General features: G+C 46.8%; 3 protein-coding genes across 4 annotated transcripts in view; 1 reads left to right on the top strand and 2 right to left on the bottom strand.

Moving 5' to 3' along the window:
- gramd1a (GRAM domain containing 1A) overlaps positions 1–14784 on the bottom strand; it is a gene marked incomplete at its 5' end in the record, with an annotated part of 67121 nt that extends 52337 nt beyond the window's left edge. The window contains one exon of one of the 2 annotated variants that reach the window (XM_083643834.1): positions 14556–14784. In XM_083643834.1, coding sequence (XP_083499960.1) covers positions 14556–14671 — 116 coding nt within the window. Of the gene's footprint in view, positions 1–11970; positions 12444–14555 lie in introns of those variants that run through there. The other variant, XM_083643833.1, reaches the window with a different exon arrangement.
- A 5212-nt stretch (positions 14785–19996) lies between these two features.
- On the top strand, positions 19997–34005 carry LOC310775661 (sodium channel regulatory subunit beta-1). Its single transcript, XM_083635812.1, has 6 exons — positions 19997–20400; positions 24398–24564; positions 31430–31661; positions 32635–32794; positions 33358–33414; positions 33544–34005. The coding sequence occupies exons 1-5, from the start codon at positions 20358–20360 to the stop codon at positions 33401–33403; spliced, it is 648 nt and encodes a 215-aa protein (XP_083491938.1). The 5' UTR covers positions 19997–20357; the 3' UTR covers positions 33404–33414; positions 33544–34005.
- Positions 34006–40822: 6817 nt separating this feature from the next.
- dnajc28 (DnaJ (Hsp40) homolog, subfamily C, member 28) lies at positions 40823–55738 on the bottom strand (the record flags this gene model as incomplete). The annotated part of the gene is made up of 4 exons (XM_083636781.1): positions 55638–55738; positions 43686–43835; positions 42532–42627; positions 40823–42001 (listed from the first exon to the last, which is right to left on the bottom strand). The coding sequence occupies exon 4, from the start codon at positions 41972–41974 to the stop codon at positions 40823–40825; it is 1152 nt and encodes a 383-aa protein (XP_083492907.1). The 5' UTR covers positions 41975–42001; positions 42532–42627; positions 43686–43835; positions 55638–55738.
- Positions 55739–72089: the final 16351 nt, after the last annotated feature.

Here is a 72089-nt window from a genome sequence, read left to right as displayed (position 1 = left end):
TACTGCACATTGGTCCCATACAATAGAAAATACTACGCCTGTCCCACCCTATTCCCGGTGGGATATAACGCTAGCCTATGCAAGCTGCGACTCGTTCGGCCACACGCACTGCGCCCATGAACGAGGTATAAACAGTCAAAACAAAACAAAGACACAACGGATATAGCATCGCCTCAGAGATCACCATACAACCAGCAATACATAACAGTTACATATCACTTACTCGAACATGTCATGAGGTGTGGGAAAAAAGTGATGTCCACACACGTTTGGTTACTACTGTATCAATATGGCACCGGTCTGTATGTGCAGCAGCGAGAGCAGGGTAGTATGTCCGCTCTTCTGCCTCGTTTTCTCCGCTACCAACACGCACAGCTCCTTGGTGGAAATAATCCCATCCTCACGTTGTTTGTTTTTTTTTATTTCCCATCACAGCCGAAGCCCCGCCGCCTCGCAGCCAGGTACCCCGGACCGCTGCTCCTATTCCGTTTCCAGGACCCGGTAACGAGCTGCCGTCGCTGCGTCCATCGGTAATCCCAAGTGAACAGACTGACTGAGAGGAGGGAGGGGAGGAGGCGGCTCCGTGTGTGTGTGCGCGCGTGTGTGTGTGTGTGTGTGTGTGTGTGTGTGTGTGTGTGTGTGTGTGTGTGTGTGTGTGTGTGTGTGTGTGTGTGTGTGTGTGTGCGTGTGCGTGTGCGTGTGCGTGCGACGTGCATGTGCGTGAGAGAGAGTCCAGTGCTGAACCTTGGGAGTTGGGACATCGATAGGAGGATGATAAGAAAGAGCAGAGACAAACTATACGCTGGTAGGCTGAGGAGTTTGTATCAGTCCTGAAACTATACTTCTAATATACAAAGGTATTAGCTTGTTGGTCATCTTTTATCTTTATCTTCCTAACCGCAAACTAAAAGAGTTTTGGGGTTGTGGTGAGCAAAATAAAAAATTAAATTAAAGGGATAGTTTGGTTTGTTTGAAGTGGGGTCCTATCAGCTAGTTCGATACACTAACTGAAATAGGTACAGTGTTCTGGACGCTGAGCGCACCATCTATCGAGAGCCAGCACTCTGAAGCAGTGGTGTAGTCTACCTTTTTTCAGAGGGTATACTGACTCTGACTCTGGGCGTGGTTTCGGCCGGAAGTGGGCGGAGATTCGACCCATTTGTTGTTGTTGTTGTTCCTCCCCAAATTTACAGAATAGCTTCAGCTATCAGCTTCATCTTGCTTCTTCGGTAGCTATTTCTCTCTCTCCTGAAGATTTGTTTACAGACGGGGAGAAAGCCCCACGTGATAGCCACCCGTCAATCTCTCTCTCTCTCTCTCTGCTCAACGCTGTAACACCATTTTATTTTGAAATTCAGTTGACTTTGCCATTTCCCACGGATATTGTCGCGTTTTTCTTTCATGGCTTGACAGAAAAAGTGGAGGAATACGGTAGTTGTACGGTTGGGAGGAAATAGTGCCGAATGAGAGGGCTGTTTGACGGTAAAGTAAAGCGCTGAAAATGGTCAAAATAGAGCGTGTACACTGATATTGATTTGGTTTAGGTGGGCGTTGTTTTAGGTGGCTAAATTACGTTTTAGTTCTTGGCCCCCTGTACTAAAGAGACAGAGCTGTGGAGGCTGTTGCTTCAGAGTGCTGGGTCTCGATAGATGGTGCGCTCAGCGTCCAGAACACTGTACCTATTTCAGTTAGTGTATCGAACTAGCTGATAGGACCCCACTTCAAACAAACCGAACTATCCCTTTAAGAATAAGAACCACTGCATCAAAACTAAACAGGGGGTGGCTGGAGCTCAGGAGGTAGAGCAGGTCGTCCACTAATCGCTTTGGATAAAAGAGGTCGGTGGTTCAATTCCCGCCTCCTCCAGTCTGCATGTCGAAGCGTCCTTGGGCAAGATACTGAACCCCAAATTGCTCCTGATGGTGTGCCAGCACCCTGTTAATTGTATGTTTAATAAGGTACATGCTATTTGCACCTGCATGTCAAATACGTCGAATTTAAAATGTCTGAACACGTCTAACGTATGCACATGACATGTGCACCTATGTGCAATGAATAAGCCACTGACTTGTCTTATCGCTATTCTGCCTTATTGCCTATTGCTGCTTAGTATTGCTTATTGATGCCTATTTCTTATTGCCTATTGCTCATTGCTTGTTGCCTATTTGTACTATGTCGTAAACGGAGTCCACAGCACAAGAATTTCACACGTGATACTTGTACCATGGAGTGACAATAAAAATCTTGAATCTTGAATCTGTGTGGTTGTGGTAGCCTGCTGCCATCGGTGTATGAATGGGTGAATGTACCTACTGATTGTAAAGCGCTTTGGATAAAAGCGCTATATAAATGCAGGCCATTTACCATTTACAAACAGGGGAGTCTAACCCTATAGTTCAACCCATGTTCTAATATGAGGGATCAGCCGAGCAGCATTTTGGTAAACAAACCGCGTCACTGGGTGGCAATGGAACCCAACCCTATGGAGCCTAAAGCTGTGTTCACAGCAAGATATTTATTTTTCTCTCTGTCGCTCGATTCAACCCTTTGGAATCGCTCTGTCGCTGTGTTTAAATTGCTCGTCAACAGGCACAAGAATTGACGGACATCTGGGGGCTATAACGTTACGCAATGTCATGATGTTTGTCCACTACGAGCCACCGTAGTTGTTTACAAGCCAAGTCTATCAGCGACAGCGTGCGCCTAACGCGAGCTCTATACCGGTAGTACAGACTTCACTTCATGTCAGCTGTGAGCCTGTCAATCAGCTGTCAATGCGGTTTGTTGCCACACAATAAAGCAGCGGTTTGTTCCAAGCCAGTGTGATAATTGACTCACTCTCACACGGCAGCCAATCAGCGTTGAACAGCGAGCGACTGATGCCAGTGAAATTTCGCTCGAGTTGGGATATTTCATCTCGGGCGACGATTGAATTTTCGCCCTATCGCTCTGTCTCTGTCGCTCGGACGCCCAGCGATTTTTCTCCCAGGCGAACATATGCTCAATCACTCGTTTGCATTGACTTTGTATGTAAACTCGATGCCAGCGAAAAACTTTAATAGGTCGGTGTGAACGCACCTTAAGCGGCGCGAGGCTTGAGTGGCTGACTCTAGCCAGTTAACTCTGTTTACATTTTAAAAACTGCGACAGTTCACACAACTTTAACACGACATGCATATATTATACATCAAACTCTTGAGCTACTTCTGCTCTCACTCAGAATGTAAAAATAGAAGCGATGTGATGTATAGTTTTTGAGATATTAACGTTTGTTTGACACGCTGATCCCTCCTATACTGGGAAAAACAGGATGAATGCACAAAGTTGTTGGTTTGTTGTTATCTTTGTTGGGGATAAAGTCTTTATTGTGTGAAACAATGACAATTTAGGAGACTCTACTTCTAATAGTTGATAAAAAAAGGTTTTGGCTGTTAAACCTCACCATCCTGCAGGTTGTTGTTTCCAGTGAGAAGGCGTTGCTTCATTTGTAGGGGTTGTGAGCTAGAAAGGTTGTTAGACGTTAGGTCAAACATCTCACTGAGTTCTATATCCATATTGTATCATCTGCTACTGAAAAAAAGAGGATATATCATAGCTTTGATAGCATTGTAAAGAAGGAGGCCATGTCTGAAATGGATCTACCTGGCCAGGACCCAGAGCCCACCCAATCACTTAACCCTCAACCTCTCCGACCATCCCATCTGGATTAGAGACCACATGGTAATCCATGCTATGGGCTTGGCCAGGCCCACTTGTCCACCATGCTGTCCCTCCCTCTCTGTAATCTGCTTTTCTGAGGTTCACCAATGGCCCGTCAATCACACAGTGGGCATGAAGTGGGCACGCTGAAGAGAGCAAGGAAGAGAGCACAGGCTAAAGCAGTGATACCCAACCAAGGCTCTAGTCTAGCCACATGCGGCTCCTTTATGGGTAGTTGTGTCCCATTTAAGTCCTACTTAAAATAAGTAAGTAACTAACTAACTACCAAAAATAATAATAATAATAATTAAAAAAATAAAAATAAAGGGAGGAATTTAAGGGACTTTTTTTGGATTATGGCTCTAGCAAAGAAAATTGCTTGTCAATGTGGCTCCTGAGTAGGACAAGGTTGCGTACCACTGGGCTAAAGCATGAACAAAAATGATATTATTCACATGCTTCCGCTTGTGAAAATCACTTATTTCAGCAGAGAGTAAAGCAAAATAACAAGAGAGCAGCGAGGCAAGTCAAAGTCTGTGACAGCAAATCAATGCCTTTGGCCTAATTAAGGAAATGTTGCCTTAGGCATATAGTCAGCACATGTTCAGGAGTGCCCACAATCCAGTGTCTTGGATGCCAGCTTTCTGCTTGAGAGAACCGTGTTAAAATGTACAACGCCACTGTATATGAGCTGAGCTGTATAACTAGAATGACCGCACTACGGATATAGCCTCCGCCAACAGGTGAGCAGTCGACATCCATGTCTGTCCAGACTTGACGTTTGAGCCAAATGTGAAGAAATTCCGTCAAGGTTGTTACTGAGATATGGAGTTACCGAGCTTGAGAATGGCGTTCATGACATGAGGTCACAGTAACCTTGACCTTTGACCACCAAAATGTAATCAGTTCATCCTTGAGTCCAAGTCGACATTTGAGCCAAATTGCAAGACATTCTGTGAATGTGTTCCTGAGATATTGCATTAAAGAGCTTGGAAATGGGGTTTGTGGGGTCACATGAACCTTGAACTTTGACCACCAAAATGTAATCTGTTCATCCTTGCGTCCAAGTGGACGTTTGAGGCAATTTCGAAGAAATTCCATCAAGGCATTCCTGAGATATCACGTTAACAAGCTTGAAAATGGCGTTCGAGAGGTCACAGTGACCTTGACCTTTGATGACCAAAATCTAATCAGTTCATCCTTGCGTCCAAGTCGACGTTTGAGCCAAATTGGATGAAATTCCGTCAAGGCGTTCCTGAGATATCGCGTTAACAAACTTGGGAATGGCGTTCGTGAGGTCACAGTGACCTTGAACTTTGACCACCAAAATCTAATCTGTTCATCGTTGAGTCCAAGTCGACGTCTGAGGCAAATTTGATGAAATTCCATCAAGGCGACATTTTCAAAATTAGGCTTACTGACCTAAAGGGGGGGGCGGCAATACAATGTTTGCGGAATAGTCTGTACATCACACACACAATATCTCGCTACATTTTTGCCAAATTTGTTTACTTGTTAGTTGTTACTGATTGGCCCGCATCATTCATGTACGACATGTTTACTGCTCCCTTTTCTTAATATTGGCTAAAGGAGCTCTCTATCTGTGCTTTTCTGCTCACCTCAGATGCCTTTCAAAACAGCACAAAGTAAGGCTAATCCCCTTAAGAGAGCTTATCCTACTTATTTTGATGTAAACAGGTTGTCAAATATCTATCACATCACATCACGTTTGGTTTCACAATTGCTGTTAGATAGCAGAGCCCTAGCACACAGAGCATTTTTTTCTGTTTTGTTTTTCCAACAGATCGTTCAGGACTCAACGATCACATGGACGGTAGCCAGCTAGTTCTGTCCGTTTGATGTTGTTGATCGTTCGCACTGTAAACATGAAAGCCAGATTATTGGCAATTCTGGCAGCAGCGGAGGTTGAAGATCCCCCTGGTAGGAGAAGAGGTAGTAGTGGCATTGACGAGCAGCGCGCTTTTCCTCCAAATGTTGAACTTTTCTCAGCTTGAGACGCCCAGAGCGCTGCGCCAAAAAACACTAGCCACCAAGAGTGCTTAAACACCAGGAGCCGAGTGCACCAGCTGGGCGTAAAAAAGTAGGTCTTAACTGTTACCCCGGTCTTAGCTACGTCCGACTTTGTGATTTGAATTTACACCGAATGCACCAAGCCTGACTTACCATGGTCGTAGCTGCACCCGGTCTTTAGGCTGCGGACATGCGCGTCCACGTGAATACGTGCTTGTTGCCAAGCAACGCACCTCTCAGACGCGCTCGAGACAGCTGACAGACAGCTCCAACTCAGCTCAAACTTAGAGTTGTATTCAAAGCATAGAAACGTTCTCACAGCTCAACAGTGCCAACATAAACAAACGGAAACAAGAGGCATGGAATTTGATCACAAGTGAATCAATAATGAATGCGATGGCGGACTGCGAGCAGTTGACGAAGTCAGGAAGAAATGGAAAGATCTTCCGACGCATCAGCTTTTAAAAACCCGCAGACAGGCGGAGGTCCTATGCCCAAAACGTCCATTTACAGCACATATCGATCGATATTTTTGGAGAAGATTCCCCCGCATCACAGGACTGAACGGCATTGACAGCACAGAGCTGTCAGTCCCGACAGCGCAGATCAAGATGAGACAGTATGGGTACGACTTGGGTGTAACTTTTATGCCTGCTCCATACCAGACGTAAAATTTACACCCAGGCGCAACGCATACAGTGCTTAAGACTACATGGTGCACTAGTCATAAAATTAAGTTAGTCGTAACTTTGAGTTCTACGTCGGACCTAACGTTACACCTAGGCGTACGCTCAGCAGCTGGTGCACTCGGCTCCAGGTGCGGTCCTTAGGTGCGAAAAGAGGAGCGTGCTTAGCACGTCCTTACCATAGAATCAATTCCAGAAAGGCGCTGGCTTCTCAAATACACACGTCCTGTCTGCACGGCACCTAAATGAACCTCAGCGGAGATTTCCATGACTGCGATGGTTAACCTCTTTATGGTTAAATCCCCAAGTGGTCAATTATTCTCACGTCTTCTGTGGAACATTTGTTGCGTCATCTTGCATGCAGAAAACCATGGCAAATTTACCAAGATTTAGCTGCAGAAAACAGTCCTACAGCAACGGAAATTATCCATATTATTATTATTATTATAATCCAGTTGTGTCAGTTAAATTATAGGGTAGGTCTAGGAAACAGAAACAAGCTAGTTAATGAAGTCATCATGGTAATCTCAAAACAACTAAAAAACACTAGAAAATGTTAGCCCACTTGCAATCTTAACACATCACATTTGTTCAGAAGCTACAGCAACAACATGAGAACTAAATATTTCACTTTCACTCTGAATACCATCACTGGTATAGCTTCCCTGGTTTTGAGTCAGTTTCCAGACACACATACTCTGCCTGAAGGATCCCTCTGCAGGCATTCACATTGGGTCAGGCGATCAGACAATTGAACACAGGGTCGTACGTCGCTGTGGGAGTGTCACTACTTGGTCCGTTAGTGTGACGTCAATCATCTTGTGAACATGTTGAAACGACATTAACGTTACACTCTGTTGGGTTTTGGTCATTCATGCTGCTAGCATTTGATAGCCATGTTAATTGTAGCACAAGTAGAAATAATGTTAGCAAGCAAAATTCTGGGCCGATACTGATGTTTAAAATAACAATTTGGCTGACAGCCGATACCGATATTTTTTTATTAACCATTTTGTGACAGGGAAACAAAGAAATCTTCATTATAAAACAGATAAATGAACTGTTTTAAAGGCTTTTACCTACCTACTCAATGAGGATAATTTTTCAGTACTTCTATGTGTGCGAGTACGGTAGCCAGGCAGAAAGTATGTGACCCAACTGATTTTTGCCGATAGGCCGACTGCAGTCAACAAAGGCCAATATCGGCTGATACCGATATATACCAGTGCATCCCTACCAACCAGAAATCCCAATTTGAAGAGCGACAAGCGGCTGCACGGCGATTTCTGTACCATGTACTCTCTCAGGGCAGAGTTGTACATCTCTGGCCTGATCACCGGCTACGTGATTGGCCACCCGAGCGTGACGTCAGGTTCAGTTTCTCCAAGGGCTGAATACTTTTAACGTCTCCGGGGAAGGGCCGCTCCGTTTTTTGCCGACCCCCTTGTGTCGCCCTGCACAGCCGCACGTATTTATTTGAGCCGGTCCGGAATAACGTCATGGATTATGCTGCGTTCCTTTATCGCAAAATAACGGAGGTGGAGGCTAATGACGAGGCTATGACGTCACATCCGTTTTGTTAGCGTTCCATTTGCAGAAAAGTTGAGCTGGGAAGTTCACTGTTCACTGGTCAGATCCACTCGCTAGCCAGGCTAGCCATTGTTAGCAATAACAGTTGATAACAAGGCATTTCGTGGCATTTTGCGCATACAAACACTGCAGCCTCATGTCCACACAGATAGAAGTAGGCTGTGCTGTGTGTACAGCTGATTTAATGAGACACAAACAAGACAGAAGTGCTAAATAGTAGGGCTGTGGCGATTCACTTATCTCCCGATTCGATACTATCACGATACTTGGGTGCCGATTCGATATTTATTTATTTTATTTTATTTGTTTATTTGGACGGGACAGTGCAAAATTAATGAACACAGAAACCACAGAACAGATAGTAAAACCTGGAACATAGTAAAAGTGTAAAAATTGCCGGATTTAGCACGAGGCTAATTTCCATCCGTTGTCCCCATAAAACATAAAACACAAAAAACATAGAGCGTAAAATGTAGAACATAATAAAAACATACATAGAACATAGGTAGCAGCAGTACACTCTAAAACTACATAAAACATGAGTAGCAACAAAACACTCTAAAATACATGGCAGCAATTACACAAGTACATCTGCACGCTGAAGTCAGGGCATATGTCCGGCAGGTCATTGATGTACAGGGAAAATAATAATGGCCCAAGGATCGATCCTTGTGGCACACCAACTGGGTTATCAAGAAAAGGGGACTTGACACCATCAACCATAACACACTGTTTTCTGTTTGTTAAGTAGGACTTAAACCATTTAATAGTATCAGCAGAGAAATTGAAATGAGATAATTTACCCAGGAGTACTTGGTGGTTGACAGTGTCAAATGCCTTTCTAAGATCCAAGAACACAGCACCAACATATGTGTTTTTGTCGAGCATATGCTTAACCTTCTCAATGAAGAGACAGTTAGCTGACTCGGTAGAGTGATGAGCACGGAAGCCAAATTGTAGTGGGTGGAGTGGGGTGTGACCTTCGTCGAGATGTTTAATCATGAGTTTCGACACCCATATATATTGCGATTCTTAAGTATTGCGATTCTACGATTATTGCGATTCGATATTACGATTTATTGCGATTTTTGTTTCTTTTTTCAGTTTGTTTGCTTTTTACACTACGGTAGATTAGAACATGGGAAAAGTTGAATCATACACTAGAGACTGTATATTATATCATGAGTAGGGCTGGGCGATATAGTTAAAAACAGGGCCGGACTGGGATCATAATTCAGGCCGGGCATTAGATACCAAGCAGGCCAGGCCGATATGGGCCGACGCGCGTGAAATTTGTCCGTTTGAAGCCCAATTTGGGCCAAGTCCAATTTTACAATGAGATGCACCCACTTTAACCCTGAAGTGTAATTATTACTTCAGACTAACTAATAAAGTAATAAAACCACTAGTAAACCAGTAGGCGGCGCCTGGCCTGCTGTTCAGTGAGTGGCACCAAAAAAAAAAAAAAAAAAATTGCGATGATCGATTCTGGAATAAAAGACCGATTAAAAAAATTGTGACATTAAAAATCGTGATACTTAAGTGAATCGATTTTTTCCCCCACCCCTACTAAATAGCATTTATACGATTATAACTACTGTTGTTGCGCGGAGCAGCCATCTTGGATTTTTGAGGTCGGGGCTGCTGAGGTTCCTACGAGTTTGGAATGGGAAATACCAGCTCTAGTGACGTCACCATCCCAGCTCATGAACTTTGAACCATAAGATTACCAGTTCCCAGTTATAAAGGAATGCACCATTACACCTGAGCAGCGGTGGAATGGGAGCTTCTGTACCTCTACCAATGTGACAGACAGAAAACCACAGGCTACAGATGTAGCACCGAGGTAAATAGACGGTTATTTTTCTCATTGTCTGTCTGTATGATATAATAAGGATTTGAGCCGCTGAGTGTCGGAAAATAAACTATATACAGGACATAAATAGAAGCATTTCACACGCCCCGAATTCCATGTTTTCACCTCGCAGGTCAAAACAGATTAACATTTACACGCTCGTTTATCAAACCAAAGTTATCAGGGTGAAATAAATATCATATTTAAAGCTGGAAATAAGGTCCAGGTTGTAAAAAAAAAAAAAAATCCTTTAAGAGGAAGTGCAGCTTTCAGCCACTTCCTTATTGGCTTTAAAACTCACCCGTGGTTTTGGCCGCTTGGCCGTAACCCATTGATGCCTGGTCATGATTCAGGGTTAGTACACCTAGACATTATACCTAGACATGATTTGGTCTGAACATGGGCTGTTCCATTTAAACTGGGAAATGGGAATGTGACGGTTCAAAGGTCATGAGCTCCGACGGTGCCGTCACCTGTGCTCCGATTTCTCTGCCGAACTCGGAGGAGCCTCAGCAGCCCCGACCTCAAACACCCAAGATGGCTGCTCTGTGCATCAACAGTAGTTCAAGTCGTAGTAAGTACTGTTTATTAGCACTTCTGTCTTGTTTGTGTCTCATTAAATCAGCTGTACACACAGCACTGTCTAACGTATATCTGTGTGTGGGGACATGTTGCTGCAGTGTTTGTATGTATGCACAAAATACCGCCTGGCTCGAGTTAACCCTGGCTGATTTCCCGACTGTTTAAATGGAACGTCGACAACTCGGGTGTGACGTCATTCAACCATGAAATCCTTCACTCCCAGTTTAAAAGGAAGGCGGCACTAATAAATCTGAGATAAGGAGCATGTTGGTAAGGTTGAACTCAATTTACAACTACTTATTTCAAACCTAAATCTTTAACTGTCCCCTGCCCCCCCCCCCCCCCCCCCCAGCTCTCTAAACATTGATCCAGAATTTCATTATAAAACGACAAGGTCAAAGAACTATCATGGGGTAAACAATGAAACCCTAGCAAGGTCTATAAGTTTCATGAAGCAAAACAATATAAGTGGGTAAATAAACTGATGGGTAAATGAAGAGGACAAGGGCACAGCTGTTTGTATGGAGCAAAGGAGAGAAACACCCTCTGCTTGCCCTGGTAGCCCCACTGACAGGCCCACAGAATAACACTGCAACACCACCGGGGACCGCCTCTGATTGGACTCACATGACATCATCAGACAAAGAGCCTGCTCCCATTGGCTGAAGGTGATGTCACGCATCAGAAGGATGAGTGGCGCACAAATCCCACCTCTAGCTCCTTGTCACTGACCCAGCTCTGTTTCTCTCTCTGCTATAACAGCAGTCTCACTTTCTTTGTGTACAGTTTACATAACGGTGTTGTTTTGCATATTTAAACAGGTAATTTATTCTAAAAATGGATTCTTCTGATCTTTTAAAATATTCAGTAGCTGAGCATATTAAAATACGTCATAGCCTCATAGCTAAGTAGTAGTGTTACCTGTCCTAATAGATTAGCATAGCACTTGCTTGTTCTCTTAAATTCTGGCTTGCTTTTTGTCCGACATCATAGTGTAGCATTAATCAACTCGCCTTAAATCAAGATTTTAACAGCTCTCTGGTTTTAGCCATTAGCTAATTAACCCACCATGTTCCACAATAGTCAGCCTGGTGTGGCATTTGAGAAAGCTGGTGTAAATCTCTATCAGATGTTAGGCCTTCTTTTCCCCCACCAGCATGCACACATGACAGGCCACTCAATCCAGGCTCTCATTACAGGGAAATCTGCTCCCAGGAGGCCTGAATGCAAATTGGCTGTGGTTTTAAAGAGCTATACGCCTGCACTGCCCATGTGACGCTGCTGATGGTGTGAACACCCAGTTACAAGCCACTGATCTTTAAGCACTGCTGTTGCTATAAGATAAGTGAGTCCAACCCCGAGGGGAGGACCTTCAACAGTAACTGCATGACTAAAAAAATCACTCCTCAGTCTGAGGAAGCAACCGCTAAGCTAGCCCTATGTTCTTCTACCACTGGCATAGTATGAAATTTGGTCAGGCATCCTCGTTTGCAATAACGCTATTTGGGACAAAGCCAGAGCACTAACCTGCAGCTGTCCCAGTCGGAGTCTCTGCTGAGCAGGCTCCTGAGGGACCAGCGGGAGCGCCGGCTGGGGGACGAGCTACGCGACCAGGAGCGAGACGGAGGCAAGAGGAGGTCCTGGGAAGGGCTGTCCCGACCCGGCTCTTCCCCCTCTGTCTGAGTGGCCAGAGAGGGGGAAGGAGACGGGCTCCGCTGCTGAACGCTCCTCCTCTCCCCAGCCTCCTGGATCACAATCTGCGGTGCTGCTTGGTCCCATTGCCGTTTGGGAGAGCTTCCTACTTCTTCTTCATTCTTTTTCTTGGCTCGAGTCCTGCTGCGGTGGGGGCGACTGAGGCGGCTGCATCGGGACGGTCTAGGGCTGGGGGAGCGAGACCAGGATTCCGTGTCGGAGGACGGTGGGAGGATAGTCAGCGTGGGGATGGGGATGGGCTGAGCCAGAGTGCTACCTCCTGGTCCCGCGGGTGAGGACATCGTCATCCTCAGAACTTACCTTGGCTAATTGTCTGTGTCAGTGAATTCAAGGTCCCTGGCGAGGGCTTGTTGCATCCTGAGAGGGGAGGCTGATCATGATTGACCCGGATGCTCCAGTCATGCTTATGTTTAAGTTAGTGTAAGAACTTTGAGGGAAAAGACATCCAACCTCTACTTCTGCCCGGGCAAATCAGTTGTGGCATTTTTAACAAACCGTAACCATGAATAAAGGCAGTTTAGTATTTCTTCATATTTCAGGTGACTTTAGGCAACTCAAGGAAATGTCTTCACATGAGGCAAGTTGAATTTCTCAAAAGTGGTGTAACCAAATGACACAGTACACTAGACGACAATATTATAGGTGTTCTGCCGCAGTCAAAAATGATGCAGCAGGAAGCTGAGCGAGGGCCATCAGAAAAGGCATCTTCTTCATGCAATCCATCATTAGTTGTCCAGTCTGCACAGATGTTGGCCAAGTTGCTTTGTCATCCTGTTTCCGTGGCTGGTGATTTCGTACCTCGCCACTTCCTGGTCTGCACCTCTTCCAGTGTCCGGTGTCACTCTTTCTTCAGTATGCCTCCTCCTTTCAGCAGTCTTCACAAGGCTTGTATTTGCATAATCAGGCTCATCTTTGCTAGAGTTGAACTTTCAGCGCAAGACAGATCTATGTCTGGGAGAAGCTACCTGGAGGATGAAGAGAGGAGAAACTTTGCATTCAAAAGACTAGCCTACATCTCACCATCGCATCCTAAAATGGCCCTTGGCTTGAAATATAACTTGTTAAACCCTCCCACTCAAATAAATGATTGTGACGCCACTGAGGCTATTTCTGTCTGTTCTTTGGTACCGTCTGCCGGGCTCTGCCCGTCTGCCTGATTCCGGGAATATGAGATATCATATGACATGGTTTGTTGTGAAATATTGCTCCCACCAGGAGGCAGATCAATAAGCCATGTTTATGATAGGGCAGTTCATGCTTATTGTTTCATATTGGCCCAGCAGCTTTGGATCATTGTTTTGCTATTATTTTTGTGCGGGACTACTCAACATTTGCTCCCTTCAAGTATTAACTCAGAAACAGCCAAAACTGGTTCAACATAAGTCTAATCAGCGTTTTTGCACGCATCAAGTATTAACCGAGAAACAGCCAAACCTGGTTGCACATAAAACGTAGGACATTGTCACCAGTCAGTAAGTCGCAGAGAATAATTTCAGCCCCATTGTTGCAAAGAAACCCTTAGCCAGTCCTCAAACCAGGAAACAGGTGCGATGAATGGCATAATTTCCCTTAATAGAGACAAAAACACAACTAATTCTAAAACTCATTGAAGAAACAGACACATTATCTCCCCTGGCAACAACCAGGTGTGCGGAGATGTGATTGTAGTTGCAGACATCAATATTGACACCTTTGAAAAAGACCTGTTTATACAACTAATAACAAGGTCTAACTGCCACCGTAATGTACCAAAGCAATAATAACTACATGAAAACATACTGTAAATGTATCTTCCAACAGGGAAGGGGGGCAGTGTGTGTCATGCCATTGTTTGCCTTCAAAGCAGGCACTTTAAAGCTAGGAGGACCCAACCAAGCCGGACAGTATTTGCTGCGATCTGTTTGAACAAGAACAATCTTGGCATAGTCTTGTTTGCCCCAGACTAATCCATCATAATCCCTGTGCAGCTCTCGCTCTCTTTGGCTCACACAGACCTGACGTTTTGACGTGCGATAAAACACAGGCCAGAGAGACTCTCAGTCAATGGAACATCAAGCTACTAACATGATACAACAAGACACCAAACCACTGCAGATGCAGCCAAATGATGTTCAAGCATGCCAACTCTCGTTTCTGCACGTTTCAGGAACAGCTGGTCCTGTGATGTCACATTCTTGACCGATCATCTTTGTTGCGTTGTTTACTTTTGTCTTACGAAACACTGTGTGCATCTACAAACTGCAGAATGACAATGACCTGCAGTGATATTAAAGAGGCAAACAGTCCTCGACAGTCGACACCTGTTGTTATCATGGTGTTCTAGTCAAACACCCCAGGGCCTCAAAGGGCCAGCCAAACTTGTATTGCCTGGCAAGAAAAGGCTGCAGTTCAGTTCCTACCTCCCATTGGACGAGTTTCCTCCGTTTCTGTTATCTTGCTCGGCCTCGAAAACAAGCCGAGCGACGGTGCGGGGAGTAATGTTAAAATCCACTTTTTCACAGGAACACATCAACATTATTAGAAAAGCATCTACACCGGCCGGCTGCAGCTAATAGTTAGCCATAGCCAGCTAACGCTAACTAGACAGCCTGAGCCGAGTACCCCCACTTCTGATGGCGGACAGCTCCCGAAAAGATTACTATCTAACGCTACCCAATGTTAGCAGGCTATCATTGCAAGGAGAGAACGGTCCCGACGCCTTCAATATTTAATTTAAAAACATCCTGATATAAAAACTGTCAAGAAACTATTTCTCCAGCTAACCACCAGCTAGCTGGCTTTTAAACTCTCACACAGACAAGCTTTTTTGTCCAAAGTAAAACGGAATGAAGTAAGTGAGTCGGCTGATAAACTTAGTGCGCGGGGGTTCAAAGAATTCTCATCAGCACAAGTCTTGTGTTTGACATGTTATTTTTCAATAAAGTACAAACTCATCGACATTTTCAATTGCAATATACACGGATTTCTAATAAATATTAGTTCCACTCCCACTCACTACCTAACTAAGTTTACGCACTCACCAACTCAAGAAAATGAACCCCCCTCCCCCCCGACGACAAACTTTGTGGTACAGTCCAGGGAAAATAACTGTTCACAGTTGTTCACACAGGATGTGGCGACTGCCAGCTCTCTCTGCAGTGCAACGGCTAACCTCTGCTAAAGATAGGTGTATTCTGTTAAATGTAATGGTCTGAATTAAAGTAAAAGTCTACGTCTATCATTTCGGTTTCTCCAAATATGTACAAAGCGTCAGCACAAATTTCACTATAACGTCGGACAGACAATCGCCTGCGGCTGCTGTCAAAGTAGGCTACCAACAGCCCATTATGTCTGGGCTTTCATAATAAACATTTTTGGCTTATCCTCATTAATTCAGCACAACCGGCTTTCCAAGCCTCATAGACAACACTTCACGACTGTGTAGTAGGCTATATTTGCCATTCAAATTCAGTGTGTATAATAAGTACATCTACAGATTTGGCATAGTTTCTGAGTTAATGTAAGGGAGCTGTTGTCTGTCAAAAAATAATTGGATTTGTCTAGCAAACGAAACAGACAGAGATATTGCGACCCCAAGTGTCTAATAATAAGGTTGCATGCAGTTATTATTTGTAACCTAATGACTTGTGCCTGAACCATTGCCTCACATGTCTATACAACTGTATTAACATTTGACTTCAGTAGCCTACTTGTATTTTTTTTATGAATAAATTGATTGAATGTGGATTTTGTTTAATAAAAGCATTGGTATCAAATAGTCAAATGGCTATCATCTCACCTCGTACCTCCCACAGCAGCATTGTTTCATATGGCCACTGTGTGTGTGTGTGTGTGTGTGTGTGTGTGTGTGTGTGTGTGTGTGTGTGTGTGTGTGTGTGTGTGTGTGTGTGTGTGTGTGTGTGTGTGTCTCTCTCTCTCTCTCTCTCTCTCACTCACACACACACACACACACACACACACACACACACACACACACACACACACAGAACTAGTGTGTTTAAGTGGAAATGATATATTCAGGACAGGTCACCTTGTCTAAAGGCTGAAAGCAAGATGGGAAACAATGACCAGTCCACTCCAGAACCTTACATAGATGATGATGGAGAGTTGAAGACATTTTAACTTGTGGATACACATGTATTCAACACATACTTGTTGATTATTTATTTACTTATTTGCTCATACAGAGAAACTGAACCACTGGCTCTTTAAAATGAACCAACAGGTTTACTCTGTTGGACAGTAGTAGGCTATTTTCAACTTCAGTTGTAATGCCTCACATGATGGGCAGACACACTTTGTTTCTTTCCGTCTCATAAGCGAGACACTATAAACTAAACTGTTGAGCAATCATAATAGTTGGTGATGATTTACCAATGAATGATCTTTAAAAATATATAATTTTCTTAAATTATGACAGATATATTGACTGTCAATCTTGAGGCAATAACCAGAAACACAATATTAGAGGCAGGATGAAGTCAGCTTTATCATCTAAAATAGCTTTCTTTAAACAGGTCATTATTTAATAACACATACATCCTATTCTGAACCTCTAAGCACCTTTATATACTCGCTTTCACCTACCTTTGAGATTCAGCCAACAGTCTTTTCTTTGTCCTTTCACCAGACGACTGAGCATCACAATGACTTGGCAGTTTACAATCCTCTGTAGGTTGAAATGCCTCCTGCAGTTAACACAAAAGATGCAGGTTTGTTTATTATATGCAGCCGCTGCAAACCACTCCAGCTCACAGGGAGTTGTGTTGCGGAGCTCAATCGGGGACTGGAAACTCGATCTGTGCTAAAAATAAATAAACACACACGCACAGTCGCGCGCACACACACACACACACACACACACACACACACACACACACACACACACACACACACACACACACCAGCATGGAGAGAAAGGAGGTGTGTCACTCACTGTGTGAGTACTGTATGTGTATGGTGATAGGCGTGTAGCCCACCCCCAAATACGCACAACCTACGTACACACACATATAAGGTTTATCATTATGTCAACATTTCCTTGAAGTTTGTTTTCCCTCATGTGCCAACCCAAGGTCTCCCCCCCCCCCTCTCTCTCTCTCTCCCCCTCTCTTTCTCCTCTCTCTGTTTCTTTCTTTCGCTCTCTTCCTCTCGTCTCTCTCTCCATCTCTTTCTCTCCTCTCTCTCCCTATCTGGCCTACAACAAAACAACAAAGCATATAAGAACAATTATAACAACAGATAATTTTTTTATACATTGAATATTGGTAATACTTTGATACTACTGCACAATTACTAATTATAATACACACATGTAAACACAGCTCTCTCTCTCTCTCTCTCTCTCTCTCTCTCTCGCTCTCTCTCCCTCTCTCAGTCACATGTGGGATAGCACATTACTCTGGGTGATTTTTATGACTACCACAAGGTTAAAAGAGACAAGGCCCCCTTCATTGCTTCCTGTGTCGTCGGGTTACATCACATGAGAGTGTCCCTGACATCCAACACAGCCACATAACAGGCCTACATCTCCCCGCCTGGCAGAAGCACACACTGCATCAGTGCATCCCACCCTCGCGTATACGTCTCCTTACTCAAGTGCATGCATGACATTTATCTGATCTGGTGATAGCCTCTTCAGGCTGGCTGATTCAACCTGACTTGTTATGTCAGAGAGCATCACGCAAAAACAGACAGCTCATCTCATTTATAGTGTCAACATGCCACCTGTCTGGACCACGTGAGTCTCTCGAGATGAGGCCTTCAGTCACTGTCTGTTTTGTCAGCCTTGACTGGAGTGGCCTTGTTTTTCTGGCATTGACTGACTGTCACAGCCTCAGATAGCAGATATCAAAGCTGATAGGGACAGTAGAAGGTCAAGAAATGTACGCTACAAAAAAGGAATTGGATTGAGACAGAAATGAAAACGTGAGGGAAAATAGAGAAAGTGGGTGCGGGGGAAATCATGGTTTTATTAAAGAAATGAATTAATAGTACTTTGTTTCCCAACAAAGTAAAAAAAAAGTGCAGGGAAACAAAAAGAGACAAAGTAAGAATCAGCTGTAATGAAGGGAATTATTGTAGCATGCAGCCTATGTACTTCCAACTTTTTAATTATGTTATTTTACACATAAAAGCGCAAACCTACATATGTATCTCTGCACGTGTCTCTATTTCAATTTACACCATCGGCCTGACAGCATTAATATTATGGCAAGGGTACCGGCAGGGGTCCTGAGCAGACGGTGACAGATTTTTGAATTAAGTATTAGGGATGACTAAATGGCAAAAGAAATGGCTAATTAGTGGCCAAAATGAGTGAACACAGGTTCAGCACCATGGAGAGCTCGACTCGTTAGCTACTGATGGAGCACATCTGACTTGAGCGGAGTTGGAATCAGCCACATAAGTGGCGGCTATGAAAGCCCTCTGTGGAGAGAGAGGAGAGGCTGCATGCCAATGTGAGCAAGGCCTAACTAAATGGCCAATCAGTGATTGTGTGCTCCAAGGAGTATCAGAACTGTCATACTAATTCACAAATAAAAACAAACAAGCTTGAAAGTCCATTCAACACAATCAAACTGATGCCAAAAGGGTATCTACTGCTGTCTCATTCCAATACAGCAATTAACAATTACGGCAATAAGAAAGATAAAAAGGTCACATTTGTTTCGACATTGTGAGATGCGTATAATACCCTAAGCAAATAAGCTGGCAGCAACATTTGCATACTGTCCCGCATGTTTATAACAAAGTATACAATGTGAAAAATAAAATGTGTAATATTGCACATTTTAAAGAAGTCTGCCTGATTTATTGTGAAGAAGGAGTTCCCTCAGGTCGTGCTCTCACCTCCCATGCTGAGGAGGCAAGACAACAGAGGATTTCCCTACAGCAGGCATCAATAATCAATAAGAAAGAGTGATGAGCTCCCATCCATGATACATGCAGGCTCACTCTTGTCTAACTTGATTTGTTTAGCAAAACATTTCAAGATTATTTTGCATGCCAGACCTTCCTAGCCTGGTAAACCAGCCGGATGAGTTCACGTGACCGGCTGGCTTACCAGGCTAAGAAGACCTTCCTGCCTTTCTTTAGGAAAGGAAATGACAAAGCCCACTGTGGGTGAAATGCTGCTGTTGTTTGGTGTAGAATTATGACCGTAAAGCATGGCTAAATTAATATACTGTATGTGCAGGCACGTTTTGTCTTTAAAGGCCTACTGTTTATTTGTATGCTCTGGAACACTTTGAAGAAGATCTGGATGTGCATAACCTCTTATTTAGGAAAGAACCAGTCACATCCACTTATGGACTAGCACTTCATCACAGCATGTATCAAATAACTTGACTTAAAACGAGCCAAACTAATCAACAATCAATCACAAGACAGCTTGTAAACAAAATAAAACACAAGAAAACTATTCCATAACAGGAACTTTGAGCTAATAGAAAACATAATGTTGATAGATAATGCAGGGAACATAAACCAAATTAAATTTAAGAGCGTCCACCCCATGGGGGAAAACACACATACCGGTAGTCTAATTTTGTTTTCACAGAGATTTTTTGCAAGCTCCTTATTTATTTGTTTATTTATTCATTTGACTACAGAGCATGATAGCATCCTTGTGTACCCTATATCCAAGCAAAATAACCCAGAAGACGTCCAGAAGTAAGCTCGTCTGGTGTTAGGGTTGACGGACTGTCATGAAGTGGATCTCAGATTCCAGTTGGCTACACCAGCTGAAGCATCCAGCACCACTCGTGGATTCACACGCTCTAAATATAGCTGCCTTAAATTCAGACCTGGCTGCAGCGGAGACTTAAAACCACTGCTAAGTGCTTAGTGCACTTAGTACTAGGGCTACAGTGTTTTCTTTAGTTTTCTCACCGTTTTTGGCGCAGCTTTCACGCCACGCGTGTGTTATTTCAGCAATTATTTCCCTGACTTGGGAAGAAGCCCAGAAAACTGCTGATTGCAGCAGATAAACCAAATGGATTGACTCACAGTAGGCTACCACCTGAGTGAAAGGTCGGACAAGTTCGTCGTGATGAAACATGGAAATATTAAGGAAAGGAGTGAAATGATGTCATAATTATCGGCAGTTCTCGACACTTCACCAGGCTAACGTGGAGGGAAGTTCAAGGAAAGTTCAGATATTTTCTTCACCTGCTCGGCCAAAACTTAATCCAGCGGAAATGATGCGTCATTTGTATCTCCTGCATGTCTTTCATCTTTTTGGTAAGTCCTAAACCATCAGCTGTTGCTTTGTGTTGCACCAGAGCGATCAGGTATGCTTTTAAATATGGATACCCCCCCCCCCCCCCATATTTTGTTTTTCAAATTTCCCTTTTTTCTTTATATTGATAAAATGCTTTATCCTCTTGAGAAGGCCATGTAGCTTATTAGCAGTGGTTTTCAAGTGAGGTCTGTGGGGGGGGGGGGGGGGGGGGGGGGGTCCGTCCCCGTCCCCAGCAAAAAGGGGAATAATTTCTATGAATAAATTTAATTGTCACTGTAATTCCATCCATAATGACACAATGACATAATGTATGCCTATTTTAGTCATGGGTTTCACACTTTCTCTAATAAAACATAATCTGATGGGGGACCATGGGACTAAATCTGAGGGTCCGTGGTCTAATTTTATGTCAGTTTAGGGGTCCTTGAGGTGAAAAAGTTTGAGGCTTATCACCCTTGTGATATTTGCCATTATGTATATTATATTGATTGATTGAGTGATTGATTGATTGATTTTTATTAGAGTGTCATGCATTCTATAGTGCCATGGGCCTACAAGACACACATAAAATACAACAATATAACAATAAGACAATGCATCAATGGTATAGGCTACAAAAAATAAAAATATCACAAATTGCAAGTAAACCGCGTACTGCTCAAAGAACAAGACAAAATCATTCCATCAGTTTTTTAAACAGAAAGTTCTGTCTTTGTTAATGGTAAATGGACTGCATTATAGCGCTTTTATCCAAAGTGCTTTACAATGTGCCTACATTCACCCATTCACACCGAAGGCGGCCAGCTGCCACGTAGGGTGCTGGCACAGCCATCGGGAGCAATTTGGGGTTCAGTATCTTGCCCAAGGACACTTCGACATGCAGCCTGGAGGAGCCGGGGATCGAACCACCGACCTTCTGATTAGTGGATGACCCGCTCTACCTCCTGAGCCACAGCCCCATGCCTGACATATAAAACTTGCAGTCGGGAAGGTCTCTTTTTTAAAACATAGCTCCAATTTCTCATACTCATCCAAGTAAAAAAAAGTCAGCATAAATAGAGGACATTTTACTAAAGAACACTTCCCTTGCATCATCATATGCGGTGCAATAGAGCAAAAAGTGAGTCTCATATTCAATTTCATCTAAATCACATAGTAAACAGAGTCTACCTTCTTCAGGGGTAGCATTACACCTACCAGTCTCTATTGCTAAGGGAAGGGTTCCAGAGCGTAACTGGGCACACAGAGATCTTTTTCGTCTGTCCAAGTCAAACTTCACATAGGGCTCCACACCGTAACCGTCTTTTAGGTGACGATAGGTTCTTAGTTTTGGCGTATCCCATAAGTCAGCGGACCATTTATCCTTGTACAAAACAAACATTTTATTCATAGTCTCTCGGGTGAACTGGGAGAGTGTAGAGAAGAGAAAGTTGAAGTGGAGAGAGTTGTGGAGCATGGAGGCCAGCAGAATTAGATTTATTCTAGGGGCTACCTATGATGTGCTGCCATCTCCCCAGAACTTAAATCAGTGGTTGGGCGAGGATGGTGCCTGCCCATTGTGTTCTAGTGTATGTACATTGAGGCATATACTGTCAGGGTGTAAGGTCAGTCTCTCCCAGGGGCGATACACCTGGCGTCACAACCAGGTGTTGAAATGTTTGGCAGCTGCAGTTGAGGAAAAGCGGCTAGAAGTAAATTCTCTAGTTGCTAGCAAAGAGACTATAGACAGATCAAATTTGTACGTGAGGGAGAAAAGATTAGACCAATTAAGGTCAGGCACAAGTTAGGGCAGCTAAGTGTAGGTGGAGCCTGGGAAATGAGGGTTGACTTGAATGAACAGCTAGTCATCCCAGCATATATAGTTAGCACCCGGCTACGTCCGGACTTGTTACTGTGGTCTGAGGTAGAGAAGAGAGTTTATTTTATCGAACTCACAGTCCCGTGGGAAGATCGAGTTGAGGAGGCTTATGAGCGCAAGAAAGCTAGGTATGCTGAAATGGCAGCAGAGGCAGAGCAGCGAGGTTGGAGGGCTCGAGTGCGGCCTGTAGAGGTGGGCTGCCGTGGTTTTGTGGCAAAGTCCGTTATTGCCTTACTAACTGAGTTGGGCATTCGGGGACGGAGCCTGAAACTTGCGGTTAGCAACATGTCTCAGGCAGCAGAACGAGCAAGCGAATGGCTGTGGATAAGGAGGAAACATGCTAGCTGGGGAGCTCGCTAAGGTCAGATTGATTGTTTGTTGTTGGTCATGATTAACGGTCCGCATCAACAGGGCTGAATCATTGACGGTGGTGGTGTAGTTAGGGATTGTTTGTTGTTGGTCATGATTAACGGTCCGCATCAACAGGGCTGAATCATTGACAGTGGTGGTGTAGTTAGGGATTGTTTGTTGTTGGTCATGATTAACGGTCCGCATCAACAGGGCTGAATCATTGACAGTGGTGGTGTAGTCAGGAATGTCATACCGAACCGACCTGGATAGCTAGGCTTAGATAGTGAGGTAATAATATGCAGTTGTGCGGTGGTAGCATGGAGGGGGGTGTTTCCAGGACGCTGGATTACACCGTTAAGCCTTCTTGAGGTGTCGTGGGCCTAACTTAACGAAACGTCGGTGAAGGAAGGTGCCCACTTGAAAACCCCAATGACATGCTTCATACTGCTGTTGGCTAGGGTAGGTAACTGGTGATTTGTGTCTGGTTTATTAGTTTGTTAGCCTGTTAGCTTGTTTTATTCTGGATTGGGCTTCTAAATGTGTTTTTCCTTGGATTTTGGCACAAGGGATAGTAACATCTTGTCTTGTGTATTAATTAATACTCTCGGGTATCACATAAATGACAAGTTGTTCGAATCAAAAAGGCATTTCAAATAATTTGCACAAGGATGATCATGGGCGATGTCCCAAACAAAAATCTTCTTAGTGAGTCTTTGGTCAGACCTTCTCACAAGTCTATTCCATAATCTCTGTGTCTGATGCTTGGGGATTCCCAACCCATATCTCCACTAATGGCCAGAACAGGGGTGAGTTTATGAACTCCTAGAAAATAGCGGGTGGCTCTTTGATGTTTGGCTATATAGCCTATAACCCTGAGTTAAACCGCTTTATAACTGGGTTCATGTGGGTTTACCCTCCACTGCCTGACTCCCTGGTGGTCTCATCAACAGCCAAAGGAATAGGCTGAAAATACCTTCTGTTCACATTATTAACACTCATTGATCTAAGTTCTAAGATATATTATTTTGCCTTAGTTGCTCTAATTATATTATTCTGTCTCCTCTTTCTCTGACTTGCAAAACCTCAAGACATGCATCTCTCAGTAGTCTACTTTCCCTGGAAATCTCTCGTTGTTACCATATTACTCTTATATAGTCTGGTGCTATTTCTATTCCTCTGGACAGGCTGATAATTTGGTTTGTTTGGTAACCCTTTATTTTACAGGTACCCTAGTTACATATGAACTATTTGTAATTACACATGAACACCAAATGTAATTACACAGTAATTACCAATAGTTATAAATTAAGTTCATATGTAGTTACATGGTACCAGACCTGTAAAGTGGAGTGAGTCTATTCAACTGTAGTTCATATGTAGTTACATTGTACTGGACCTGTAAAGTGGAGTGAGTCTATTCAACTGTAGTTCATATGTAGTTACATACATATCGTTCATATAACTACATATGAACTACAGTTGAACAGACTCACTCCATTTTACAGGTCTGTTACAATGTAACTACATATGAACTTAATTTATAACTATTGGTAATTACTGTGTAATTACATATGGTGTTCATGTGTAATTACAAATAGTTCATATGTAACTAGGGTACCTGTAAAATAAAGGGTTACCGTTTGTTTTATTTCACAGACTGTGCAACCTTTCATATAGCCTACTTTTTATAAATTGTGTAACTTTTTAAAACGTTGATAAGAGAAGCAGCACAGGTAATCCTTTTGTTCTTGTTCAAATTATTTTTCAATCTTCTTCTTCTCCGTCAGTGTCCCAGTGCCATGGTGGCTGTTCGGAGGTGGACTCCTTGACAGAAGCTGTGGCGGGTGAGGGCTTCCTGCTGGGCTGCATCTCCTGCAAAATCAGAGAGGAGGTCTCTGCCCAAACCACAGTGGACTGGCACTTCAGACCCCAGGGAGAGGAGGAGTTCGCGCTTGTGAGTCAACTGCTTGAAGACTCGGTTCATACGCAGTGTGACATCATTTACTAATCCGATTAGCTTTAATCAGAGGCTTTAAGACTTCACATCGTGAGGAAAACCCTGTGATGGATATTTGTGATTATCAGAGGAAGCATAAAGGCTGAAAACTTTTCAGTATTTCAAGAGAAAAAAATCAGAGAGAGGGCGTCCGGGTAGTGCAGCGGTAGATTCCCTGCCTACCAGGGTTGCAGGTGCGAGCCCCTGTGTTACCTCCGGCTTCGTCATGCATCCACAGGCCACCAACAACAAGGGTCACGAGGGTCGCAGGTTCGAGCCCCTGTGTTACCTCCAGCTTGGTCAGGCATCCATACAGGCACAATTGGCCGTGTCTGAGGGTGGAAGCCGGATTAAGGGTATGTGTCCTGGTCTCTGCACTAGTGCCTCCTCTGGTCAGTCTGTTCTGGGGCAGAGGAACTGGGGGGAATAGCGTGATCCTCCAACGCATTACATCCTCCTGGTGAAACTCCTCGCTGTCAGGTGAAAGAGGCAGCTGGCGACTGTACATGTATCGGAGGGAACATGCTAGTCTACAACTCTCCCCAGAGGGGGTGGAGCAATGACCAGGACAGCAGGGGGAATTGATCAAAAAAATTGGGGAGAAAATGGGAGAAAAATCTTTAAAAAAAACAGGATGAAAAAAATCTGAGAGAAATCGCAAGACATTAATGAATAATACACATGCCCTCTATAATTTTGAACCATGTCATGTCTTTCCCCATAACAGGCCAATGTTGAGTCCTTGAATTCAATAAGTAGTAGAGAAGGAGCCAGCACTCGATGATGTCCTTTTGAGGGTTTTTATTCCTGTTACAGGTACAACGTACGCGTTTCAGCACGTAGCCTTCGTCAGCGTTGTGCTGTGTCAGGCGGAAAAGGGCGTATATATACAGCCAGACAGGAAGTACAAACAATTAGTATAGAAAAATATATATATGTATATTCAAAAAGTGCGTTATGCATCGATGAGATATAATAGAATATAACCCAGCATAGTACACAAGCATTAATACGAGTACACGGATAGATAGGAGAGAAATAAATAAAATTTTATTTATTTTTATTTATCTCTCTCCTGCTGTCACTTTGAAGACAACAGGTCGTTCTCTCGAGGCTGTGGTCTGTGCTTCTAATATGATATAATCATATATGTCAAAAAAAAATCTATCCGTGTACTCGTATTAATGCTTGTGTACTATGCTGGGTTATATTCTATTATATCTCATCGATGCATAACGCACTTTTTGAATATAATGTACATATATATATTTTTCTATACTAATTGTTTGTACTTCCTGTCTGGCTGTATATATACGCCCTTTTCCGCCTGACACAGCACAACGCTGACGAAGGCTACGTGCTGAAACGCGTATGTTGTACCTGTAACAGGAATAAAAACCCTCAAAAGGACATCATCGAGTGCTGGCTCCTTCTCTACTACTTATTGAAACTCTTGTGCCTTGCACCTAAAACCTTTGTTCATCCGGTGAGTGTGCGGGCTGATAGCTACCCAGCTATATCTGCCGAGTCCTTGAATTCCACATAAGGCACTCAGTGGTTCCCATCCTTAGGGTCGCGACCCTAAGTGGGGTCGCCTGGAATTCAAATAGGGTCGCCTGAATTTTTTTATTTTTTATATTTTATTTATTTATTTATTTACCAGACACAATTTAATACTACTGAAGATGATTAGGATCACTCGTGTGTTTTTATTTTATTTTATTTGTTTTAGTTCTGAGTTTAAAGCATAAAGTGATAGGGCCCTATCTTCGCAAAAGCGGTAATTTAGCATTTGCGCTCGTTTAACGCCGCCGCAATGCAAATTGGGGGCATGCACAATCGCATGCCTGTTATAATTGTACTGGACATAGGCGTGCCACATGCCAAACCAGGCGTTTCGACGCAAAAATGTGGGGATAGATGGCATTCTCCTATCGTCAGCAGCGCGCAATTACTTTGCGCTAAGAGCTTTTAAAAGCACCTCTTACACGCTAAATACCTCGCTGCGCTGGAGCGCACCATAATCTCCATGCTGCACAGCGCAGTGCAGAGTAAAATTCCTTTTTGATATGTCATTACGCATGGACGTGCCAAGCCAGGACATCAAAGTCTGCTGCTAAAATTGGGTATTAGCAGATAATTCAATGAGGCAATCAAATATAACTCACTGAGAAACCTTTATCACATCGCAAAGAGGGAAATTAATTGAGAAAAATTGTTGGACAGTGGACATTAGCCTACTTGCAATAGGCTATTCACCTTCACCTATCCCATAACCCGGAGGGTCGTTGGCACCACAGATGATTTGTCAACAAGCTCTTTCCATCTCTCTCTGTCCTCGGCACGAGTGAGTCCACTCTATTACGCATGGAGAGAATTACAGCATATCGCATGCCTCGCACAGCGATTGGGAGACGGGAATCTGATTGGTTTTATTGAGGTAACGCCCAGGCATTGCCTGGCCACACCTGTGAATAATTGTGGTCCTTAAGACCGCCCAAATCCCATTTGCGCTGGCATTTTTGGGGTGCAGATGATTTGGCACGGCTCTAATTTGCGTCTGCGGCATGTGCCTTGAACAATTCCGCATTCCCGCCGAGAATTGCATCCCCACCATATTTCGGGGCTGTTTTAACTTAGAAAACAGGGAGCTCACGTCTACTCAGACAATTATATCACTTTTAAACAGTTACATTTCTGTATAAATCATTACAATATGCTCCCGTGAGGTGGGGATGCGTTTAGCTGCTGCCGGGCGGGGGTGCAAAACTCGGCATAACACCTGGACATTTGCGCAAGGCGGACTGCTATCATTAAGGCAAATAGGGGATATCGCCTGTACCAAAATAGGGCCCATAGTCTCTAAAATCTCAGCTTTGTTCTCTTGGGTGACACCTATGGTGATGAGTGGTAATTGCAGGTGACATCCAAACAGTGTTGCATTATGTCACATTAGTAATGTCACATAATGTCACTATATACTGCAAAGGCTTCCATCAATGGACCATAGCCTCATTCAACATTGTGAGTGACTCCTAATTAAAAAAAAAATATTTAGATGAACATCTTTGAGATTATAACTTTACATCAGGATTCTGAGAATAAAGTCAGAATTCTGAGATTAAAGTCAGAATTCCGGTGTTACTGTCAGAATTTTGAGAAAAAAGTTAAAGTTTTGAGATTAAAGTCAGAATTCTCAGATTAAAGTCAGAATTCTCAGATTAAAGTCAGAATTCTGCGGGGGAAAAGAAGCATCCTATGCATGGACAGTACAATATATGGACCAACTGAGCTATATGTTTTTGACACGGCAAAATGAAGCTCACTTCCCGATATTGTTTGATTTCGTTTGATTGGATGAATGGATTTTCCTGTTGCATTGTGGGAAATCTGTTCAAACCTGGAGCCGGGAAAACAGGAAAGGGCGTGAGCGTGGACGGGACTCGGGGGAGGGTTTCCTCCGCCACGGCATCCATCTTGTTCATGTTATTTTCCCTGCTAGCCGTTAGCTTGGCTAACAAATGTTGCTAACGTTAGTTGCTATTGCTAGCCTTGCTCCATTGCTGTCACAGTGAATACAATAGCCCGAAGAAAAACCAGAGTATTATTTCCTCCAGACCTCGCGCGGCGTCACCAGCCTGCCGCTTGCATCTTCCACAAAATCGAGGTAATCTTATTTTCTAACGTAACGCTAATTGCATAGCATGACATTAACGCTAGCTACATGTCCATTTGTCATTACAGGAGGACGTTAGACTAGAGTAGCATAAGTTAACGTTATACAACGTTAAACAGTATTGCATGCTGCACAGATTCGGACGTAGACAGAAAACAAACGCAGTTCTGTTTACCTAGGTTACCTCTTTGAGATGAGGCAGACTCAAAGCATACTCATATGATCTACCAGCTATAGCGTTATATATCTAGCTAACGTTAGATGAGGGGGAACAAGCTGGGGGTTCAACTCCTCTGGATAGTTTATCCACCTCTGCATTTACAGTATTTACCAATCGCACGTAGTGTTGGGTAAGCAAACGTTAACGTTATACAGTGATTAACAGTGTCTAATTCGTTTCTTCCAGGGGTAGCTGCTGTCCAGTACCAGATGGGACACACAACAGAGGATCATGATTTCTGAAGATCAAAGCTATAATATTCTGTTCTCCTGAGATTAACGCTAAACTATACACGTTACTGCTGATCAGTTGTTTCAACATAGGAAATTGCAATAACATAGGAAGTTGCAATAACACACAAGCCAAATGCTGACATGAGAGATTTGCTTTGAACAATTGTAGCTAGTATCTGCCAGTGACCGGAGAATATTGTTATATTTGCTTGTTTTAATGCTTTTGTCAATAAACATTGTCAACAAAGATAGCCTTGTTGTATATTATCATGTATAAGATTGTTGATGTCGAGTGAACACAAACCGAAGATTGGACCAGAGGACAGGACGACGGAGAAACTTAACCGACCAGCAGTCTGAGTCTGCTTCAATCAACGAATGCTTTATATTTATTGAAATGAAATATGGTGATATCTGGTGGTCTGAAATTACTCTCTCTAGCTAGGCTAACTGGCTCATATTATTGTAACGTCTGAATCAGCGTTTCATAACAGCCTTACGTTTATAGCCTGGATGACGTTAGCTAATGCTACCCATCCTTCCATTGGTGTTACACGTTATATTTTTAACTGAGCTTTGCGGAATTACCTCAACACAATTGTGTATCAGCTTTAAATGTCCAATATATACAGCGTTACACAAACGACCAGCAACATTCAAATGTGCAAAAACGTTATATTTATTGAAATGTGGTGATCATGTCACAAGTCACATTACATAACAACTGGCTCATATTATGTCATATTATTGTAACGTCTGAATCAGCGTTTCATAACAGCCTTACGTGTATAGCCTGGATGACGTTAGCTAATGCTACCCATCCTTCCATTGGTGTTACACGTTATATTTTTAACTGAGCTTTGCGGAATTACCTCAACACAATTGTCTATCAGCTTTAAATGTCCAATATATACAGCGTTACACAAACGACCAGCAGCATTCAAATGTGCAAAAACGTTATATTTATTGAAATGTGGTGATCATGTCACAAGTCACATTACATAACGATATAGCGTTAGGTGTTCTTTTGATCAACAGACCTCGGGGGCTCTATACTGTTGCTACGTTGCTAGCTAGCTAGCCGCAGATCAGCTCTGAAGCCCCAGCCCCAACTTCAGAGCTGCCCGTCCACTAAAACCCGATTTTGATATAGCGTTTTAGGTGTTCTTTTGATCAACATACCTCATCACGGGGATCTATACTGTTACGTGTGTCTACTAACATCATTAAAATATCATAAGGGTAACGCTGTTTCTGTTATTTTACTTTTAATATCTGGCTACGTTGCTAGCTAGCTAGCTAGCCTGCCTTGGCAACTGGTTGGAATCATCTGGTTTCCTGTGGCTGGTGTAAATCAAAGAAAATCCCGCCCCCAAAGTTATAATTTTTATCGGCTCTTTTACTCGAAATGGGACCACAATTTAGAAAACGGAGCCCAGGAGAGCATGAAAAAGACTTGAAATTGTTTATTCAGACCATAAGCTCATTCGGAAAATGTTTATTTAAGACACAGAACGAGAGAGAAGTCGGCTCATTTTTACATTGGAGCCAATGTACGTGTCGTCACTTCCGGACCTGACGTGCGCCCCCCTGCGGACTTTTCGAATTAATGGAATTCCAGAACTGGCTTCATACATTCCCTAGTTCACTTGCCCACTGATCCTATGTGGCATCACTGACGATTATCGATACGATATTATCGATGGTGTACCGGAATTTGAATGTCGCGGGTCCCTAATTTGTGACGTCAAAGTAGGGTTACGAGCCAAAAACGGTTGGGAACCCCTCTGCATTAGGGAGTAAATGTGTGTAACTCTGACTGGGTGATGGTTGACATCATATCACGATGACGAGTCAATTCATGGGTTGCAGTCATGGAAAGTTGTTGTTGTGTCCGGCATCTTGAGGATCAATTTGATGCCCTATTTGCTGCGCAATTGGAAATAGATTGGGACACTAGTGTCAAACAAATGTTAATATCTCAACAAACGCAAGGCTTTAAGCCCACGCTGCCACTCCCACTACAGCCCCTTTTCCCTCGCCCTGCCCCTCCAAACACCACCCATATCCCCCTAGACACTCCACCTAACCACCTCTCGAATCCCGACTCTCTACTACCACCTTTCTATCCCGAGCTATGGCCATTTTCCTACTAAACTCACCAAACATCCATGACTGAGTGAGTGAGTGAGTGACTGTGCTGACTTATCCATCTTATGAACCCAGCGCGCCATGGGAAAAATGTTATATCGCTTATATTTGACATTGTGAGTGAGAGCAGAAGTATCTGAATGGTTTGATGTATAATATATGTTTACTGTTAAAGTTGTGTGAACTGTCACAGTTTTAAAATGTGTTAATTTAGTAAAAAGTACAGTCTGTAAAGTCAGCTAGAATGACATCACCCACTCAAGGCTGGCTAAAAAAAACCTGAACCAAAAAGTCCAAAAGATATCACAAAGCTGAATTAAAGTGATGATGTACTAAAGTATGAAAGAGTAGTTAAGAGTTCAAAGAGGGCATGGTTTGAACAGTCCTCCCATAGACTTAAAGAGGGACTAAAAAGTTGTGTGCTGCGTTTGGGCCTCAAGATGGCCACCACAACAAAAACATTTTGTGACTGCAACCCTTGAATATCAATATATCACCATCATCCAATAATGGATCATGTATATTTATGTATGTATATTTCAGATCTTCCACTATGAGCACCCCAATGCTTACATCCTCCACGAAGACTTCAGCAGCCGTCTGGAGTGGCATGGGACAAAAGACACCGACATTCAGATAGGAGCCGTCTATATTCACAACGTGACTTTTAACGACACAGGCACGTACCGCTGCACCTTCCACCGCACACTGTCCCTGCAGGTCGACCAGCACGTCACCGTGGAGAAGGAGGTGGAGCTCAGCGTGGTGGCTGTAGGTGAGGTGGTCTACTGTGTCAAAGAGTGGCTTTTCTCACATTTTTCTCACGTGTATTCTTTGCACATCAAGAATTGTTGTCATACACAGAGTTCTTTTGTAGTCATTGACACCAATTAAACCCTAATATTTAACATAAAAGCGCATTGCTTCTCACCTCCGACCCAGTTCTCTATCCCCCAGAGAAAATGTAGATTGGAGTTTTAGTTGTTGCACAAACATTTCTCAGAGATATAACTAATGTCATTGGTTGAGTTACAGTTTTTGGCTGGACTGCAACAGTTGGGCCAGCCCTATAAACGTGATTGTCTATCACTGACTGACTGACTGACTGACTGACTGACTGACCGGGCCCCAGAAAACAAGCCCGACCCGACCAGCCCAGCCCATCCCATTGGCTGCATTTATGGGCCCGAGCATGGCCCAAACCCGAAATTGTCTTTGTAAGTTTTACACGTTTTAAGGTTACAATATATATATATTTTTAATTATCTCTGACCACGGGCCCGGCCCAGCCCCGGGGAATAGAGTGGAAATTCCGGCCGGCAAGGTGGGTCGGGCCGGTCTCGGGTTCGGGCAGAGAATCTAACCTCTAGTCCAGCCATATACTAGGTTTTGACCTAGTCTTGTTCATCTTAAAGGAACAGTTCACCCAAAAATTAAAATTTAGTCATCACTCACCCCCAAGCTGATAGATGTTTTTTTAGTCCACAAAACAGTCCTGGAGTTTCACAGCAAAACACAGTTGCAGCATTCTCCTAAACAATTGAATTGAATTGTAACCAACTTTCATTGTTTGATTCATTGAACCCTTTATTGATTTGGCTACAAAATAGCAGGTGAATGCAATGTTCAGCAGCTGACTTGGAAGTCAGACCTTTCCCACCAGCACATGAACACAGTCAAAGTCCAATCTGCACAGAAAGACAGGCACCTGCTGCTATAATGCTCCAATTCTGGTTCCTCTTCCCCAGCCAATCGGGAGCTGACAGCGGTGATCTCAGAGATCATGATGTACGTGCTGATCGTGGTTCTCCAGCTGTGGCTGATCGTGATTCTGGTCTACTGTTACCAGAAGATCTCAGCAGAGCATGAGGGGCGCGAGGCTCGCAAAGCCCTCAAGGCCCAGGAAAAGTGAGTCCTCTCCCTTTATGCGACGTGCTGAAAAAGTGGTGCCCTAAACACAGATCAAGTTACACTCTCGGCTGTCAACTGACCCTATGACCGACTTCACGAACCATATGACAGAAGATCATATGATACTTAACTCTGAAATTAACTTATCTTTACCACTGGCAGCTTCATTTAGCACAACACAAAAACATATACAAAGCAATTGCTCATACAGTTATACTACTGCCAGAAACATCCGTTTCTGTGACAATAAACTGTCAGCAAATTGGAGTCCTGTCCTTCTCCCTTTTTTGAATCATACAGTTATGCAACATAGAGAGACAGCCTGCCTCATGACTGCACCACACCAGCATTACTATCATCATATTTGACCAGTGGATCCGTTTTGTAACCATACAAATCAATTATCCCATATAATACAAGCTTTAGGATTATGTTTGAATATTGCTTGCAAAGAGTAGACTATTAACTCTGGATTTGTTGTTTCATCTCATCTTTTCCTGTCGGTTTCTTGTGTCTGAATTACATGTAGTTCCATCTTATTCACTTTTTTCTTTTTCCAGACTGTTGGAATCAAGAGACAGCTGTGACGGGGTGCAGCTGGAGTAACTGCATTACTGGTGAGAAAAATGTGACATCTCCTCATATGCTTCGAATTATCTTTGCAAGTCACCATGATACAGGTCATTATTGGCTTGCACAACAACTGATTTGGATTTTGAGTGTTCATTTTCACTTGTTTCCACCAGGTGAAAATAACATCTGGAACACTCTACGACTGTGTCAGCTGTCATTATCGCATCATGATGTGCTGAAGGCCATATTGTGAGAGGTCGATTTTTGAAAGCCTTTAGTCACACAGTCTGCGGTGCAACATGTATGGTTAACTGTAAAGTCAATATAAGCCACTGGCGCATTACCTTTAGCTGCTTACCTTTACTTTGTAAAAGTGCTACTCTATTCCTTCAGAAAGTCTTAGCTGTGTTGCATTGTTGATTTCTCTACTGTTGACAAAATGTGATGTTGTAAGTCGCTTTGGATAAAAGTGTCTGCTAAATGATGTAATGTAATGTACATAAAACAGAGGAATTCACATTGTTCCCACAGGTGTTTGAAATCCTTGAAAGCCTCTGGATGTGAGAAAAATAAAATAAGGCCCCCTTAAAAGATTTTGAAAATGAATGCATGGTCTGAAAGGCACATGATATATAAATATAAAATAGCACCCACATTCTTCAACATGCCTCAGCTCTGTCCTAGCTTGATGTGTGATGGACATTTGTGTTGACATAGCAGTTTTAAAATGAATCATTTCACTATTTCTTGACTTCACAAAACCATGAATAATACACATGCCGTCTATAATTTTGACCGATGTCATGTCTTACCCCATAATAACATGCCAATGTTGAGTCCTTGAATTCCACGTAATATTGATCTTTCTTGTCATTCAGAAGTCCTTGAATTTGATGTCTGCTATCATAACATCACATGCTGGTAGTGGGCGGCTGCACACTCCTACTCGAGCTTGAGTGTTTCGTAATCGTCCACAGGAAGTCTTTCTTGGGCAAAACTGTTCTGAATTGTCTAAGCATGTCCAAGTTTGCAATTGCACTTAAAAGCACAGGTCTTCGCCAGTAACTCTAGTCTACTGCACTTTGCGCTGCTGTGTGTGCCAAACACTCACTAAAATAGAAAATAGTTTTTTCAACTGAGTAAACCTTTTATGTCAACTACTTGTGTTCTACGTGTGTTCTACAAATATATACTGCACTTTGTCTGAAAATATTTGAAGAAAATACAACCTTGAAATAGATCTTGTCCTTTTGTTTACATGCCACTGCCACTATACAAGGTGCTACTGTAAGTTAATAGAATATATTAAGAGCAACTGTTTTCTACTACTTGTTGGATTTCAGAACAATTTCCAGACTGTTAAATCTGTACACACACACACACGCACGCACCCACGCACGCACACGCGCGCGCGCACGCACGCACGCACGCACGCACGCACACACACACACACACACACACACACACACACACACACACACACACACACACACACACACACACACACACACACACACACACACACACACACACACACACACACACACACAGTGTGGGGAAGGACATTTGGAGGTGATGGTGCTGCAACTCAATCTGATTCTGATCTAAGCTGCGTTTTCTGCCCTGAAAGCAGCTTTGTTCTGCAGAGATGACCACACCATCTCTAGACACCGTACACCAGAGATGACCACACCATCTCTAGACACCGTACACCAGAGATACTCAACTTGCTTTGCCCGGGGGCCACTTTCGTGAAATGATAGGAGGCCAGGGGCCAGTTAATAAACAAACAATATACATTTTTCTGTAGCGGACTGTAGATTTTTGGGGTTTTAGCCGGTGTTTAGTCTGACAATGTTGGGCACACCGGATAGTTCGTTAAGTTAAGTACATACATAAGTGCCTGGGTAGCGAGCAGACGGCGGTATTTGACAATTTAGCTGGAGCTCAGTCAAACTTTATTTCACATTAGTTTTTATTGTGAATTAGATTCTAATTCACAATGAAAACTAATTATTAGAAAATGGTCGGGGGGGCCACTCTGCACCGTCGCGGGCCGCATCTGGCCCCCGGGCCGCAAGTTGAGTATCACTGCCGTACACTCACACACTCTCTAGACACTGTGCACTCACACACACTGAAGAAATGTGAATGTTAGGTGTTCTTACATTACACACCAAAAATCCCTATCACCTCAACCTCATGAAACTGTACTTACAAATAATTCATAGCATGTGTTTTTCTCCCTGCTTGGAATGTCAGATGGGTTTGAGTCACACAATTATGTGAAAGCCACTTACCACGCCATTAAATAACAAAGTAATGTCCAAGTAAAATAGATGCAATAAGTAGTCATCATAGCATTAAAATGACTCGTAATGACTGAGTAATAAACAAGTTTATTTTATTTTTTGCTTTTGGCGGCTTGTTTGTTTCTGTTGTTATTGCGTATATGGAGTTTGTATACATGTGGATATTGTATAAGCAAATGAAAACCTAATCAAAAAACACTTTCTGCACAGGCGTTGTCACTTTTTTGTACCGAATGGAAGATAAATCAATGCAGTATGTTTCTTCCTTTTTGATATTTTATCCTTCACCTCCAGCACCTTTCAAGTGTGTGCTAGTGCCACTTATCTTATACAATTACTGGTAAAAGCACATTTGTTCACTTGTACATTACTCAGTAATTCATTCTAATGCTATTCTTACATGTTTTACTTGGATATTACTTACGCAATCATTACTGTGAAATGAATGGCCTGTAACCCAGTATTTGAATTGTCCATATTATTCGACAAAGTGTAAAGATGAAATAACTCAAGTATACACCAACAGCAACAGCTGCTGATAAAGTATCTATGAGAAGTGTTAGTGGCAGGCAGGCGACGAGTCCCCAGAGGAAAGCTGTTTCCAGTGTGACTCCTGGAGGAAAGTCATGAGGCTTCGTCCTTCTCCCTGTGACCTGGCCTTTCATTAAATGTGTTGACATGTGGAACCGTGCTGCATGTCTCTGCTGGGGGAATACACGAGTGGTGGGGAGGAGGGACAGAGTGTGGCCGAGAAGCAGAGATGTCTATTTGATTGGAAGTGTAGTTGAGGAGTAATCCAGACTGCCAGCGGCTCCTGTTCCTACCATACGTGGAGAGAAACACACTTGGAATTATCGATTTCTACCGATGCCAGTGTCAACATGAACTATTACTGATCCTTGAAAGGTACGCTTCCTTATTTCCACTAAACTTCACTCAGTTATATTTTAGATGTTTCACTTCTCATTTTCTATACAATTTCCCCTGCACTGAAATGTACCAAATCTCAAATTCTCAAAAGTCAGACAAGCTAAAAACCAGACTATATAAAGTATTCCAGATGGTTTTTGAAATGAAAGCGAATACATGTCAAGGAGGGACTACGTTTCCAGTGTCTGTGTTACATGTGAAGGCAGATGGAAAATGTCATGTCACACAATCATTTTCTGATTTCAAGTTTCTCTGAAGAAAGCAATATCCTAAGAAAGATTTCCTCTTCCTCTCGTTTAGACATCAATTAGTTTTTTAATTTAAAATCAGCCTGAGAGTTTGACAATTTCCCCATACTTGTGAAATTCTGCTCCCGAGAAACAAGCATTGGATTATCTCACTCTGGTATATCATGCTTCTCACCTAGCTATTTAATTTAATTTGGTTCCTCACATCTCTTAATATGCACTCATTTGCTTCTAAGTCTCTATTGGGTAAGTATGGAGAAAGATCTCAGAAATCTATCAGCAATCTGTAAATGTAGCCATTTACAAGTGAGATATCATGCCTTTATTTGTCTCAAGCACTTCTTACAATACAGATGTACAGTATATTCTCTTTATTGCTCCAAACTAAGGGGGTATTTGGGAGATAGAGAAAAAAAATCAATGATCCTAAATGTATGCACTATTGAGATATCTAATGAAAGGGTGATGTTAGATAACAGATTTCTGTTTTGAATTGGAGTTTCATACAACTCCTCTCCCTCCCCAGGCCCAGCTGCATTTTGCTCAGCGCCCCCCAGCAGAGGTCAGCAGAGCCATGTTACACATTAACGCCACAGAGCTGCAGTCTCTCCTGCTCTCCTTTCTGCAGCACTGCCTGAATGGAACAAATGTGCTGGCTCCACCGATACCTCAAAACTACACTACCCATCAGGCTGTGCACCACATGTCCGGATCCACGGCTCACGCTCAGTCTCAGGGCATTATGTATATTCTTCTGGTGGTGGGCATGTTCAGTTTCTTCACGTTCGGCATTATGCTCAGCTACATCCGCTCCAAGAAGCTGGAGAACTCTCACGACCCCTATCACGAGTACATTGCCCACGACTGGACCAAGGCGATAACCCCATCCAGGGTTGACGCTCAGGCGCTGCATGTGGTTGCTGCAGCTAACGGAGCCAGAGGCAAGGAGCCAATCATCATCTGCAATCCTGCAACAATGGAGCAGCTACCAGGATAGGATGAGAGGATTGGTCATTGGAAGATTTTCCAGCTTCAAAAATCATAATGATCTTAATGGAACACATTTCTGAATTATTATAATTAGCTGTCAAATATTTTTCAGACGTGTAATTTCACAGAAACAATGTACAACTTCTGTCTGTGTTGGAACCTGTGCTAAAAACAGATTCAGTTTATCACCCTTCAAGGAAACTTCAACATTCACAAAACGCAAGAGTTAAAATAAATCCATGGTTGTACAATATATTATTCTTATTGTAACTTGATCAATATCCTGTGGATCTGGGAAATAGCACTGCATTAGCAGTGCTATACAGTAGCAGCAGTACAGCAGCAATACAGTAGAATTGGTGAAAACTGTGTTCAGTGGCTCCAGTGCCAAATTCAGATTGATTGCATAAGTAACCAAACACAGGTTTGTCAGTCTGTGTGACATAATGTTCCATAATGGTTTTTTGTAGTGGAAAAATAAACAAAACATTGATTTGAAATTACTTTTCTATTTACTTAGATTCCAGAGTAGGGATGCACGATATGGATTTTTTCAACCAATGCGATAATCCATAAATATCTGCTTCTCCTGGACGATAACCGATACGATAACCGATAATTATTATAATAAAAAAAGTACCGTATATATATATATTGTTTTACCTGTATTTTATGCACATCTGGGGTAAAAAAAAAAGGCAGATGTAGTGAGCATAGCTCTGACCTAACCAAATCTAACTGACATCACTGTGAACACAAAACAAAGAAAACTTCTGATATAATATGATTGTTTTAATAAAGTGTATCACTCAATTATAGTCAATACAAAAATAAAGGATTTTATAGAACGGAAAGCCAATGACTGCTTAGTTTGCAGATAAAACACAATGACAAAAGGCATAGTAATTTAGACTCTTATTGCCATGTTACTGATCTCTTCGAATTTTGCATTGGTGCCAGTTCTCAGTGAATGGTAGCCTGGGCCCAATGAATGAGGCATGCACTATAAACCATCTGTGTCGTTTCACTTTTTACTGAAAAATGCTGCCACCAGATTAAAGAAAAGACACTATGTGATGTTGACTGATGCTTTTTATGTAGCCTAATGTGCGCCTTCGTTTTCCTTATTATTGGCTCTGTTAGATGGCTCTGTCCAGCAGCTGCAGTTGCTAGCTCAACTCCAAAGTCCCTTTGGTTTATAGTGGGACTCCCGGCTAATGCGGTTAGCTTAACGTTAGCATGTTGTTTTTTGGAGTTAAATACACAATCCCTGGATGTTTCATTTCGGGTAAAGGGGGGTTTCCATTAGTTTATATATGTTTACACCAGCTCTGTGAGTATGAAGTGCTGTTTTTTTTTGTTTTTTCCCCCCGATTTTTTTATCCCATTTTTATCCCCCATTAGTGCTAATTTAATTTATTTATCCTGGTTGCTACTCCACCCTCTGCCGATCTGGGGAGAGCCGAAACTGGCTCCATGCTTCCTCCGAGACAATTAGCCAGCCGCTTCTTTTCACCTGACAGGGGAAGCTTCACCGGTAGGACATAGCACCAGGCCCGTAGCTACCATTGAGGACACCGAAATCATGACCTCTGTATTTTCCACACCAAAAAAAATAAAAATCTTTTTTTTTTTTTTTTTAGAAAAATAGCCCGGGTCCCCAGATCTATTCATCTGTCATTGATGTTTTAATGCGGCTGATCGGAAATGCAACAATTTTCTTCCTCTCTGTGTGCTATAGAATGAAGAGAGATAACTCACAACATTCAGATTTTGCATTGAGGCTAGATTGGGGCTAGACTTTGGGGACAGTTCTATTGAAGTGAATGGGTAAGTAACTCCCCTGTAAGTGATAGTTAGTGAAGTTAGTCAGTGCACCTTGAATAAAATTGAGCAGTATTCTGCCATGTGACCTGTATGCAGAATATAAATTATATTATATGGGGAGACATTTATTTTTTGTATCATTTTAAAGCAACAGCACAGTAAAGAGGATATTAATCTAACATGATGTCTGTAGTTTTTTATAGATCTAGCCTCTTCATTTTGCTCTCAAAGTGCACCAGATTGAAGCATTTTACTTTAAAATGGACACATTTTTCTATCCGGGGGGGCACAGACCCCCCCCTGGGCCCCCCACGCCGCACTAAAATGACCTTGGTATTTCCCAAACCCTGGCTACGGGCCTGCATAGCACGTGCTATTCCAACCAGTTCCCCTCCCTCCGAACAGGCGCCCTTAACGACCAGAGGAGGAACCACATTAGCGCAACCAGGATGTTGTATGTTTTGGTGAAGGGGTTCCTGTATGAAGGAAACCCCCGGGAGGCACGGGGAGAACATGCAAACTCCACACAGAAAGGCCCTTTTGACGACCCCACCCAGGCGGTGGGCACTCGAGGACATGCGGACGGGCACGAATTCCTTCAGCGTTCACAGCGTCCCAGGTGGGAATCGAACCCAGGACCTTCGAGCTGTGAGGCGACAGCGCTTACCACTGCACCACCGTACCCCCCCATGAAGTGCTGTTTGACCACAAGCAGTTTGTCTGCCAAGCGGGCGAGCCTGAAGTGTAGGCCGCGCTACGAGCTAATGCTAGCGCTAACACCCGCTAACAACAGCTAACGTAAACAAACAAATCCGCTGCATCATCGCCAGCTTTGGTTTAATGCCAGCTTAGATGTTTCCCCTCCTCTCAGAACCCGTGCGGGACATGGATTGCAAATTACAACAGTGTTGTGATCATCTGAAACTGTGAAAAGGTAGCCATGTTTGGCAAGGCAGCGCTGCCTTCGCAGCTGTGATGTCACAAGAGTGCGACAACAATAGCTCCGCTTCTGAGGCAAAAACAAAGCCTGATTATCGGCTGTTAATTTATCGGAAAAAGGCCATTATCGGAATAATAAATAACGCTAACGATAATTTATCGGCCCGATAATTATCGTGCATCCCTATTCCAGAGCTTTGGTGTTTTCATCTGAGTAAATTCTGCATCCATGACATCAGACCGTGTTTAGTGTCTTTAAGCCTCGGTGCTGCATTGCCTATTTTTGTCTCCTCCTTCCTCCTCTCTCTCTCTTTCTGTATCTCCTTCTCCTGGTTCTGTCTGTGTTGCTGGGCTGCTCTCTCAGCACGCTCAATCTCCCGGGCCAAACTGAAGTGAATCATTTGCATGTTGAGCATTGGCACAATGAGGTTCAAATTGTCCACCATCTTGTTAAGTTTCACCAGCTCCTCCCCTACAGATCCACACAGCTGCTCCCACTGGCTGTGCTCTTTGGGGGTCATGGGGTCACCCAGCCTGGCCCTCCCCTCCAGCAGCCGACAGCGGATCGTAGCAGTTGTCTCTCGGATGTCACGCTGGGTGATGATCCACGGTGGCTGGTAGCCATTGTCTATGAGGATGCGGTTGAGGTTATGGGTCATAGGATCAGCGTATGGATTGTGCTCAAACTTGCTGAGGGGCTTTCCAGCTCCACTTAGGTTACTGAAGTCTCCACGGGCCATGGACTCTTGGATCAGGTCCTCCACCAGTCTTTCCACAGCCTGGGTGATCTTAATCTTCCGGCTGCGCTGACGCATGTCCCGTTCCACCAGCGCTCCCTCCGTGGCAGCTGCTCTCTCATGCTCCCTCTGCCGGTAGTCCAAAACCTGCTCGGCTGCCCGGTCTACACGAAACTGCTGGTACTGATGTTCACGCTGGCTGGGCGTGCCTGAACCTACACCCTCATAGCTGAGGTAGTGTCTGTGTTGAGGTGCCATGCCTTTGAACTCCTCATCTTCCACTTCCTTCACTCCTTCGTTTTTCTTGGTCTGGCTCTGATGGGCCAGGACGGCGCGGTAGGCCTCTTCAACCCGAGCAAACAGGACTGCATCTGCAGTCACAGCCCCAGAGTCAGGATGGTAGAGCTTGGCCAGGTGCAGGTAGGCCTCTTTGACCTGCGCGGGGCTGCTCTTCCCCTCCTCTGGCAGGTGCAGCAGTCTGTAGCTCTCTCGCAGGCTGCGGCTGATCTGTGGCCTGGAGCTGAACGGCCGGAGCAGCAGGGACTGTCGACACAACAGCAGCAGACAGCGGCCATGGCAGAAGTCACCGCGGACAACCAACAGATGTAAGGTGCAACTCATATCTGCCAGCTGTGCAGAGGCACACTCCTGTGGAGCAGAGTCATACTCAAGTTCAGCTGAGGAAGTGAAATGTGATTCATAAAGTATGGGACTGGAGTTTTCACTGTGAAAAGACACTGTCAGATAGTCTCATCTAATGGCAGGCTTGGTGTATAGCTGGGGCAACAACCAAGGCCGTAACCAGGGTACTGAAACTACCGAGGTCCAGATTGAAAGGTCCAGATCTGAAAAATCGTGCGCGTCGCCGATTTCAGGCCAAAATTATGCCTACAAACACAATCCGAACTATACACTACCAGTGTTGGGGGTAACTCATTACAAAAGTAACATATTACATGTAATATATTACTTTTAACAGTAACTCAGTAATATAACATTACTTATAGGATTTCAGTAATATTATACCAGTTACTTTGTCAAGTAACTCAAGTTACAAATTGAGTTACATTTTATTAAATCAAAGCACATATTTAAAAAAGAGGCGTGTGCGTGTGTGTGTTGTTAATGCAGGTGTGGCAGGGAAATATTGGTATAGTAATATCCATGACATGCATTACCTTTTGGAATGGAAGACTAGCTGCCTGGATCCTCCTCTTGGCCAGAGAGGCATCCAATCACTGCTCCTCCACTGCTATTCTGTCAGTCTTGGCTCACTGAAATTATATAAAATAAAATACAGATACAGACACACATACGGTAAGTTAAGTTTAGTTATGATGATCAGTTAGTGCAAATGTGGTATAGTAACATTATGTATATGTATGGGTTGTGCGATGTCATCCAAATACCCATTGTGATTGTTCCCCTTGAAACACCGTGATGGACGATGGCATCGTCATTGATGGGTGGGGGGAATAATCAATTATTTATTAAGTCGCTGTGTTGCTGCCATTTGGCTAGCCGCTGCAATGCGTTCACGTTAACAACAGGACACCTGAGCTCTACATGATACCAGCGGGCCAGTCGCTTGGCTCCAGGCGACTGAAGTGGGCAATGGCTGTCACTACCAGCAATTTGAACGGCGCAAAACAAATAATGTTAACGTTACAGATCCTCACCAACAACGTGTGTGTGTGTGACAGTGTGTGTGTGTGTGTGTGTGTGTGTGTGTGTGTGTTGAATTTAACTAGCTGGCAGAAAAGTGACTGAATTACTGGCTGATATAACGTTAGATTCGCGTGGGCTTTTGAAACTAATGTAATGAGAGAGAGAATTGAAGAGAAATGGCTAGAGAAACGCAGCTGCTGTATCTGGAGCGAGTAGCGACTCCAACTTTCACTTTGGAAACAGGCGAGTTCAATTCACAGTTGAAGACTTGTACTAACTTTGGGTTGAAAACAGGAAAGAACATGAAGTTTCTTCTTTTTCTTAAAAAGTTTTCACAACAAAATAACCGACTTCTCACGCGCGGGAGACGCCCTGGCGACATTAAACAAGCGCACCCAGTTCAGAGAGGCAGTAGAGCGGAGGAGGGGGAGGGGAGCGGGAGGCTTCTCTGAACTGGGTGCGCTTGTTTAATGCCGCGGGCGCGTCCCCCGCGCGTCACAGTAAGTGGACTTGGCCTTTTTTATGATTAAAACGGCACAATTTTAATTTGAACAGATAATTAATTACGATGATCCGATGTACAAGGCTCAGAGGTCGATGGGGGACGGCCCATCACGATGGTTGATGCCATTGTCCATCGTGCCAACCCTATGTAATGCATTACATTTTGGAATGGAAGATCAGCTGAATCCTCCTGGCTAGAAAGGCATCCCACAGTCCTGCTTCCTCTCTGCTGCTGCTCCTCCTCTGTGCTTGTGTCTGTGTCCTCCTCTGTCCTTGTGTCTGTCCTCTTGTCCTTGGCTGAGATCCTGGGCTGTGGAGGGGGCAATAGAGAAACGTGGAGAGTTGGGACACAGTAAGGCGAGTGGTCAGAGGAAGACAGACAGAGGGGAAGGCTGAACTGATTTAGACTGACACGAACATGTCATGTAACTATTACTTTGTACGCAGGAATTCTTCTGATATCAGAAAAATGAAATGATGAATATCAGATATTCAAACTTTGTGACAGTCTTTGTTTTCGTGAGGTGTCTAAGTGTATGTATGGGTTCAAGTGTCTGACATTGTTTTAAATAAAATGACATTCAAACGATTATAAAGTGTGGGGTGTGCTTGCCTGTTCCAACTTACAAGATGCCACAACACACAATCCAGAGCAGGGCATGTAGTATAACATTTTAAATAATCCTAATCAGGGTACTTTCATTCTTTTAATTGCTATAGTTGTAAGATTCCTTTTTAAAATCTGTGCATTTGAAAATGTGTATAAAACAGGTACTTCATCAATGCAAAAAATATTGTGGATTTTATTTAAAAAAAGCCTCCCTCTTCTTGCTGTTTAACTAGCTAGGTCGTTTAGCTGTCAGCCTCAAGCAAGGCTTAAGATAACTAGCCTAGTTATATAAACACTAGCCAGCAAGGGAGATGAGGACTCAGGCCGTGTGTGACTCAGCCAGACTGGTTCAAGGTTATGGGCGGCGTTGAGCTAACGTTGTTAGCGCGATTCATATTATACCACAGCACAGCACAGCACAGCACAGCACAGCTAACCTAGCTAGCGCTAGCTAATGCCACTGCACTGCCAGGCGTATATGGTGTTCGGCTCCACCCATAGACTGTAAATGGGCTCCACCACGCTGCAGCAATTATCGTTGCCCATAATATTAACTGAATATTGTACCCCAGCTTGGCTTGCCCGTACCACAACATGCTTAGCAAACCTAGCAGCTCACACAGGCTCAGTTAAGTTAAAACAGTTAGCTATTCGCTACGGCCACCACAGCCTGGCTGCCCGCCACTAATGCTAAGTGCTTGCTTTCAAACCATGTCAGGCAAGCCTGGTCATTTAATCATGCACAGAACGACAGAAGAGACGAGAGACTTCACAAAATTACAATCACCCACCTCACCTCACTAGTCTCGCTTCTTCTTCTTTGCGTTTTTTGGCAGATTGCAATCCAATTAATAAGGAGCATACCGCCACCTACTGTACCGGAGTATGCAATAATACAGGATGGAATTTTCCTACATCAGTCATTGAAAGAAATTAAATAAAAGAAAGGGGAAAAAAAAAAAAAAAATCTATTAAACAACCCTGTAACTTTTAAGAGTTCAATCACCCCTCTCTGTACAATCCACACCATCTCCTTTTGTTCCCAATATCCCTTTCAAATCCCATCCTCGCCCAGCCTCTCTCACCCTTTGTTGCAAACGTACCCTTTTTTCATTATATTGTAACGTTCCTGGTAACTCATGAGGCAGAGGCTTCTTGTTGGTACAAGGTTCTTTATTCTCCGTTAGTCATATTACAACTCTCAGCGGTTGTCACGCTCATAACTAGCAACCTTCCCTACTAGCAGTGTGTGGAGACTGACGCGCATGCTCAGTCCTCCCCGGAAGTATTCCCACAGCATAGTGTTCCCCAATACAACACTCCCACACATCAGTTCCTATCTGTAGTTGAGACACTACCAATGCTCACCCCTGTATGTGTAATGCTGATACGCTACATACTCCCCGCCCAACAATAAGGTCAACGCCCACGTTGATACCACATCACACACCCCCTTGTACCAAACACACCCAACATCTTTTTTTAACAACTTCTTTGTTTTTTTCAACCACATTTTATGTTGCAATCTCAGACTTTCCCACATCTCCTCCCCCACAATATCTCATGTCATGTACATCCTTTACTTTCTGTTACAGCATTTCCAACCACCATCTCCTCTTTTTTTTTTTTTTTTTTAATACAACTCAAAGTTGTTCAAGTGTCCTGGAGCCCTTGGCTCTCTCCGTGGCCGTGTTAGTCTCTGTGAATCTGCCTGCAGGGCTGATCCCACCTGCAGTGTCTCTGGGCCTTCAAGTCCCTGAGTGGGGGCCGCCCGGTCATGGCCGGACGCCCCTCTCTGTGGAAACAGAGTCCTTCTTTCAGCCTGTCTAGGTGAAACCGCCGGGCGGCCGAGATCTGGGGGAAAGGTGCACCCCCCCCCCGGTATGGGGCCAACCTGTCTCGGTGGAGTACCTTCTTGCCACCAAGTGGCATCTGCACTCGGTACACCACCTCCCCCATTCTCTCCATGACCCTGCATGGGCCTGTCCAGTGACAGTCCAGTTTAGGGCTACGCCCTTTTTTTCTCCGGGGTGTGTACACCCAGACCAACTCCCCCCCCTGGAAATGGTTTCCTTTTGCCCTCACATCATAGTTCCTTTTTTGTTTCATGCCTGCTTTCTCTAGCTGGTCCCGAGCGAAGTTGTGAGCGGACTCTAATCGATCTTGTAGCCTCCTGGCGTACTCTCGCCCCGGGGGAGCGTCCAGTGCATCTGGTGGCTTTCCGAACGCCATTTCTGCTGGTCTCCGCAGTTCTCGACCTAACATGAGCAGGGCGGGTGTGCAGGAGGTGGACTCTTGTGTGGCAGATCTGTAGGCCATGAGGATGAGAGGCAGGTGCGTGTCCCAGTCCTTCTGGTGCTCCTCCGTGAGGATGGCCAACTGCTTTTTCAGCGTTCGATTGAATCTTTCTACAAGGCCATCGCTCTGGGGGTGCAATGCTGTGGTCCGTGTCTTTTTAATGTTCAGTTTCTCGCACATGGTGGCGAACACTCGTGACTCAAAGTTTCTCCCTTGGTCACTGTGTAGGGTCTCTGGTGCTCCGAACCTACTGAACATGCCGGTTACTAGTGCGTCGACCACCGTCCCCGCCTCCTGGTCGGGCAGTGCGTACGCCTCTGGCCATTTTGTGAAATAGTCCATGGCGACCAGGACGTATCGATTACCACTGTCTGAGCGTGGGAAAGGTCCCATCACGTCTACTGCTACCCTCTCCATGGGGGCTCCTGCTGCTAGCTGTTGGAGCGGGGCGCGAGACTGGTCTAACGGGCCTTTGTACGCTGCGCAGAGGTTGCAGCGTCGACAGAAGTCCTGTACGTCTCTCCCCATCCTCCCCCAATAAAAGCCTTGTCTGATGCGACGGAGGGTTTTGCTTACCCCAAAGTGCCCAGCCCCTACAGTTCCATGGCAGCTCCTGCACACCTCCTCCCTCAGCGTCGTCGGCACTACTTTCCGCCACTTATGCTCTCCTGTCGCTGGCTCCTTCCAGGACTTCATCAGCACTCCGCTACTCAATCTCAGGGTGTCGAACCCTGCCCACAGCCCTTTGGTCGTGTCGGTGGCCCCTGCCACCTCTTCCCAGGGCGGCTTCTGGCCCTCTTCTACCCATTGCAGTACTGGTGACAGCTCCCTGTCGTTTTCTTGGTGGCCCCTCCAATCCGCTGCCTCTGCCATCCGCAGCATCCTGCACACTGGTCCATCCCCCGTGTGGTTAGGGCAGATCCTAGCTTCCTCTTGGAGCTCTCTCTCTCTTCCTTCTCTCTTTTCGCAGTACGTACACCCTCTCTCTGCGCAGGGTCGTCGTGACAGGGCGTCTGCGTTGACGTGGCGCGCCCCTGCCCTGTGTTCTATCGTGAAGTTGTAGTCTGCCATTTTCTCTAACCAGCGGCACACTTGCCCCTCCGGCTCTCGGAAGGACCACAGCCACTGCAGCGCCGAGTGGTCGGTCCGTATGGTGAACCGCGGCTGTCCCAGGAGGTAATATCTAAAGTGTCGTAGTGCTTCTACTACGGCGAGGAGCTCCCGGCGGGTGACGCAGTAGTTACGTTCTGCTTTATCGAACGTCTTGCTGTAGTACGCCACCACCCGCTCCCCGTCCGGCCCCGCCTGGGACAGCACGGCCCCCATACCCCCGTTGCTGGCATCAGTGTCTAGTAGGAACGGCAGGGCGGGGTCTGGTGCTCTAAGCACCGGAGACTCGGTCAGCGCTTTCTTGAGGGCTTTAAAGGCTAGGTGGCATTCTGTCGTCCAGTGGAAGTCTGCGTTCTTCTCTTTTAGCCTGAACAGTGGTTCCGCTATTTTAGAAAACCCGTTTACGAATTTCCTGTAGTATGCGGCTAGCCCTACGAAGCTCTCGAGTTCGCCTTTGTTTCTGGGGGTGGGCCAGTCCATGACCGCCTGAGTCTTCTCTTCCAGGGTGCGAATGCCCCCCGCGCCGATGCCATGCCCTAAGAACTCCACCCTCCTCTTCAGGAAGTGGCACTTGTCTGGGTGTAACTTTAGACCCGCCTCGGCTATCTTCTGCAGGACTTTTCGTAACGCCCCCACTGCTGCCTGGAACGTGCCCCCGTGTGTCAAGATGTCATCTAAATACACGACGCATTCGGATCGGGGAATGTCTCCCAGCAGCTTCTCCATTAACCTCTCGAACGTTGCTGGTGCGTTGCACAGCCCGAAACGGAGTACTCGAAACTGCCACAGCCCCTTCTCTGTGCGGAAGGCGGTCTTTTGTTTGGCATCGTCGCGGAGGGGCACCTGCCAGTACCCGCTACGGAGGTCTAGGGATGAGAACCAGGATGACTCTCCCGCGGCGTCTAACAGTTCCTCGATGATGGGCATCGGGTATGCGTCTTTTTTTGTCACTTTGTTCAGCCCCCTATAGTCTACACAAAATCGCATTTTGGGGCTATTTTTCTTTCTCACCAGCACTACCCCTGACGCCCACGGGCTGTCTGATGGCTCAATGATCCCCGCCCGCAGCATGTTCTCTACAGCTTCGTTCGCTATCTCTCTCCTCGCTGCTGGGACCCGACGGGGATATGACCTGACGGGTCGCGCTCCCTCAGTGTCTATTTCGTGTTCCACCAGGTGGGTACAGCCTAGCTCATCATCCGACATGGCGAAAATGTCTTTATATTCCTCTAGTACCCTCCACAGTTCATCGCTCTGCTGGGGTTCTAACCCTTCGCTCTGGCGCTGGTGCAATCCCCTGAGCATCTCTAACCTCTCTCTCTCCCCCTCTGCCTGTTGCGCTGGCTGAGGGCAAGTGTTTGGAGGTGGGCTAGGGGCGGGGCTTTGTGGAGGGGCTTAGCCTGCTGGGTGGGGCTCATGCACTACGGTGACGCGATATACAGTGATGTTATTTACATTAGCTCTCTCCTCTGGAACGGTGGGAGGGTGGCCCATCTGGACTACTGGCCCGTCTGCAAATGTCAATGTGCTTTTTCCTAGGTCTACTGTGCATTTGTTTAGCGTTAAGTAGTCTTCCCCCAGGATGCAGGGTCCCGTCATTTCTACCACCCACACCGGAAAGTCCACTGTCTGTCCCCCCACTGTTATCATTACGTGTCCCCTCCCCCTCATTGGCATCAACTCACCGGATACTGTTCTTAGCAGTTGTGCTGCTGGCTGCTCCAGGCGCGTCCCCTCGGGCATCATGTTGACGTTCACCAGCGTTGCCGTACACCCCGTGTCCACCAGGGCGGCGCAGTATCTCCCCTGTAGGTAGACTGGAACATGGCAGCCCTTCATCGCGCGCGGCCCGCTCTGCATGTTGACAGCTCCGGCGATGTCGTCTACTTCGGGGCCCGGCGGAGCCCCACCTCCCCGTTGCTGTCGGTGGGCTCCTCCCTGCGATGACGTGGCTACGGGGACTGTGGCATCGTAGACCCGTCTCGTCCCATCTGGACGGGCCCTGTGCCGTTTCCCTGGTTCCACGCTCTCCGGCGGCAGTCTGCTTCCCGATGCCCGGGGCGTCCACATCCCCAGCAGATCATGCTCCCTCTGGCCCAGCTGTTGTTCCGCTGGGTGGGCTGCCGAGCGGGGTTGGGCTGCAGGGTCGCTCTGCGGAGCAGTTGTTCTGTCAGCTGTTGTACTGACTCGGACAGTTCTTTCACCCTGTTGCCTTGCTCTTTCACCGTGTTGCTTTGCTCTGCCAAGGCCGTCTTCCACGCTGGCTCTTCTTGTAGCTGGCTCTCCGCTGCCATTCTCACCACTGGGGCGGCCTCCATTATGCCGCTGCTCTTGTCCCAGCCTTCTACTGTCTCTATCTCCAGCGCCAACCCCAGCGCTGCTCCCAGTGTTTTTGGGGGTCCCAGCGTTACTTTCTGGCTTAGACTCCGTGGCTCGATGGCCTGGACAAAGTAGCTTAGGGCTAACCCATCCAGCGCCTCCGTCGGTAGCTGGCTGTATGCGCGCCGGCTGAGAGTCTCAATGTCTGTTGCCAGTGCACGCAGCGACTCACCCTGCCGTCTGCGTCTGTTACACAGTTCCGCGGCTACGATGGCCTGCTCTTCACATCGGCCGAAGCGTCTCCGCAGGACCCCCATCACCACATCCAAGTCCTTTGTATCAGCTATTGCCGACACGCACGCCGTAGCCTCGCCCTCGAGGGCCATCACGAGATGGCTGGCTCTCTCCCTTCTCGTCCAGCCATTCCATTCTGCAGCCTCTTCAAACTGCTTGCAGTATGCCTCCCACTCGCCTTTACCGTTGAATTTTGGCGGGGTGATTTCCTTTCTTCCTCGCCGCCCGCTGTCCTTTGTCGCCTCGACCCGTGTCCCGTCTTTGTCCTCGGCCCGCAGGCTAGCTCCACTGGGCTGTGGCACAGCCTCCATGGCTACAGCGGCAATGTCAACCCGCTCGATCTTCACCCTCACCGGCCCCGGTTCCTCCGCTCCTTCTCCCGCCTCGCTAGCTTGCCTGCTAGCTCCCTTGAGCCGCGGGATAGCTTCCGTGGCTACGGTGATAGCGCTGCCTAGTCCGGATTTTATCTTCACCCACCCCAGGCTTTCTGCTGTTTTTCCCGCTTGGCTCTCTGTGGTAGCAGCTGCGTCTACCCAGACATCTTCCTCTTCGGACGCCTGGCAGTCTGCTCCGGCTCTTGCCTTTCCCGCCTCTCGATTGAGTCGTTTGCGCTCTTTCTTCAGGAACTTGTTAACCATTTCGCCGAATCTGGAGGCAATATTCACCGTTTAAACTTCTGACGCCAGTGTAACGTTCCTGGTAACTCATGAGGCAGAGGCTTCTTGTTGGTACAAGGTTCTTTATTCTCCGTTAGTCATATTACAACTCTCAGCGGTTGTCACGCTCATAACTAGCAACCTTCCCTACTAGCAGTGTGTGGAGACTGACGCGCATGCTCAGTCCTCCCCGGAAGTATTCCCACAGCATAGTGTTCCCCAATACAACACTCCCACACATCAGTTCCTATCTGTAGTTGAGACACTACCAATGCTCACCCCTGTATGTGTAATGCTGATACGCTACAATATTGATCACAGTGCATTCATACGTGTTCCATGTTTTCAACAATATTACAGTGTGCGCAGTCTTGTGAATGTACTTTTCCCCCAAAAAATAAAGTCTTATTTAAACCAGTGTGATCAAATCTTAGCCTGGATAAAACTACCACCTCCCTTCTATTTCTCCCATAAATACCCTGTGTTGTTGTAACTGTCTTTTGAACCCTATAGTATGTTCTGCCCTTAGTGTCCCCATCCCACCTTTTCTGCCAAAGCTGTGAAATTGTCTTTTTAATTAGTGCTTTACCTTCTCCTTTACCAAATGATATACAGTATCCCTTATGTGCTCCATATTTAGTGATTCCTTAGCTATTTTGTCTGCGGTTTCATTGCCCTTTAGTCCCACATGTGCCGGCACCCAACAAAATTCTACCTCTATTCCCAACCTGTGAATTCTAAATAAACCTTGAAACATGTCAAACAAGATATCTTCTCTAACTGATTCCATAGACTGTAAACATTAAAAGTACTGCTGCAGAGTCTATACACATCACCGGCCTCACTTCTTCCACCCACTGAAGTCCAACAATCGCTGCCATCATCTCAGCCGTATAAACCAATAATGTATCTGAGATTCTTGTTCCTATATTAATTTGAAATTGTGGGATGTATACTCCTGTTCCTACATGATCATTTTGATATTTTGATCCATCTGTAAATATCTGTATATAGTTGTAAAAAATTACTGCTTATGTACTGGTTTGCAGAGTGTCCTATTTCACTTGATTCCCAATCTTTCTTTAGTTCCATTATACTAAAATCAACTTAGAAATAGCCATGGAGGAACAATACTTATCTGCATGGGGGAATTAAACCTAATTTATTTAATACCATATTCTTCTGACTTATCTTTTATGGTCCATCAAAAACTATTACCTGAATAAATATATTCCCAACATGCATTTAAGACACTTTTGGCTGTGTTTTCATCCCCACATCCTCTAAGACGAATCCAATAAGCGAAAGCAAGTTTGTCCCTTCTGATATCTATTTCTCCTGTTTCTACCAACACATCATTACTTGGAGTTGTTCTCATAGCACCAATGCTAATCCTCAAGGCTTTCCTTTGCATTCTGTCTATTTTGGACAAGTGAGATTTGGCTGCTGCCCTATAAACAAAACATCCATAATCGATTATTGATCTCATCAAAGCCCTCAATTAATGCCTGCTTATCTGCTCCCCAGGTGTACCCCGATACTGCTCTCATTAAATTAATTACCTTTTTACATTTTGTTTCTACTTTTTCAACATGCATCTTCCATTTTCTTCCATTTTCAGGTATAGTAACCCAGGTAATCTTTCCTACCTTAAGCGCACGAATAGTCCTTTTAATATTGCCGGAGGACTCTGGAACTGCCAGTCGGCTGTTAAGAAAACTGAGACCATCTCAGCTCATGCTCTTTCTCAATCCCTCCACTTTCTAGCTCTCACAGAGACCTGGATCATTCCTGAAAACACCGCTACTCCTGCAGCTCTCTCTACTGCTTATTCCTTCTCCCACACCCCCAGTTCCTCTGGGACTTGTCTGTTGAAGGGGAGTGGGTCTCAGATATGTATGACTTGTTTCAGGAGTGTGGTTTTGGAGAATATTACTCTCAAAGAATGTGTATAAATGTAGAGTCGTTTAAATCTCAGATCCGCGCTAACTGGTTACAATCTTGGACTGAAGAACTATGGCAGAAGCCAAAATTAAGAACCTACTGTTTATTTAAAAATGAATTTAAATGTGAAAAATATGTGATGTTTAATTTACCTAAAAGTAAGAGGTCCTTATGTGCTCAGTTACGATGTGGTATTCTGCCTTTACATATTGAAACAGGCAGATACAGAGGGACGGCGGAGGAGGATAGGATTTGTGAATATTGTGAGTTGATGGAAGTGGAGAATGAATTTCACTTTATTTTGTACTGCCCCTTGTATCATGACTTACGAGATACACTATTTAAAAAAGTTCACTCCCCTGAGTTAAACCTGTTAGATTTTGAAGAAGGTGCCATACTTGAATTTCTTTTTGATAACATCTTTGCTTTTTCCGAATATATCTCTCATGCGTGGGATAGGAGGAAAAAGATGACATATGATAGATAATTCATATATTTTACTTAATACACATTGTAGTTAAATCTGTGTTTTGCTGCTGATGCCGCGTGCTGCTGTGTGTGTGTTTGTACGGTTTTGTATTGTTCAAGCACCGTAATAGATATGGAAATAACTGTATGTTGATGTGTCTGATAATCCCATGTGGGATGGGTCATGTAAATTGTCCTGACACGTAAATAAAATTTTCATTCATTCATTCATTCATTCATTCATTCATTCATTCCCAGAGCCTCTGGCCGTGGGGGAGGCACAGGTCTCCTCATCTCTCCCAAATGGATCTACACTGTCACTCCTCTCTCTCATCTCTCTATATCCTCTTTTGAGTCCCATGCAGTTGCCGTATCCCTACCCATCAAGCTCAACATCGTTGTAATCTACCGCCCGCCTGGTCTGCTTGGTGACTTTCTTGACGAGCTGGACACCCTTCTCTCCGTCTTTCCTGAGGATGGTACTCCACTCATTCATCCCCGACCTCTACCTCTCTCAATCTCCTCCAACTCACAAAGCAGGGAATGTGCTTGACCTGGTCTTCACCAGATCCTGCTCCACTTCCAACCTCACTACAACTCCTCTTCCTGTATCCGACCACCACTTTATAACCTTCTCTCTTCTCATCTCCCTTCCCACCTCTCACCCATCACCTCCTCACTCTATCACCACCCGATGCAATCTAAAAACTCTCTCACCTAACTCCCTCTCTTCTGCTGTCCTCTCCCTGCTTCCCTCAGCCGAGCAGTTCTCTCTCTTGTCCACTGAGGAGGCTTCCACCACTCTTCTATCCTCTCTCCTCCACTCTTGATTCTCTCTTCCAACTCACCACTAAGCCTGCCCGCTCCTCTCCCCCTGCTCCTTGGCTGACCGAATCTCTGCCAACTCATCGGACAGAGCTTCGTGCAGCTGAGAGGAAATGGAGAAAATCACATCACCCTGATGATCTCTCTTCCTACCACCTTATCCACTCCAACTTCACCTCTGCTGTCTCAAAAGCAAAAACCTCCTTCTTCATCTCTGAAATCCAGTCCTCTGCGTCCAACCCCAGTAAACTGTTTTCCACCTTCTCCTCCCTGCTCAACCCTCCCTCCCCTCCCCCTCCATCCTCCCTCTCTGCTGATGATTTTATAACCTTCTTTACTAAGAAGGTGGATGACATCAGCTCCTCCTTCCATCCTCCAGGTATCCCCAATAACACTCTCGACTCCAATCCTGCTTCTCTGCCCCCCGTCCCCAGATTTACTTCCTTCTCTCCCCTCTCTCCTGGTGAAGTCCTTAAACTCGTCAGCTCTAACTGAGCCACTTGCTGTCCCCTCGATCCTATCCCTTCCTCTCTCCTCCAAACCATCTCACCTGACATATCTCCCTTCCTCACTACTCTCATAAACTCCTCTCTGTCCTCGGGTCTTGTTCCGCATGCTCTAAAGACTGCTAGAGTCAAGCCTCTGCTTAAAAAACCCTCCCTTGACCCTACTGACCTCTCATTCCTTTCGAAAACCCTCGAACGAGCAGCGTCCAACCAACTTTCTCTCTATTTCTCCCAGAATGACCTCCTGGACCCTCTGCAGTCCGGTTCTCTTTCAACATTTGTTTCGGTATCTCACTATGGGAACACGCTCTCTGCGCTGTTTCCTAGAAGCATTTATTGCATTACGCCAGTCCTGACTGGCTGACGGACGTGACGTCTGCTCCCTAGGGGGAGGGAGCTTCCCCTACTATAAGAGCCTGACGTCACATCCTTACCCTCAGTCTAAAACCTCTTCTCGCTCCTGAAGCATACCTCGGAAGGACAGACAGTACGGTGGATGAGGGACTAGCATCACTGCTTACAGAGCGAGCTTACACCTCGGTCAACGAGCGCTATCCCGACACGGTACGGTTCCACTTTCTGAGTCTAGCGGCTAGTTCGTATCCAAACATTAGCTGCTAAGGCTAGCCATCACACTAGCCTGAGCGATGTCGGAGCCGGCGGCACTTATCCCCACCACGGGTAGAGCCACCCCTCCGGCGGCGAGGACGTGCGATTGCGGCAATAAAATTGCGGGAGCAGACACTCACCAAGTGTGCTCAGCGTGCCTCGGGCTGCAACATGCCCAGGACGCTACGCTATCCCCGATTGCCTGCGAGCATTGTGCACGCTTCTCGAACAAGACTCGCAGACGCAGGCTGGCACGCCAGGCCAGCATGCCTGCGATGGATCCTATGCTGGGGGTATCCACTCCCCCACCACAGGAACTAACTGAGAGCCCCCGAGGAGACACCATCCACGCGGGGGCGAGCTGGGGCGAACAGGTCGACGAGCTAATCCCTCTGACCGGCCCCGACGACGGCCTCACGGCCGGGCAAGACAACGTCTTGGGCGAAGCGTGCCAACCCTATGTAATGCATTACATTTTGGAATGGAAGATCAGCTGAATCCTCCTGGCTAGAAAGGCATCCCACAGTCCTGCTTCCTCTCTGCTGCTGCTCCTCCTCTGTGCTTGTGTCTGTGTCCTCCTCTGTCCTTGTGTCTGTCCTCTTGTCCTTGGCTGAGATCCTGGGCTGTGGAGGGGGCAATAGAGAAACGTGGAGAGTTGGGACACAGTAAGGCGAGTGGTCAGAGGAAGACAGACAGAGGGGAAGGCTGAACTGATTTAGACTGACACGAACATGTCATGTAACTATTACTTTGTACGCAGGAATTCTTCTGATATCAGAAAAATGAAATGATGAATATCAGATATTCAAACTTTGTGACAGTCTTTGTTTTCGTGAGGTGTCTAAGTGTATGTATGGGTTCAAGTGTCTGACATTGTTTTAAATAAAATGACATTCAAACGATTATAAAGTGTGGGGTGTGCTTGCCTGTTCCAACTTACAAGATGCCACAACACACAATCCAGAGCAGGGCATGTAGTATAACATTTTAAATAATCCTAATCAGGGTACTTTCATTCTTTTAATTGCTATAGTTGTAAGATTCCTTTTTAAAATCTGTGCATTTGAAAATGTGTATAAAACAGGTACTTCATCAATGCAAAAAATATTGTGGATTTTATTTAAAAAAAGCCTCCCTCTTCTTGCTGTTTAACTAGCTAGGTCGTTTAGCTGTCAGCCTCAAGCAAGGCTTAAGATAACTAGCCTAGTTATATAAACACTAGCCAGCAAGGGAGATGAGGACTCAGGCCGTGTGTGACTCAGCCAGACTGGTTCAAGGTTATGGGCGGCGTTGAGCTAACGTTGTTAGCGCGATTCATATTATACCACAGCACAGCACAGCACAGCACAGCACAGCACAGCACAGCTAACCTAGCTAGCGCTAGCTAATGCCACTGCACTGCCAGGCGTATATGGTGTTCGGCTCCACCCATAGACTGTAAATGGGCTCCACCACGCTGCAGCAATTATCGTTGCCCATAATATTAACTGAATATTGTACCCCAGCTTGGCTTGCCCGTACCACAACATGCTTAGCAAACCTAGCAGCTCACACAGGCTCAGTTAAGTTAAAACAGTTAGCTATTCGCTACGGCCACCACAGCCTGGCTGCCCGCCACTAATGCTAAGTGCTTGCTTTCAAACCATGTCAGGCAAGCCTGGTCATTTAATCATGCACAGAACGACAGAAGAGACGAGAGACTTCACAAAATTACAATCACCCACCTCACCTCACTAGTCTCGCTTCTTCTTCTTTGCGTTTTTTGGCAGATTGCAATCCAATTAATAAGGAGCATACCGCCACCTACTGTACCGGAGTATGCAATAATACAGGATGGAATTTTCCTACATCAGTCATTGAAAGAAATTAAATAAAAGAAAGGGGAAAAAAAAAAAAAAAAAATCTATTAAACAACCCTGTAACTTTTAAGAGTTCAATCACCCCTCTCTGTACAATCCACACCATCTCCTTTTGTTCCCAATATCCCTTTCAAATCCCATCCTCGCCCAGCCTCTCTCACCCTTTGTTGCAAACGTACCCTTTTTTCATTATATTGTAACGTTCCTGGTAACTCATGAGGCAGAGGCTTCTTGTTGGTACAAGGTTCTTTATTCTCCGTTAGTCATATTACAACTCTCAGCGGTTGTCACGCTCATAACTAGCAACCTTCCCTACTAGCAGTGTGTGGAGACTGACGCGCATGCTCAGTCCTCCCCGGAAGTATTCCCACAGCATAGTGTTCCCCAATACAACACTCCCACACATCAGTTCCTATCTGTAGTTGAGACACTACCAATGCTCACCCCTGTATGTGTAATGCTGATACGCTACATACTCCCCGCCCAACAATAAGGTCAACGCCCACGTTGATACCACATCACACACCCCCTTGTACCAAACACACCCAACATCTTTTTTTAACAACTTCTTTGTTTTTTTCAACCACATTTTATGTTGCAATCTCAGACTTTCCCACATCTCCTCCCCCACAATATCTCATGTCATGTACATCCTTTACTTTCTGTTACAGCATTTCCAACCACCATCTCCTCTTTTTTTTTTTTTTTTTTTAATACAACTCAAAGTTGTTCAAGTGTCCTGGAGCCCTTGGCTCTCTCCGTGGCCGTGTTAGTCTCTGTGAATCTGCCTGCAGGGCTGATCCCACCTGCAGTGTCTCTGGGCCTTCAAGTCCCTGAGTGGGGGCCGCCCGGTCATGGCCGGACGCCCCTCTCTGTGGAAACAGAGTCCTTCTTTCAGCCTGTCTAGGTGAAACCGCCGGGCGGCCGAGATCTGGGGGAAAGGTGCACCCCCCCCCCCCGGTATGGGGCCAACCTGTCTCGGTGGAGTACCTTCTTGCCACCAAGTGGCATCTGCACTCGGTACACCACCTCCCCCATTCTCTCCATGACCCTGCATGGGCCTGTCCAGTGACAGTCCAGTTTAGGGCTACGCCCTTTTTTTCTCCGGGGTGTGTACACCCAGACCAACTCCCCCCCCTGGAAATGGTTTCCTTTTGCCCTCACATCATAGTTCCTTTTTTGTTTCATGCCTGCTTTCTCTAGCTGGTCCCGAGCGAAGTTGTGAGCGGACTCTAATCGATCTTGTAGCCTCCTGGCGTACTCTCGCCCCGGGGGAGCGTCCAGTGCATCTGGTGGCTTTCCGAACGCCATTTCTGCTGGTCTCCGCAGTTCTCGACCTAACATGAGCAGGGCGGGTGTGCAGGAGGTGGACTCTTGTGTGGCAGATCTGTAGGCCATGACGATGAGAGGCAGGTGCGTGTCCCAGTCCTTCTGGTGCTCCTCCGTGAGGATGGCCAACTGCTTTTTCAGCGTTCGATTGAATCTTTCTACAAGGCCATCGCTCTGGGGGTGCAATGCTGTGGTCCGTGTCTTTTTAATGTTCAGTTTCTCGCACATGGTGGCGAACACTCGTGACTCAAAGTTTCTCCCTTGGTCACTGTGTAGGGTCTCTGGTGCTCCGAACCTACTGAACATGCCGGTTACTAGTGCGTCGACCACCGTCCCCGCCTCCTGGTCGGGCAGTGCGTACGCCTCTGGCCATTTTGTGAAATAGTCCATGGCGACCAGGACGTATCGATTACCACTGTCTGAGCGTGGGAAAGGTCCCATCACGTCTACTGCTACCCTCTCCATGGGGGCTCCTGCTGCTAGCTGTTGGAGCGGGGCGCGAGACTGGTCTAACGGGCCTTTGTACGCTGCGCAGAGGTTGCAGCGTCGACAGAAGTCCTGTACGTCTCTCCCCATCCTCCCCCAATAAAAGCCTTGTCTGATGCGACGGAGGGTTTTGCTTACCCCAAAGTGCCCAGCCCCTACAGTTCCATGGCAGCTCCTGCACACCTCCTCCCTCAGCGTCGTCGGCACTACTTTCCGCCACTTATGCTCTCCTGTCGCTGGCTCCTTCCAGGACTTCATCAGCACTCCGCTACTCAATCTCAGGGTGTCGAACCCTGCCCACAGCCCTTTGGTCGTGTCGGTGGCCCCTGCCACCTCTTCCCAGGGCGGCTTCTGGCCCTCTTCTACCCATTGCAGTACTGGTGACAGCTCCCTGTCGTTTTCTTGGTGGCCCCTCCAATCCGCTGCCTCTGCCATCCGCAGCATCCTGCACACTGGTCCATCCCCCGTGTGGTTAGGGCAGATCCTAGCTTCCTCTTGGAGCTCTCTCTCTCTTCCTTCTCTCTTTTCGTAGTACGTACACCCTCTCTCTGCGCAGGGTCGTCGTGACAGGGCGTCTGCGTTGACGTGGCGCGCCCCTGCCCTGTGTTCTATCGTGAAGTTGTAGTCTGCCATTTTCTCTAACCAGCGGCACACTTGCCCCTCCGGCTCTCGGAAGGACCACAGCCACTGCAGCGCCGAGTGGTCGGTCCGTATGGTGAACCGCGGCTGTCCCAGGAGGTAATATCTAAAGTGTCGTAGTGCTTCTACTACGGCGAGGAGCTCCCGGCGGGTGACGCAGTAGTTACGTTCTGCTTTATCGAACGTCTTGCTGTAGTACGCCACCACCCGCTCCCCGTCCGGCCCCGCCTGGGACAGCACGGCCCCCATACCCCCGTTGCTGGCATCAGTGTCTAGTAGGAACGGCAGGGCGGGGTCTGGTGCTCTAAGCACCGGAGACTCGGTCAGCGCTTTCTTGAGGGCTTTAAAGGCTAGGTGGCATTCTGTCGTCCAGTGGAAGTCTGCGTTCTTCTCTTTTAGCCTGAACAGTGGTTCCGCTATTTTAGAAAACCCGTTTACGAATTTCCTGTAGTATGCGGCTAGCCCTACGAAGCTCTCGAGTTCGCCTTTGTTTCTGGGGGTGGGCCAGTCCATGACCGCCTGAGTCTTCTCTTCCAGGGTGCGAATGCCCCCCGCGCCGATGCCATGCCCTAAGAACTCCACCCTCCTCTTCAGGAAGTGGCACTTGTCTGGGTGTAACTTTAGACCCGCCTCGGCTATCTTCTGCAGGACTTTTCGTAACGCCCCCACTGCTGCCTGGAACGTGCCCCCGTGTGTCAAGATGTCATCTAAATACACGACGCATTCGGATCGGGGAATGTCTCCCAGCAGCTTCTCCATTAACCTCTCGAACGTTGCTGGTGCGTTGCACAGCCCGAAACGGAGTACTCGAAACTGCCACAGCCCCTTCTCTGTGCGGAAGGCGGTCTTTTGTTTGGCATCGTCGCGGAGGGGCACCTGCCAGTACCCGCTACGGAGGTCTAGGGATGAGAACCAGGATGACTCTCCCGCGGCGTCTAACAGTTCCTCGATGATGGGCATCGGGTATGCGTCTTTTTTTGTCACTTTGTTCAGCCGCCTATAGTCTACACAAAATCGCATTTTGGGGCTATTTTTCTTTCTCACCAGCACTACCCCTGACGCCCACGGGCTGTCTGATGGCTCAATGATCCCCGCCCGCAGCATGTTCTCTACAGCTTCGTTCGCTATCTCTCTCCTCGCTGCTGGGACCCGACGGGGATATGACCTGACGGGTCGCGCTCCCTCAGTGTCTATTTCGTGTTCCACCAGGTGGGTACAGCCTAGCTCATCATCCGACATGGCGAAAATGTCTTTATATTCCTCTAGTACCCTCCACAGTTCATCGCTCTGCTGGGGTTCTAACCCTTCGCTCTGGCGCTGGTGCAATCCCCTGAGCATCTCTAACCTCTCTCTCTCCCCCTCTGCCTGTTGCGCTGGCTGAGGGCAAGTGTTTGGAGGTGGGCTAGGGGCGGGGCTTTGTGGAGGGGCTTAGCCTGCTGGGTGGGGCTCATGCACTACGGTGACGCGATATACAGTGATGTTATTTACATTAGCTCTCTCCTCTGGAACGGTGGGAGGGTGGCCCATCTGGACTACTGGCCCGTCTGCAAATGTCAATGTGCTTTTTCCTAGGTATACTGTGCATTTGTTTAGCGTTAAGTAGTCTTCCCCCAGGATGCAGGGTCCCGTCATTTCTACCACCCACACCGGAAAGTCCACTGTCTGTCCCCCCACTGTTATCATTACGTGTCCCCTCCCCCTCATTGGCATCAACTCACCGGATACTGTTCTTAGCAGTTGTGCTGCTGGCTGCTCCAGGCGCGTCCCCTCGGGCATCATGTTGACGTTCACCAGCGTTGCCGTACACCCCGTGTCCACCAGGGCGGCGCAGTATCTCCCCTGTAGGTAGACTGGAACATGGCAGCCCTTCATCGCGCGCGGCCCGCTCTGCATGTTGACAGCTCCGGCGATGTCGTCTACTTCGGGGCCCGGCGGAGCCCCACCTCCCCGTTGCTGTCGGTGGGCTCCTCCCTGCGATGACGTGGCTACGGGGACTGTGGCATCGTAGACCCGTCTCGTCCCATCTGGACGGGCCCTGTGCCGTTTCCCTGGTTCCACGCTCTCCGGCGGCAGTCTGCTTCCCGATGCCCGGGGCGTCCACATCCCCAGCAGATCATGCTCCCTCTGGCCCAGCTGTTGTTCCGCTGGGTGGGCTGCCGAGCGGGGTTGGGCTGCAGGGTCGCTCTGCGGAGCAGTTGTTCTGTCAGCTGTTGTACTGACTGGGACAGTTCTTTCACCCTGTTGCCTTGCTCTTTCACCGTGTTGCTTTGCTCTGCCAAGGCCGTCTTCCACGCTGGCTCTTCTTGTAGCTGGCTCTCCGCTGCCATTCTCACCACTGGGGCGGCCTCCATTATGCCGCTGCTCTTGTCCCAGCCTTCTACTGTCTCTATCTCCAGCGCCAACCCCAGCGCTGCTCCCAGTGTTTTTGGGGGTCCCAGCGTTACTTTCTGGCTTAGACTCCGTGGCTCGATGGCCTGGACAAAGTAGCTTAGGGCTAACCCATCCAGCGCCTCCGTCGGTAGCTGGCTGTATGCGCGCCGGCTGAGAGTCTCAATGTCTGTTGCCAGTGCACGCAGCGACTCACCCTGCCGTCTGCGTCTGTTACACAGTTCCGCGGCTACGATGGCCTGCTCTTCACATCGGCCGAAGCGTCTCCGCAGGACCCCCATCACCACATCCAAGTCCTTTGTATCAGCTATTGCCGACACGCACGCCGTAGCCTCGCCCTCGAGGGCCATCACGAGATGGCTGGCTCTCTCCCTTCTCGTCCAGCCATTCCATTCTGCAGCCTCTTCAAACTGCTTGCAGTATGCCTCCCACTCGCCTTTACCGTTGAATTTTGGCGGGGTGATTTCCTTTCTTCCTCGCCGCCCGCTGTCCTTTGTCGCCTCGACCCGTGTCCCGTCTTTGTCCTCGGCCCGCAGGCTAGCTCCACTGGGCTGTGGCACAGCCTCCATGGCTACAGCGGCAATGTCAACCCGCTCGATCTTCACCCTCACCGGCCCCGGTTCCTCCGCTCCTTCTCCCGCCTCGCTAGCTTGCCTGCTAGCTCCCTTGAGCCGCGGGATAGCTTCCGTGGCTACGGTGATAGCGCTGCCTAGTCCGGATTTTATCTTCACCCACCCCAGGCTTTCTGCTGTTTTTCCCGCTTGGCTCTCTGTGGTAGCAGCTGCGTCTACCCAGACATCTTCCTCTTCGGACGCCTGGCAGTCTGCTCCGGCTCTTGCCTTTCCCGCCTCTCGATTGAGTCGTTTGCGCTCTTTCTTCAGGAACTTGTTAACCATTTCGCCGAATCTGGAGGCAATATTCACCGTTTAAACTTCTGACGCCAGTGTAACGTTCCTGGTAACTCATGAGGCAGAGGCTTCTTGTTGGTACAAGGTTCTTTATTCTCCGTTAGTCATATTACAACTCTCAGCGGTTGTCACGCTCATAACTAGCAACCTTCCCTACTAGCAGTGTGTGGAGACTGACGCGCATGCTCAGTCCTCCCCGGAAGTATTCCCACAGCATAGTGTTCCCCAATACAACACTCCCACACATCAGTTCCTATCTGTAGTTGAGACACTACCAATGCTCACCCCTGTATGTGTAATGCTGATACGCTACAATATTGATCACAGTGCATTCATACGTGTTCCATGTTTTCAACAATATTACAGTGTGCGCAGTCTTGTGAATGTACTTTTCCCCCAAAAAATAAAGTCTTATTTAAACCAGTGTGATCAAATCTTAGCCTGGATAAAACTACCACCTCCCTTCTATTTCTCCCATAAATACCCTGTGTTGTTGTAACTGTCTTTTGAACCCTATAGTATGTTCTGCCCTTAGTGTCCCCATCCCACCTTTTCTGCCAAAGCTGTGAAATTGTCTTTTTAATTAGTGCTTTACCTTCTCCTTTACCAAATGATATACAGTATCCCTTATGTGCTCCATATTTAGTGATTCCTTAGCTATTTTGTCTGCGGTTTCATTGCCCTTTAGTCCCACATGTGCCGGCACCCAACAAAATTCTACCTCTATTCCCAACCTGTGAATTCTAAATAAACCTTGAAACATGTCAAACAAGATATCTTCTCTAACTGATTCCATAGACTGTAAACATTAAAAGTACTGCTGCAGAGTCTATACACATCACCGGCCTCACTTCTTCCACCCACTGAAGTCCAACAATCGCTGCCATCATCTCAGCCGTATAAACCAATAATGTATCTGAGATTCTTGTTCCTATATTAATTTGAAATTGTGGGATGTATACTCCTGTTCCTACATGATCATTTTGATATTTTGATCCATCTGTAAATATCTGTATATAGTTGTAAAAAATTACTGCTTATGTACTGGTTTGCAGAGTGTCCTATTTCACTTGATTCCCAATCTTTCTTTAGTTCCATTATACTAAAATCAACTTAGAAATAGCCATGGAGGAACAATACTTATCTGCATGGGGGAATTAAACCTAATTTATTTAATACCATATTCTTCTGACTTATCTTTTATGGTCCATCAAAAACTATTACCTGAATAAATATATTCCCAACATGCATTTAAGACACTTTTGGCTGTGTTTTCATCCCCACATCCTCTAAGACGAATCCAATAAGCGAAAGCAAGTTTGTCCCTTCTGATATCTATTTCTCCTGTTTCTACCAACACATCATTACTTGGAGTTGTTCTCATAGCACCAATGCTAATCCTCAAGGCTTTCCTTTGCATTCTGTCTATTTTGGACAAGTGAGATTTGGCTGCTGCCCTATAAACAAAACATCCATAATCGATTATTGATCTCATCAAAGCCCTCAATTAATGCCTGCTTATCTGCTCCCCAGGTGTACCCCGATACTGCTCTCATTAAATTAATTACCTTTTTACATTTTGTTTCTACTTTTTCAACATGCATCTTCCATTTTCTTCCATTTTCAGGTATAGTAACCCAGGTAATCTTTCCTACCTTAAGCGCACGAATAGTCCTTTTAATATTGCCGGAGGACTCTGGAACTGCCAGTCGGCTGTTAAGAAAACTGAGACCATCTCAGCTCATGCTCTTTCTCAATCCCTCCACTTTCTAGCTCTCACAGAGACCTGGATCATTCCTGAAAACACCGCTACTCCTGCAGCTCTCTCTACTGCTTATTCCTTCTCCCACACCCCCAGAGCCTCTGGCCGTGGGGGAGGCACAGGTCTCCTCATCTCTCCCAAATGGATCTACACTGTCACTCCTCTCTCTCATCTCTCTATATCCTCTTTTGAGTCCCATGCAGTTGCCGTATCCCTACCCATCAAGCTCAACATCGTTGTAATCTACCGCCCGCCTGGTCTGCTTGGTGACTTTCTTGACGAGCTGGACACCCTTCTCTCCGTCTTTCCTGAGGATGGTACTCCACTCATTCATCCCCGACCTCTACCTCTCTCAATCTCCTCCAACTCACAAAGCAGGGAATGTGCTTGACCTGGTCTTCACCAGATCCTGCTCCACTTCCAACCTCACTACAACTCCTCTTCCTGTATCCGACCACCACTTTATAACCTTCTCTCTTCTCATCTCCCTTCCCACCTCTCACCCATCACCTCCTCACTCTATCACCACCCGATGCAATCTAAAAACTCTCTCACCTAACTCCCTCTCTTCTGCTGTCCTCTCCCTGCTTCCCTCAGCCGAGCAGTTCTCTCTCTTGTCCACTGAGGAGGCTTCCACCACTCTTCTATCCTCTCTCCTCCACTCTTGATTCTCTCTTCCAACTCACCACTAAGCCTGCCCGCTCCTCTCCCCCTGCTCCTTGGCTGACCGAATCTCTGCCAACTCATCGGACAGAGCTTCGTGCAGCTGAGAGGAAATGGAGAAAATCACATCACCCTGATGATCTCTCTTCCTACCACCTTATCCACTCCAACTTCACCTCTGCTGTCTCAAAAGCAAAAACCTCCTTCTTCATCTCTGAAATCCAGTCCTCTGCGTCCAACCCCAGTAAACTGTTTTCCACCTTCTCCTCCCTGCTCAACCCTCCCTCCCCTCCCCCTCCATCCTCCCTCTCTGCTGATGATTTTATAACCTTCTTTACTAAGAAGGTGGATGACATCAGCTCCTCCTTCCATCCTCCAGGTATCCCCAATAACACTCTCGACTCCAATCCTGCTTCTCTGCCCCCCGTCCCCAGATTTACTTCCTTCTCTCCCCTCTCTCCTGGTGAAGTCCTTAAACTCGTCAGCTCTAACTGAGCCACTTGCTGTCCCCTCGATCCTATCCCTTCCTCTCTCCTCCAAACCATCTCACCTGACATATCTCCCTTCCTCACTACTCTCATAAACTCCTCTCTGTCCTCGGGTCTTGTTCCGCATGCTCTAAAGACTGCTAGAGTCAAGCCTCTGCTTAAAAAACCCTCCCTTGACCCTACTGACCTCTCATTCCTTTCGAAAACCCTCGAACGAGCAGCGTCCAACCAACTTTCTCTCTATTTCTCCCAGAATGACCTCCTGGACCCTCTGCAGTCCGGTTCTCTTTCAACATTTGTTTCGGTATCTCACTATGGGAACACGCTCTCTGCGCTGTTTCCTAGAAGCATTTATTGCATTACGCCAGTCCTGACTGGCTGACGGACGTGACGTCTGCTCCCTAGGGGGAGGGAGCTTCCCCTACTATAAGAGCCTGACGTCACATCCTTACCCTCAGTCTAAAACCTCTTCTCGCTCCTGAAGCATACCTCGGAAGGACAGACAGTACGGTGGATGAGGGACTAGCATCACTGCTTACAGAGCGAGCTTACACCTCGGTCAACGAGCGCTATCCCGACACGGTACGGTTCCACTTTCTGAGTCTAGCGGCTAGTTCGTATCCAAACATTAGCTGCTAAGGCTAGCCATCACACTAGCCTGAGCGATGTCGGAGCCGGCGGCACTTATCCCCACCACGGGTAGAGCCACCCCTCCGGCGGCGAGGACGTGCGATTGCGGCAATAAAATTGCGGGAGCAGACACTCACCAAGTGTGCTCAGCGTGCCTCGGGCTGCAACATGCCCAGGACGCTACGCTATCCCCGATTGCCTGCGAGCATTGTGCACGCTTCTCGAACAAGACTCGCAGACGCAGGCTGGCACGCCAGGCCAGCATGCCTGCGATGGATCCTATGCTGGGGGTATCCACTCCCCCACCACAGGAACTAACTGAGAGCCCCCGAGGAGACACCATCCACGCGGGGGCGAGCTGGGGCGAACAGGTCGACGAGCTAATCCCTCTGACCGGCCCCGACGACGGCCTCACGGCCGGGCAAGACAACGTCTTGGGCGAAGCCTCTGATTCGGGAGACGAGCCTGTCAGCTTGGGCTCCGACGATGAGGAGGACGGCTACGCGCCGTTTGACATCGCACCGGCTGCAAAGCCGGGGGCTGTGGGATTCTTCGGCAGTGGCCCTCCAGACCCGACCGCCGGTACGGACCTACACGATGTTTGCCGGAGAGCGGCTGCGAAGCTAGGCATAGTGTGGCCTGAAGCCCTCGTCGAGACCGCAAGGTCTCGCTACGAAGGGCGGAGACTGCCCACAACCAAGCCCTCGGCAAAGCAGCTGCTGCCGATTTTCCCTGAGTGCTTGGAGGAGGCGACCCGGTCATGGGATAATCCCCTAACGTGTAAGAACCCCGTCCTGGGAGGGTCGTCGTTAGATTGGGCCGGGATGGAAGAGAAGGGTTTCGCCCACCTGCCACCGGTCGAACCGGTGTTGGCTTCCCACCTCCACCCCACTCAGAAGAACACCATGGCCTCAGCGGGGCCAGGCCTGCCCTCCAAGGCTGAGTGTTTCCAGTCATCACTGACGGAGAAAGGTTACAAGTGTGTCGCCACGTCAGTGAAGGCTTTGAACGCATCGTCCCTGCTAATAGCCTACCAGGCCGAATTACAGGACGACATGCGAGCCTCACCCTCCACACAATTGTGGGATGAGGTGTGTGTGGTTACGGATCTCTGCCTGCGTCTGCATAGATGCGCCGTGCAATCATCCGGGCGTGCCATGGCAATGATGGTCACTCAGGAGAGAGCTAGATGGCTTAACCTATCCAGCCTGTCCCAGAGGGAGAAGACCCAGCTCCTGGACGTCCCCGTGGATCCTAAGGGCCTGTTCGGTCCAGCCGTTGCCTCCATGCAAAAACGCTGTGAGGAGAAAAAGAAGGAAGGTGAAGCGCTACACCTGTGCCTGCCCAGGAGAGCGCCACCTCCCCTCCCACCCGCTGCTGCACCCAGGCAGTTCGCCCAGACCGCCGCCCGACCAGGCTACCGCGGTCCCAAGCGACAGCCCTCCCCCGGCCCACCCCAGACGGGCGGACGGGGACACAGCAAGCCGCCAGAACAGAGAGGCGCGTGGGGGAAGAAAACCTTTGCCGCCGTGGTGATGCAGGGAGACCAAGCTGGTCCTCCCGCCACGACGGGGGCAAGGAAGAAGAGGCGTACTTAGTGCGCTGTTGCCGGGGGAAGACGACGGGTCCAGTCAGACGACCGATTCGCTACCCCCGAGGGATGTTCTGTTCCTGAAACAGTTACAGAGAGCATGTTCCGGGCTCTCCAAGAGGCGTGCAGAGGCCACATCGGCGCTCAGCTCACAGCCACTGGAAGAGAAGGGTTTGCCCAGCAGAGAGCTCAGTGGAGCCGCAGCTGTATCGCACAAGTGTAACAGGGTTCAAATGTTACACAAGCACATACCAGTGTCCCTCCCTTCCCAATGTAAAACGTTCATTAAAGATGTTTACAGGCGCGCATCCAGGCCACGAGCCGAGGGCGCAGCCCAATATTGTGAAAACAATAAAAGAAAAAACATTAAAAATAATGAATGTGGTGCAAGCCTGGAACATGAGCGGGCAAGTCCTTGTTACGCCGCATGGGGGAGCCATTGCTCTGCCTGTGGTGCAACGACCAAGCCAGCAAAACACAGTGAGTACGGGTGCCGCGAAGGCTCATCTCACAGTGTCTGCTCAGCCCGAGCTAGCAGCGAGGCCGGCTTTGGGCCCGCTTGCGGACCGGGCTCAGCAGTGGCGGGCGTGTGTGACGTCAGATTGGGTCATAAAGACTGTAACAAAGGGTTACAGGCTCCAATTCGCATCAACACCACCGCGGTTCAACGGGATACTGCAGTCACAGGCCCGTGGGGAAAAAGCCCGTGTTTTGCAGGAGGAAATAACCTCGCTGCAGAAGAAGGGGGCTATTCAGACGGTACCATCAGAATAGAACCACAGCGGTTTTTACTCGAGGTACTTTCTGGTCCCCAAGAAAGGAGGAAGTCTGCGACCGATACTGGATCTGCGGGCTCTGAACGGATACCTAAGACGGTACAGATTCAGAATGCTGACAAACGCAGCCGTATTACGCAGTGTGCGTCCGGGCGATTGGTTTGCATCAATAGACCTGAAAGACGCCTACTTTCACATCCATATTTATCCGCCTCACAGAAAGTATCTCAGGTTTGCCTTCAAAGGAATAACCTACGAGTTCATGGTGCCCCCGTTCGGACTCTCACTGAGTCCCAGGGTATTTGTGAAATGCACCGAGGCAGCGATCGCCCCCCTGAGGGAGAGGGGCATTCGCTTGGCAACGTATATAGACGACTGGCTTATACTGGCAGATTCACCCCAGCATATCCAGGCGCAGACCAGACAGCTTACGTCGCATCTGGGAGCCCTGGGTTTCACAATAAACTGGGAGAAAAGTGTTTTGACCCCCACTCAAAAGATCACTTTTATAAGTCTGCATCTAGATTCAGTTGTCTTCAGAGCACGTCTGTCGGCGGAAAGGGAGGAAGCCTTTCGGGCTTGTCTGACACTTTTTCGCAGAGGGGCGCTGCTAAAATTCAAGGTGTGTCTCAGGTTGCTGGGCCTGATGGCGTCAGCGCTTGTGGTGATCCCACTCGGCCGGTTATACATGAGGCCGGTTCAGCGGTGGGTGACGTCACTCAACCTGAGTCCGACGCACCACGGTCACCATGGCACATGGAGCTCACAGCTGAGGGGGTTTCACATAAACCTTCTGGATCTCCAGGCGGTCTCGCTGGCACTAAGGCATTTCCTACCCTTCCTGAAGGGGAGGCATGTCATGGTCAGAACAGACAACACCACGGTGGTGGCGTATATCAACAGACAGGGTGGGCTGCGCTCCTACCGACTTCACATGTTGGCACACAGACTGACTGTGTGGAGCGACTCTCACTTGTCACTGAGAGCCACGCATGTGCCGGGGATATTGAACCGGGCGGCAGATTTGCTGTCCCGAGGCAACCCCCGTTACAAAGATTGGAAACTTCACAGCTAAGTGATGTCCCGAATCTGGATGAAATACGGTCGGGCGGAGATAGACCTGTTCGCATCGGAAGAGGATGCTCAGTGCCCACTGTTTTATTCCCTGACCGGTCGGGCTGCGCCGATGGGGCTGGACGCCTTGGCACACGAGTGGCCGCGTGTCCCCCTGTACGCTTTTCCCCCATTAGAGCTGATCACTCCTACTCTTGCCAGAGTGAGAGAGAGGGGCCATGCTCTGATCCTGATAGCTCCACGCTAGCCGGGGAAAACCTGGCTGGCGGAGATAATTCAGCTGCTGTGCGGCACGCCATGGCCTCTGCCTCTCCGCAGAGATCTCCTGACGCAGGCTCGCGGGGAGATCTTCCATCCTCATCCGGAGCGCATGGCCCTATGGGCCTGGCCCGTGAGAGGCAAAATCTGACTACTGTCGGGCTTCCACGAAGTGTCATTGAGACTATTCAGAGCGCCAGAGCCTCCTCTACGCGCTGCGCATACGATGGTAAATGGCGCGCGTTCGAGGAGTGGTGCGTAAAAGCCGGGGAGGTGGCTTTTCAGAGCCCCGTACCGGTGATTCTGACGTTTCTGCAGGGGCTGCTGGATAAAGGCTTGGCTTTCTCCACGGTCAAAGTGTACTTAGCCGCTATATCGGCGTGTCACATTGGCTTTGGGGACAAAACGGCGGGTCAGCATCCTCTCATTTGTCGGTTTATGAAAGGGGCACGACGCCTGCGCCCGGTTTCAAGGGACTTGGCTGCCCCGTGGGATTTGGCTATGGTGCTTGAGGCGCTATCACGCCCACCTTTTGAGCCTTTACATCACGTAGAGCTTAAAATACTCTCCTTTAAGACCACTCTGTTGCTCGCTTTGGCTTCGGCTAAACGCGTGAGTGACATACATGCGTTGTCGGTGAATCCGGCGTGCATGCGGTTTTCAGGGGTGGATAAGGTGGTAATGAGACCTAATCCTGTTTTTGTGCCTAAGGTTTTCAACCCGGCAGTGCCATATCGCCCTATTGAGCTATATGCTTTTCATCCCCCTCCTTTTTCCTCGGGAGAGGAGGAGCGGCTTAATGCGCTTTGCCCGGTGCGGGCGTTACGCATATACATTGACAGGACAGCTGGCTTCAGGAAGTCTGAACAGCTGTTTGTGTCATGGGCTACGTCACACTTGGGGAAGCCTCTCACGAAGCAGCGTTTGTCACACTGGATCGTGGGGGCTATTACCATGGCGTATGATAGTAGGGGGATTCCTCCCCCTGAGGGTCTGCGGGCTCATTCCACGCGTGGAATGGCCACGTCATGGGCTCTGTTTCGAGGGATTTCTGTGGAGGAGATATGTGCGGCTGCCAGCTGGGCGACGCCTCATACCTTCACCAGATTTTACAGGTTGGATGTCACTGCGCCTACACTGTCTCACACAGTGCTGAGCGTGAGTTGAGACACCAACTGTCCCTGTTGACTATCGTAACTGGTTGTATTCTCGGTCTTCGAGGTAAGCTTGTCTGACAATACGGGAGTCTCTATATCCCATAGTGAGATACCGAAACAAATGTTGAAAGAGAACTTTAGGTTAAGAAATTAACCCCTGTTCTCTGAGACATTTGTGAGGTATCTCACCAGACAGCCCTCCTTGCCTGGAGCGAGGAAGAGGTTGTGCTTGCTTAGACTGAGGGTAAGGATGTGACGTCAGGCTCTTATAGTAGGGGAAGCTCCCTCCCCCTAGGGAGCAGACGTCACGTCCGTCAGCCAGTCAGGACTGGCGTAATGCAATAAATGCTTCTAGGAAACAGCGCAGAGAGCGTGTTCCCATAGTGAGATACCTCACAAATGTCTCAGAGAACAGGGGTTAATCTCTTAACCTAAAGTTTCAAGGCTTCTCACTCCACTGAGACAGCTCTCCTTGCAGTCACAGAGGCCCTTCACACTGCTAAAGCCTCATTCCTCTCCTCTGTCCTTGTCCTCCTTGACCTGTCTGCTGCTTTCGATACAGTCAATCACCAAATCCTTCTCTCCATTCTCTCTGACCTCGGCATCTCAGGTCCTGCACACTCCTGGTTTGCTTCCTATCTCTCTAACCGCTCATACCGGGTCTTATGGAGAGGGTCCCTCTCCAGATCCTGCCCTCTTATCACCGGTGTCCCCCAGAGCTCAGTCCTGGGTCCCTTGCTTTTCCTTCTCTATATCAGATCTCTTGGTCATGTGATCTCATCTCATGGTTTTTCTTATCACTGCTATGCCGATGACACCCAGCTTTTCCTTTCCTTCCCCCCTTCCGACACCCAAATTGAGGCTCGCATCTCTGCATGCCTCAAATACATCGGTGACTGGATGTCTGCCCACCACCT

Source organism: Poromitra crassiceps (assembly GCF_964638095.1).
Source record: "Poromitra crassiceps genome assembly, chromosome: 1".
Taxonomy (NCBI): domain Eukaryota; kingdom Metazoa; phylum Chordata; class Actinopteri; order Beryciformes; family Melamphaidae; genus Poromitra; species Poromitra crassiceps.
The sequence above is the reverse complement of the archived record's forward strand: the minus strand, read 5'-3'. Positions and strand labels throughout refer to the sequence as shown.

Bases quoted from the DNA above. Each gene is read 5' to 3' on its own strand.
- LOC310775661 (XM_083635812.1), top strand. From the start codon at position 20,358: ATGATGCGTCATTTGTATCTCCTGCATGTCTTTCATCTTTTTG. The intron at 24,565-31,429 runs GTGAGTCAACTG...TGTATATTTCAG, and splicing joins GAGAGGAGGAGTTCGCGCTT to ATCTTCCACTATGAGCACCC. The intron at 31,662-32,634 runs GTGAGGTGGTCT...CCTCTTCCCCAG, and splicing joins GCTCAGCGTGGTGGCTGTAG to CCAATCGGGAGCTGACAGCG.